General features: G+C 36.1%; 1 protein-coding gene across 1 annotated transcript; it reads left to right on the top strand.

Moving 5' to 3' along the window:
* Positions 1–41,621: 41,621 nt before the first annotated feature.
* SYT4 (synaptotagmin 4) lies at positions 41,622–49,006 on the top strand. Its single transcript, XM_063077553.1, has 4 exons — positions 41,622–41,655; positions 44,789–45,603; positions 47,351–47,471; positions 48,699–49,006. The coding sequence occupies exons 1-4, from the start codon at positions 41,622–41,624 to the stop codon at positions 49,004–49,006; spliced, it is 1,278 nt and encodes a 425-aa protein (XP_062933623.1).
* The last annotated feature ends 23,083 nt before the right edge of the window (positions 49,007–72,089 follow it).

Here is a 72,089-nt window from a genome sequence, read left to right as displayed (position 1 = left end):
ATCACTGGTATATAGAGACTTTTACCTGAAACTGATATTCATTTCTTGATTATGGGTTGAGACCTCTTTTCCTGTAACAGGCCCTTGGGACTATCATGGAGTCGATGACTTTTAGTTTGCTTTTACAGCAAGATTCCTCATGCTCACCAAGAAGGAATTATACTCTGTGCCCTTTAGTAATTTTGTTCTTTGTGTTTGGGATTGAGGATGGGGAGATATAGTGGAATGCACTTACATTTAATCAATATTTATTGCTTATACAGTATGGTAGGGTAAGTGCTGATTGCAATTAAGCTGTAGGATGCTAGAATTTTCCCAAATTCTGGCATATGAGCAACTGGAGGAAAAATGTATGAAGGCGCAATTAGCTCCAAACCTTAAGGTTTCTTTATGGAGATCAAATGGGAGCTCTTAAAAAACATCTGTGGTACCACTGCCTTTTCTTCCTCCAACTCCTCCATCCTCTATACTCACATACATGCAGCCACAGCTTTCTGGGGAATACGTAGCATATACATCATTCCAGATAGCACACAACTTCAGCAAAAAATTATGGCTGCAGAGAGTAAATTTTGAACACTCTTGCAGCTGAAAAGCTATTTACTGTAGCATTAGTTGGTTTGAGCACTGGAGATTCAAGTCAGATACACTCTTCGTATTTGCATGCCAGAAGGCAGAGCTCATTCAGAGCCTCCCAGCCCACAGATGTTTCAGAGGACTACTTTCCTGCTTCTGAGTGCAGAGGTGGGGCCATCTGCACTGCTTGAGGTTTTCTTGTGTGCACACTCAGTACTCTGCTACAAGCTTTTGAATTAACCAAAATTAGCTAAAGGAATGTTCAGATCTTGAAGCTAGAGAGTAAGAAAAACAAAATCAAACAAAATGAAGAAAATGCGTTTTTTTATTATTGTAAGTAGACTCGTATTCTGCAAGGATACCCTGGATACAGGCTTAATAATTTGAACCAGCCACCATGGAATAAGATCAATTTCATAAAGACAAAAACATTTGTGCTGTATTTAGAAGGGGAGCAAATCATCACAAATATGCAAAGTAGACCAAGAATTGTGCTATAGGGCCTTATCCATAAAACATAAGTGCTTGATAATTACCATAAAGATAAAATGCACTCACTAAAATACAGTGCCCTGGAAAGTGTAATGCATCACACTGTTTACTTTTGGTTTTGCTGTAGGTGTTTTCTAAGTAGCTCAATTAAAATAATTTTCTTCACTTACAATTTAAATTCATGTAAGTATAAATCTGTGCATATAATGGCATAATGCAAACCTATATCTAATCCAAGCACCATAGAAGGTATTTTATAATTTTCTTTCTCAAGAAATTTGCCATCTTCCCACTCTGCTCTGTGATCCTCGGTGATGATATTCTCTTCCTCTTTCCCCTCCTGCAGTTCTTAGTCTCCCTTCTTGTCTGTGATTATTGCTGTGGCCTTATAGAAAAAAAGGTCTATTGTTTAAGTTTTGTCTAAGCAGTAACATAAGCTATTCAGAAGTAAATTTTGATGATATTCTAATAAATAAATAAATAAAGGCGCATTCTCATTTATTATTAATGATCATAATGTTTAAATGCCATAAGTATAATTCATTACCATCACTATGTTTTGTTTCAGATATCCACCATGAGCGAAATTGAAAAAAGTCTCCATGCTTTTTTTGATATTTCCTCAGAGACAACCACATTGCATTTTCCTTTTGATTCTAAAAGACAAAGGAAGGAAGGAAGGAAGAGAGAGAGAGAGAGATGGCATTCTGTGTTCAGTTTTACTGTGTATAGATAATCCTCAGTGTTGATAAGAAAAGATTCCACACAAAGACAGGATTTGCCAGTCCAACAATTTCAATCAGCAGCCTTGGCTCATGTATCTTCCTGGAATTGACCAGAGTTTACTGAATAAAGTCAGTAAATCATTACTTCTTCATGGATTTTTGACTTGAACTCCAACTTCAGACCTGGTTACAACTTTACATTTCGAAAAGCTTGTTGAGTATTTCTGTTTGCATCACCATTACCATTAAAACTACTCACTCTTGTGATGACCTTTGATCCCATTTGTATGTTGGTGAGCCTACCAGCAACTGACATTGAAAATCCTGGCAACTTTCCCATCTCCCACTGCCATCCACATTCCATTGCCACAATCCTTAATTTCTAGTATTCTTTGAATATATATATTCTTCCCTGTTTCCACTGCCCCCAACCTCCACCGCAAGGCATGATCCTATCCCTCACAAATGGGAACTGTAATAGTTTTCCAAAGTGTGCTTATGCCTCCAATTTCTCCTGGGTGTTTAACAGGCAATATACTTTTATTCTTAGAGCTTTTTTTTTTTTTTTTTTTGGCGTTTTTTCGTGACCAGCACTCAGCCAGTGAGTGCACTGGTCATTCCTATATAGGATCCGAACCCGCTGCAGGAGCGTCACCACGCTCCCAGCGCAGCACTCTACCGAGTGCGCCATGGGCTCGGCCCTTTTTGTTTGTTTTTAAATGCTGTAGCCTTCCCTACACCACAGGCCTAGGTTACCAGATGATTTTTTTTCTCCTGCCTCTATGAATGGGTGTCACAGCCAGACCAGAGGGGAATGAAGGTGATTGCTGTTTTTATTATTTTTCAAAACAGACTTTTAAAATTAATGGCAGAGACAAAAAAATTTGAAGTTTTTATTTATTTATTTATTTATTATTTTTTATTATTTTAAATTTAATTTAATTTTATTTTACTTCTCAAAATAGGTTGTACTTGATTTTAGAAATGTTACCTTGTTCCTCAGAATATTTAAGATTCTATGCCCTGAGAGAGAAAAATGTGAAGAAGAGAGGATGAATGACAGAGGTTAGTGGGGCTTGTAATGAAAGGTCCAGACATTGACAAGGGTGTATACACTGAGGTTGGCATCAAATTTTAATTTATTTATTTTTGAAGTGGGTAAATAATTATTTAATCATCATTTATTAAGAAATTCATAATTTTACTTAAAATTATGTTTTCTAACTATTGTTCTAGTGAATGTGCAATTGCTTTATATATTTCCTATCACACGACTTTGTTGAACATTATTACTGGTGTCAACTTGACCCGCAGATTCTGTTGTCTGCCATTACTGCTGTTCACAAATATCTCTTTCCTCAGTCTGGAAACATGCATTGCATTGCACTTTCCTATCCATTTGAAATGAGGCATATTCCTGACTTTCTTTGGCCAATGAAATAAATAACATATAAGTGAACATATGGCGCTTGCCACTTTGGGGTGGAAAAATTTAATTGCTGGTGATCAACTTCAACTTTCATTTCTATTCTAATATGTCCCAGTTGGGCCATGATCATCCAGGGTCCCCTAGAGTATGCAATGAGTACTTCTCTGCTTACTTTTGCTGGACACATAGTGTTTACAAGAAAAAAGTTTTTGCTAGTTTAAGCTTCTGAAATTTTGTGGTTCTTTGTTGTCACAAAATAATTTTGCCCATTCTCACTAGTACTAGTCAACTGGAATTTTACATACACAATTATATGATTCAAGAATAATAGCAATTGAATATCTTTTTTCACAATAATTTTATTTCTATAAGATTTTCTTGCCACAGAACCTAGCCAAGACCTTTAGTATATTATTGAATAAGGGAGGATATAGTGAACACCCTTCTCTTTTTTCTAATTATAAAAAAAAAAAAATACTTTACCATTCAGTATGAGGTTTAACTTGCCCATTTTTGTAGACACTTTTTATCAGATTAAAGTTTTTTTCTCTTCCATTGCAAGTTTGATAAAAATGAGTTTAGGCTTTTTTAATTGTCACTGGATTGTTGAATTTCATCAAATGCCTTCTACACATCTATTAATTTGAAAGTATAGTTTTTTTCTCTGTTACTCTTTTAATGTTGTGATTTACATAACTTGATTTTTTCTAATATTAAACCAAATTTACATTTCTCAGCTTTACTCAACTTTATAATTTTTTAAATGTATTGCTAGGTTCAATTTATTAACATTTCATTTCGAATTTTATTTACGTTTTTGATCAAGATTGGTTCATAATTTTTCTTTCTCATATTTTCCTTGAGAAGTTCAGGTAACAAGATCATAAAATGAGTTGGAAAGTATTCCCTGGTTGTCTAGACTCTGTAGAATTATACGTAAATCGAATATGTTTTTTCCAGGCTTAAATAATTTACAAGTGAATAAATACTTACACATTGAGGAGTATACTCAAACTTTTAATGATGAAAGGGTGTTAAAACAGTTTTTGTCCAGTGGTATATGTATACAAAAGGTGTAAATTCTCCAGTTTGGTATTTGAGGCTCTTTAAATTAAACTCTAGTCACTTTTTTCAAATTTTAAGCCTATTGGAATATATTACACTTGATTTTTATTAGCTATATTCCTTATTTCCATAAGTTTATAAAATTTATATTGTAAATCAATGACAGCACTTGTACGGTTACTGGTTAAATTTTATTCTTTATCAGATGGATTTATCTGAGCTCAAGAAAGCTGAGTTAGTTCTCCAAGGTCATATGATATGAACAAGAATTCACCCTTTAAGATCTAATGTCCTTTGAGAGGTTACTTCTGGTTCTCTTTCCCACTCTTCTACAGCAGGGAAGTGTTTTATCCCTGCACTATTACAACTCACTATAACAAACTCACGCCTACTCACAAAACATGACTTCTCCAGAAAACTTGTAGTATTTATTACTGTTTGTTGTTTATGTGGGGAAAATATGCAAGGTGTATTGTATGTTCTTCATTTTTTCGATGGCTGGCCAGTAGGGGAATCTGAACCCATGATCTTGGGGTTATAAGGCTGTGTTTAAGCCTACTAAGCTAAGTGGCCAGTCCCTTGCAAGGTATATTGTAGACACAATAACTACTTGTGGGTTGGATGCACTATTGAATGAGTGCATGTATTCCATTATATTGTAAACTTCCTGAAGACAGATTTAACACATGGAAAAAGGTCAATATATGTATATTAAATTAAGAAATGCATGAAATAAGTCAATGTAAAACCAACCCAGTCATTTTATTTTTTTCTGATCTATTTTGCTACCCTGTAAACAAAGGACATCAATTTGGAAATAATACTTATATGAAACACCTCAGAATGTTTTCCTAAAATAGAACTGATTGTGCAGAAGATATTAATAGAAGAAAAAATTGCCTACCGATATTTTCTCTAAAAGCAGCCTATTTTGAAAGGCTGTCTTAGGCCTTATGACTTTCAATGTTCACAGCAAAACGCAGGACAATGTAGCATCCGGACTTCATGTAATCAAAAGGACCAAAGCATTTATAAATTAACAGTACAGCCAAACATGCTCTATTTAAAAGTTAAAGTTTTAAATAATTAGGGATGATAACATGCTCTCTGATTTTTATTTATTCATGCATTTTCAGAATGCCTATTAAGGGCCGAGCCCGTGGCGCACTTGGTAGAGTGCGGCGCTGGGAGCGCTGCGACGCTCCCGCCGCGGGTTCGGATCCTATATAGAACTGGCCGGTGCACTCACTGGCTGAGTGCTGGTCACGAAAAAAGGACAAAAAAAAAAAAAAAAAAAGAATGCCTATTAAGTATTGAGAATGAAAATGTATTTGACAAAGCACCTTGAAATTTAGTGATTCATATTTTATAGAAGACACAAATGCTGACAAATTTCACGTCACTGGTTGTGATCCTAGTTATCACCAGGCTGTGAGTCAAACCAGGTAGAGATTCTCCAAGGCAGCAGAATCAACATGTGCCAAGACTCAGTCAGGAGAACCCTTATGAGGTTGGAGACAAAATATGATGCAGAAATATTTGAAACTTTTTGTATTGCAAATTGAAGAGTCTAAATTTCATTCAAGAAGTGATAAGAATGGCAAAATTAATATTAGTTTATATTGTCAATCGTATGAATTTCAGTACAGCACATGGTTAGCAGAAGCAGTATTAGGTAACAGATAAGATCATGCACTGTGAAATCAGATGGCATGGCACATACCCAGTAAAACAACTTACATACAGTGTGACCCTGGTCCAGTTGTATTCTCAGTTCCTCATCTCTAAGTAAGAACAATAATAGCAACTACCTAGTTGATTGGATTAGGAGATTGGGTGAGTTAATGTATGTACAACACTTATAACAATGTCAGGCATATTAAAATAGCATATCCTTATAATCTTTATCATATTAATAATAATAATAATAATAATTATTATTATTAAAGGCATAATATTCAAATAGAATTAACAATAAGCTACACAGTTGGGGAGGGGTAATTGGAGAAGCAATATTTTACCTTAAGAAAAAATGGCTCTGAAGAATGATCAGATATGTTCATTATACTTACTGCTTGTTTCTTCTTATCCCAGCTGGTCAAATTAGGGCCACACATAACCCTTGTTAAATAAATTCTGGAAGGAAATATGACTAGAATATAAAATCTGAAATTATTGGAAAAAAAAATTGGAATTAGCAAGACAAATGTGATTTTCTAGTAACAACTTCTCCTGAGAAGTTCTTTTTATTTTCTCCTATCAAAGAGATGTGGAAATAAGGGCCAAGGGCAGCACCCTAGACCCAGAAGCAGGAAAGAAAGTAATGCCCGAGGGGAGTGGAGGACAGCCCCCTCCCTCCGGAAGCATGTAAGAGAGCATGCCAAACACACCAATCCCATGTGGTTGCCCACCATAGCCACCTCCTCAGCCATGGCTGCTACTAATGTGGGTCAATATCACAGCAGTAACCACAGCCACCATGCAGGCAGCCCACCTGACGCTCAACTGCAATGACACAAGGAGAGTCACCAGTGGAGACCAGAAAAAGAAGACGATGTCTCTTTCCTCAAAGCTCACTCCAAAGTAATAGAAGAAGCAACTGCTCTACCAGATGACCAGACATCAAAGTAGAGATACTAGAAATACAAACTCTCAAGAAAATATGACACCACCAAAAGAGTACAGTAATTCTCAAATATCAGACTGTGTAGAGCAGAAAACCCTTGAAATGACTGAAAAGGAATCCCAATCAACAAAATCTTAAGGAAACTCACTGAGATATGAGAAGACTCAGACAACATAATGAAATGAGAACAAAAAATACAGAATATGAAGGAGGAAATTTACAAAGAGGTTAAAACTTTAAAAAAGAATGTAGCAGAACTAATGGAGCTGAAAGATTCACTCAACAAAATAAAAAAACAAACAAACACACAACTGAGAGCTTAAGCAGCAGGCTAAAACAAGCAGAAGAAAGAATTTCTGATCTTGAAGATAGTCTTTTTGAAATAACCCCAGCAGACAAAAGAAAACAGAAAAAAGAATTTTAAAAATGAAGAAAATCTAAGAGAGCTAACAGACAACCTTAAGTGCACAAATATTCTAATCATGGGTGTTTCAGAAGGAGAAGTGAAAGGAAAAGGTGTGGAAAACCCACTCAATGAAATAATAACAGAAAACTTCCCAAGTATAGGGAGAAACATGGACCTTCAGATACAGGAGTCTCAAAGATCCCCAGACAGATTCAACCCGAGATGATCCTCTCCAAGACACATTATAGTCAAACCGGCAAACCTCAAAGACAAACAGAGAATCTTTGAAGACGCAAGAGAAAAGCTTTAAGTCACCTGGAGGTGAGCCCTTATCAGACTAACAGTTGACTTCTCAACAGAAACTCTACATGCCGGAAAAATGGGGCAATATATTCAAAATACTGAAAGAAAAAAACCTGCCAACCAAGAATACTATACTCAGCAAAGCTATCCATCAGAAATGAGGGGAAAATAGTGTATTTTCCAGTCAGACAAAAACTGTGGGAGTTCACCACCACACAACCAGCCCTACTAGAAATCCTCAAGGAAGTTCTGCATCTGGAATCTGAAAAATGATAATCACTACCATGAATACACAAGAGAAAACAAAACACAGTGATTGATAGAACAAAAATGTAAATGAATAAGAGAAAGAAACTAAATCTTACCACCCAAAAAACCATAATGACAATGAAATAATGACCTTGTGTTATTTTTCTGTTTAGTCATTTCAGTCTTCTCTCTTTTTTTCTTGATCAGGTGGCAACACATACTAGACAAAGATTTGCAAATTTTGTTGGTCTTTTTAAAAAATCAACTTCTGGTTTGGTTGATTTTCTCTATTGATTTTTAATTCCCTATTTTATATATTTCTGTTGTAATCTTTGTTATTTCCTGTTTTTATTTGCTTTGGTTTAATTTGGGTTTTTTTAATTCTATTTTCTTAATGTAGAATTTTACATTACTGATTTGAGATTTTTCTTATTTTTAATGTAGGTGTTCACAAGTATAAATTATCCTCTAAGTACTGCAGGAACCCTGCGCTCTATAAATATTGATATTTTGCATTTTGATTTTTATCTCAAAATCCTGTCTAATTTATCTGTGATTTTTATTTTCCCCATTGTTTATTTAGGAGAGTGTTGTTTAATTTCCACACATTTGTAAATTCTCCAAATTTCCTTAGAGATGCTTTGTGGCCAAAAATTAAAAAAAAAAAAAAGTCCAGAATTTTGTTATGTGTCTCTTTCCACAATTTTTTAAAAAACTGCCTCAGGATAAGAAAAAAAAAATCCTCAACAATAGGAGAACAACATAACAAAAAGAATAAAATATGTTCAAAGGATTTGAACAAGCATTTTACCAAAGAAGATCTATGGATGACAAATAATTATATGAAAACATACTCAATATTATTAGTTATTAGGAAAATTCAAATTAAAACCGCAATTAGATATGACTAGAAGGAAAAAAAAAACAAATAGCTGTAGGAATTATAATATATGCTAAAAGGATGATGACATTGAAGGAGGAGATTTGGAAAATTAATATGGTACAATCTTTGTGAAAGGCTGTCTCTCTGTCTTGGTCAGCTCTGGTCTTATTATTCAGCTCTCTTCCAATGCCAGACAACATGGTCCTTCCAACAGGTCAAAAAAAGTTGCTGTAAAATCTTATATCACACATGACTGTTGGGGGGTGTGTTATCCAAGGCTAAATAATTCCACGTGTTAAAAACAACTAAATTTATTTTCAGTATGATTACTGAAGCAGTGTGGAACATGGAATGGAGTTGGTAGACACTGGGACTGAATACTTCAGGTCTGATATTCAATCATCCAAGAGAGGAGGTGGTGAAATTTAGGACAATGTCAGGAGAGAGGGAAACACATCTGAGGGGAGGCAATGTGCTGGGTTTGTTGAGTACATGTGAAAAATGAGGAAAGAAGTACAGTGGGTAGATGTTGACAAGGTTAATTTTTCTTGAGAGTTTAGAGGTCCAGGGTATTGGTTGGGTAAGATAACTAGATGAGGGTTAGACATTTTAAATCTATGCTGTCTGGAGCTGGTCCTACTTATATTCTACTGGAAATATAAATTCGAATTTCAGAAAAGAAATAGTATCTGGAAGTTTCATAAACTTGGAAGCAAAGGTTTAAATGGATAAGACCATCCAGATTAAAACATTTGAAGTGATAAAAAAAAATGGGGAGTAATGACGGGACCCTGGAAAAACTAACATTCAAAAAGAAGATTAAAAAGGTAATGAGAAATAACAGTAATGCAAATCTTCCTTTAGTTTCCATCTTCATTCATCCTTCTCTTATATATTGGTGTTCCCAGAGTACCGCGTTCCGTTCACTGTTCTTTACTGTATACACTTACCTCTTGAGCACAGAAGCCAAGCAACAAACAGCCTAGTAGACATTCCTATTTCAACATCCCACAGGCAATTCAAACTCAAAATCCGATACACCTTTTATGTCCTCTCTTTTAGAAAAGGGCAGAAGCATTTACCCAGGGTTTCAAGTCTAAATAAAGCTTTGGATCATTCTAGGATACTTTCCCTTGCTTATTGTCTACCTCTAAATTCACTGCATCCTGAGAATTTTACATGCTTTAGGGCATCCTAATTTGCTCATTTCCCTTAATCACCACAGTCACTTACTTTTGAGTTAGGCTTTTATATTTTAATAACCTAGCTGTGGCATAATTTCGTAGCTATTCATTCTCCAGTCTCACCTCCTTTTCACTACTCATGTGATTGATCCATATATATGGATTTGTTTATGTCATTCTCCTGCATAAAACTTAGCAATGACTTCCCATCGTTAAAATTCAAATTCTTTGAAGTTGACCATAATGACATTTCAGAATTTGGGACTTGCCTACCTATTGAGCTTTACCTTTCATAATTCCTTAAACATGAAACCTCTAATATACCATGCCGTCTTGAATTTCAGAATGATTTGATATAACTGACCATGTATATGTATTTGATTACTTGCAATATCTAAATCAGTGTTTAGCAAACTACAAACTATAGCCTGTGAGCCAAATCCAGGGTGCCACCTGCTTTGGTAAATAAAGTGTTTTAGAGTACAGCTGTGCCTCTTCATTTACATATTATCTATGGCTGTTTTCACATGATAAGGCAGAGCTGAAGAATTGTTATAGAAACTATTTGGCCTCCAAAACTGATGTCAGTTACTCTTTGGCTCTGTACAGAAAAAGTTTCCCCACCTCTGGTCTAAATTGGCTTTATCAATACTAGGAAAAATTGACCCACAGCATGATTTAAGAAGGCAAGAAGTGTTGTTTTTATAGGGAGATATGTATGAATTTCATATAAGTGCATAAGCTTTATAAAAAGTCTTTTGGTTGCCATTTATTATAGGCAAAAGCTTATGTCGCTTGTCTAAATACGTGGATAAAGATATACACAAGATCTGAGATGTTTATGTTATTTTACACAATCCCATTCTGATCACATTATTGTCCACTTTGAAAATTTTCATCATTGATGGCCCAGAAGTCTGAAATTATAATACGTCCATGACTACATTTGCACTGGGGCATGCCTCCCAGGGGCTACTCCCAGCCAGTGACAGAGTTTAGCTAAGATTCTAAGGCAGGTCTGTTCATAGAGATTCCCCTCTGATGCTGGCTTTGGTCTGAGGACTCCTCAAAGATCTTGTATGACACTCTAGATTTCATAGTGGTCTAGGATCCTTATACCTAATCTTCCACCCCTCCCTCCTTCACTCAGAGTCAGACTTGCATCATGATCTGACACCAGCATTCTGCCAGTCTTCTATGGTTCCCTCCACATTTTTCTCTCAGAGGTGTTTTTCTAATAAAATCTTTGCATATTAATTTTGTCTTGGTATCTGCTGCTCATGGACCCAGATTCTTTCCTCTTTTCTACATAACAGGTCTTGTTATATTTTAACTTCTCCTTCTTTTTCCCTAGTTTCAGTTTTTTATCCCACTACTTCAAAAAGTAAAATCAACATTTTGGGGCAGGGTGGTTAAAGGTCCATAGAGGAGGATTTTCAGTGAAATGATGTTATAGGAACATTCTGTACCTCGTTACCTTCTTAAAAGCATCAGAATCTGTAGAATTCCAAAGTGAGGGGAGCATTATTCTCTGACCCACTCACAAAGCTTTATAAATAGCAGACAAATCAGAAACCTGAGTTTCTATTTTCATCTGGGAATCTTCTACTTTAATAAGAAGTGAAGATCACTAGCTTGTGTTATGCCACATGGTACCTATTCATTGATTCATTAAGCAAATATTTATTTAATGACTACTGTGTGTGAGTCAGGTACTGTCCTAGGCTGACTTTGAATGAATCAGTAGCCTTTACGAAGTTGGTACCAAACATCTCATACCATGCTGTATCTCTTGGGGAGAGTTTAGATAGCTCAGAGATTAGTCAAGAAATTAGAAAGCACCCTTTGCTAAAATCTACTAACCCACATAGTCTTTAAATTAGAAGTCAATTTGTGTTCTTACTTTCAAATTGCAAAAGAGTTCATTGCAAAATTGGATTACAAACTAGAGCAATTATGGCACTAGTCAGCTAGTGACTTGGGGATGCTAGTGACTTCACAATGCCCATGTGAAGATTAGCAACATAAATTCAAGAAAGCGTAAAACAAACAAACAAACAAAAAATGTATGAAACATATAATAGCTAAAATACATTTTGAAAAAGAAAATACGAAGTAAATCTGAGCAATAAATTAGCGAACTAGAAGATAAGATTAAAACAATCGATTCCCCTTCAATAAAGAAAGAATAAAGAAATAGAAAACATGGCTAAGATATACAGAAGACAGAAGTAAATTTCTGGTATAATGCCAGCCCTAGAAAGAGATAAAAATGAAAACGAAGAGGAATAACGACTTGAGTAAATAATGGAGATAAATTTTCTATAATCAAAAATAAGAAAAAATAAGAATGACAATGACATACTTCACTTTGAAAGTGCTTATAAAGTGACAACTTGGAGAAGCACTTAGACATAACAATAAAATGCAAGAATACTATAGACATAAAAAAAGAAATTTCAAACCTTAGATAAATAACAGATCATATTCAAAGACAGACACATTTTTGTGATTACACTAGATGCATCATGAACATAGTTTTCAAGGAATTGAAGGAAAAAATGTTAGAGCCTAGGTTTTTATCTAGCAATGCTGTCACATTAAAATACTCTCAGTCATGTAAGTCCTCAAAAATTTTAGTGTATATCACTGACAAAAAAAAAGAGTATCAAAAATGTGTAAAAACACTAATAAAAATAAAGACATCAATAACCTAATTTTAAAATAGGCAAATTAAACAAACATTTCTAGAAGAAAGCACATTTGACCAGATTGCAAGCTAATATACTATTGACATCACCTATAATCAGGGAATTTCAAATCAAGATTGCAATAAGAGCATTTTAAGCCTATCTAATTAGAAAAAAAATAAAGTTTAACAATGCAAAGACGATATAGAACTACATAATTTATTAAACACTGTTGGTAAGAATGTGAAGTTTTAGATAATGATTTGAATTTATCTTAGCTTTGACCATTTTTAAATTCATAGCTACAACAATGTCATGTCGAAATGAATGGTTAAGAGAAAAATTGCACATGTACAAAAAGAAATGTGTACAAGAATATTCTCAGAATCACTGCTCACAACAGAAGCAACGTGGAAACTGCACATGACTCTTGCAGTGGGAGAGAGGAGCAAACCGTTATTGAGTGTTACAGTCAATCAATAAAATAGTATGTGGATTAATTTCCTGTTGCTGCTGTTATAAATTAGTGCAGACTTCATGATTTAAAATAATACAAATTTATTATCTTACTGCTCTGGAGATCTGAAGTCTGAAACAGTATCATTGGGCTAAAATCAAGGTATAAGCAGGGCTTTGTTTCTTTCTAGGGAGCGTAGGTTTTCTTGTCCCCTTTATAGCTTCTAGAGGTTTCCCACAGTCCTTGGTTCATTGCCCTCTTCCATCTTCAAAGCCAGCAATGCCCAGCGGAGTCTTTCTCACATAGAATGACTCTGAAGTGCTTTCTCTGGCCTCCCTCTTCCACTTAGGAGAATGCTTGTGATTACATTGGACCCATCCTGATAATTGAGGATAATCTCCACATCTAATCCCCTTAATTCCATCTACAATCTTAAGTCTCTTTTGCCATATTATTTAACATATTCCCAGGTTTGGGGAATTAGGACAGGGATTTCTTTGGTTGTCATTATTATGCCTACCACCATCCAAACAAACTGTAGTGATGTAGCATATTGTGGATGAACCCTAGCAGTATAATATTAAGTGGAAACAGTCATTCTCAAAAAATTAAATAAAACATCAATTCCTTTTTATTAGGTAAACATGTTTTAAAATGTATATACTCATGCAATATTACTAGAAATGGGAGTTTAGGGCACTGTGTGTTGTTGAAGGAAAGTGGATGGGAGGTGAGAACTAGGATAGCATATTTTTCTATAATTTTCAAGATTTTAAACCACATCTCATTATAACCTATATGTTTCATAATATTTCATTACCTTTTACTGTAATGTAATATGTCTTGCTTCATCAGGTAATTTTTAACTCTTTTAATTTTAAATCTGCTAATTATTTGTGGTACAAGATTTTTTCTACATCCCACAGAAAATTTAAATCTGCACTGCTATACTTTAGGTTAAAAAAATGCATATTTAACTTTATATATGAAATTCTATGTCTGCAAACAACTAATAGAAGAAATGGAAAAGTGGATTAGTGAATTCAAAAGCATGTCTCTGGGTTTTGAGAGTTTGGCCCTTCAGCATCATTTGAGTGCTTACATCATAGTTTGGTGTATTTTTCATTTAAATACCTGTTCAGGCAGTGAGATTAATGTGATTTAGGTCTGAATGAATTTATAGACTAGATTATGATCGACCTTTATTTTTAATTTAGTGTTTTTACTTTGAACAATCATGCACAGGGGAATTTCTCCATACTGTGGTGTGAGAGGCAGAACTGTATGGAACCATGTGCTAACTCTGTCTTTGAAACATCATGATGTTCCATCTATACTCATTAAAATTTCAGAAGCTGAGCAGGAAATCACTGACATGCAAAGGAAGCAAAATCTGTTTTTCGCAGAGTGGATGTATTAATTCAATTTAGCAGTTTCTTGGGAGACCAGGGCACCCCAAATTATTTTATAGAGCCTTGCACTCATATCATGTCTCATGCCTTTCTGTGTTGTCTCAGATCATTATCATGTTAGGACTCTCTTGCAATATTGTATGATTGGTTGAAAAAGCATCATTAGTGCCATTTTACAGATGAGGATGCTAATATATGGAAAAAGTAAATACCTCATCTAAATTTAAACCTCATCATCATCTGATTGTAGAGTCCATACCAAAATTAAAGTCTTCTGAATCCTAGATATATTAATTTAAGTCATGTTGTTTGTTGCAACAAATGCATCATGATTCCCTGGGTGTGTTCAGGAACGAATGGCCCTCTACAGGGGATGCCATTGTGGATATTTAAACACTGAGCCAGAAGGTTCAATAACATTTAAAATCTCTTCAGAGCTTGCAATTCAATTATTTTAAGAATATTTCTCTTATTTGAGCAATTTTAATGCATTTTGTGGCTAATACTTTAACAGTTTCTCTAATATGATAGCATATTTTTCTATAAGCTCTCAAGATTTTAAACTACATTTCATTAGAACCTATCTGTTTTGTAATATTTCTTTGCCTTTTGCTATAATGCAAAGGTGCTAAATTTGGACTGTTTTACTAAGCCTTCTTATAAGCATCTATACTAGGGATTTCTTTGGATTTTGCTGTTATCATTCATTGAGAGCCACATACCTAATTTCACGCAGACAATGGTTTGCTTTTCATTCATAACACATATCTCTAGTGACCCTCTGAAAGCCATTCACAATAACATACATGGTCAGAAATTACAAATACTAAGGTGATCTTTTCTAAAAACTCAATTTAACCTCATCCCTCAAATGCAGGTTCTGAAATTCTTCATCAGATATGACTTTTCAAAATATATTTTGTCTCTAATTGCTCATGAATTACTATACTTCTAATTGGATTAACTACCCTCTCATTTTCTATCCACCTATCTAAAAACCTCCTTCCTGAGGCAATCATAACGTCAAAGAGAACTTCTTGAGTCAGGGATGAGACAGACAGGAAGTGAATGAAAAACGAGACACAATCTCAAAAAGATATTTACTGTACATTAAAACACAGACTCCTTAAATTACCACTCTTACATAGTTATAGCAGTAGAAATTTGTGCAAATTATTTTAATAGAGGAAACTCTGCCATGAAATGTAGGTGTTACCAAGAAGAACTTGCTGTACAATATAAAAATGCATCCTCCTCTTTGGCATCTTTTTGGACTAAAATAAATAGAATTTCTTCCTAGCAGCAAAGACATGGCTCATTTTTTTTTCTATGATAAAGATCACCATCTTTTCAAAACTTCTGCCAGAATATTTTTTGAGGAAAATATATGGGTGACCTTTTGAACTAGTGTGCCCCACTACAATTGTGTCATTGTTCTTGACTTTTCTTAAGCCATGACTAAATGAATGAATATTTCATGAACAGTTATAGCTACAACTATCTATAGTTCAGGGATGATGTATAAAGAAAATAGTACAGCAATCTTTGATGCTTTTAACCTCTTCATGGAAGTTGGATTAAATCAATAGATTGGATGAAGAAACCTTGTATTTTTCTTTGTAAAATCAGAGTTCTGATCAAATCCCCTGCAACTGGCAGAGGTCATGTACAAAAATCTGTTCTCCAACCTTTGTTCTGAGAGCAAAGCAGACAGCAGCTCATTTACCCAACCCACGCATCACTCTGCACTACTGTATATCTCAGCTTCCCCTGCCGATCTCTTTGCCATCTCTTTCCTAGACAGTCACCTCTGCAAAGGTTACCACAGTTCCTGAACTTGTCACAACAGCAGCAGAAGCCTAAGTACCATCATCCATCCTTGCAGGTAAGCCATACTAAGACTAAGGTCTGACTTCTTAGATGCTGTGTTCTCATCACCTTTGTGCATTAGTCAAGTAAATTTTTAGAGGCTTTTTTAATGATTAAACACTTTCTTCAAGTGAAATATTTTGTGGCAGTCTACTATGCAAAACAGACAGTAGGTACTTACACTTGCTATGCAAAATAGATAGAGCCGATCAAAACTGGTTTGGAGTGCCTGGATTTTCCTTGTTCAGCTACCACATTGCACGTGGTGCACGACATATTTCTGCAGGCCCACATAGCTATATGGCATGTGATTTGGATGCAATAGTCTACCCCAAAGACCTGGGATTGAGCATTTTTTTCCTCCCATTTTCTGGAAATTCCCGGACACTCTTGCTGTCCCAGATCTCCCTTCAGACTATGGTGTTATGCTGATCACCAATAACTTGGATGGGGCTTCTGGGATGCTCACATGTCCCTTTTCTCATGAGACTTGGACCTCATTGTGATTGGAAAAATCACTCAGAGATACAATGCAATCTGAAACTTCTTACTACCCCTCCCTTTTCTACCACGTTAGACCTTGAAGTTGACTCCTATTGTTTGGCTTTGCTGATTTGATTCTTCCAGCTTAGACTCCACCAAAGGACAGATCAGTCAATATGTGAAGACATATCCAAATTATACATAGTCAGAGACCACTCCCAATCCCTCAACCTCCACCCCAGTCTCACTTTGGCTTGGGTGCAGTACTCTTTGTATCTGTTCAGTGAAATGGAACAGCAAGCACTAATCTTACCCACTTTGATTGTTGAAGTGGGGGACCTTGTGACAAATCATAAAAACCTAGTGTGAGGAGTCCTGAATGAGGCCACTTTATGCTGGAGGTGATTGCCTGGGAGACTGAGTTGGCTCAGGCCCAGACCCACAGCTCAGAGGACTGAGGAGATTTATTTCTTGGTAGACATATGACTCAGCTCTGCCCAATCTGTGTCATATTGTACATGAGCTAGGTTAAGCAATAAGAAGAACAAGAAACAAATAGGAGTCAGTTCTGGGGCCCTGGTGACACATTCCCATCCTGTGGCTTAAGCAACTGTGCTGAAGAAAGAGCAGGTGTACAAAGGTACTTTAAGGCCTGGTGAGATTACAATGGTGCCTTCCTTTAGGAATAGTCATAATAGTCACCTCTAGAATCATTTCACAAACTCTTAAACTTCATTTGATAGAAGGCTATCTACCTCAGCCATACATCAAAATAAACCCTCTCTCACACACCCACGTACACACATGTTCTTCTCTGAATAAAATATTTACCTAATTAGTTAATGTTAGACATTTGCTATGGTTTTATTTGAGCACTGCTTTTTGCTCTGAATGGCTGACCTTGAGATTCAATCACTTTAATGTCATTATTATTATTATTCATGAGTCATATTCAGGGTGAGAAGTTCTTACTGAAAATTTCTTTGGGGTCTGATTATGATGCTGAAACCCATTTGACTATGCCATCATTCTGGTGGCTTTGTCTTAGCTCAGAAAACAGTGGCTATTGACAATGTCGCATTAAAGGGACAGAAATTCTAGCAGTTGGGGTATAGAAAGGGAACCAGTTTTTCCATCAAGGGCAAATCCAATCAGTGATGCATTACCTTAGAACTAAGAGGGAAGGGCAGACCGCTATAGGACCATTTCTACCACCAGATGGTGTTTGTCTGCTTCTGGGTACTAATCACCATCAATAATTAAACACAGGTCTCTGATTCATATGCGCAGAGGCAGTGATTCTTAAATTAAACATTTTAGAATCATAATAGTACATTTTATAGGTTCAGCTAAACAGAGCACTCTGGCTGATTATGATTAAACATACTGATACTAAATTACATATTGATCCCACAAATATCAATGCATGCAGAGAATCAATGAGAAGAATGCTTATAACTAGAAGGAGCATTTTAATTTTAGATGATAATGGGGACAGTTTTTAATAGAACTTCATGCAGAGGTTTGGGTTCTCCCATTTGACTTCCATCACATAGGAAATGAGTTTTATTTTTTCTTTCATAATACAAACATTAATTATAGACTGTGTCTAATTTTCTGAAGTACATAGCCAAGAACAGTAGATTTAAACATATTTTAAAATGAAAAAAATAATAATTTGGGTTGTCTCAGTATTTTCTTAGAACTTAAACATAATTTCATAACTTAAAGCTGCTTCTACTTCCTTGAATGTCTATCATTATAAGAGGCAAATGAACTGCATTGCATTCACCTAACACAAAGACCATAAAAATTATTTTAAAAAGGAAATAACATTGTATGTTAAAAAAAAGAAAGATATGGTTCAGACTGGCCACTACCATGCTATTTAACCTTAAGTCAGAATTCCTCACTAGACTGAGTATTTGTGTTCTCACCTAGATTTTAAAGAAGAGGGTTCAAAGATCTATGAGGTCTCTAACAGCTCTAAAATTGGATGATTCTATTATATTATTAAAATCAACAGCTATTGGAGAGGAAGCTGCATTAATGAAAGTGGGAACTGAGATTGCTCATAGTATCCAGAAATCACACTGGGTAATTCTCTCATTTCCAGTCATTTCAGCTGCAGATCTATTGACTGATGCAGATACATTACACATTCTGCATCATCATCGTCAATCAAAGCCATTGGATGATGCGACATGTATAAAGGACTATCTCTCCATTATGAGTCATGTTTTTAAGTGTGTATGAGGAGACAATAAACAATGAAAAAATTTATATGAGAAGAGGAAGGGCACTTTTAAAAATAAAAATAGGTAAATGATTAATATTTCTTATTGCTAAATTGTTAACTGCTTTGAAAAATATTGTGCTGATATGTTACCAAATTGAATAGAAATCTTTGGGAAATTACAGTGTATGAGAACACATAATTCTTTCTTAGAGCTTTTGTCTTCAAGGGGTTCCAAACATTTTGCAGTAGATTTTAAATGTCACATTTAATTCATTCTCCCTTCTTCCCTATCACTTTAGTTTGCTACCACAGTGCCTCTGCCAGGACGGAGATGAGTCCAGCAGCAGAGTAATACAGCACATGGTTTCAGCAAGGTCAAAGGATTAACAAAAATAAATGCAGTTATAACCACAACCCAATTTATTCAATTTTATCAGGTTTTTGCAGTGTGGCCACAGGGAACTTATTAATTACTTCAGCCTCTGTGAGACTCATTTTCTAGGGGTAATGTAAACAAACAATGAAAGGGAAAATCTCTACTATTTTTCATGCTGGTCTTTAATATTGTCATCTCTAAAATGAAATTATTCACATTTCATGCAAATATTAAATGTGATGAAGAGTAAATCTTGTCAATTAATGGAATTAAATCACTTTTATGTTGTCCACTCTGAGCATTGCATTTTATACCTTTCTGCCTCATTTAGAGATAAAACATTGTGTCCACTGTCCTCAGTGGACTCTTCAAACTCTTCCTCCCATCTACTTGTAATGACAATGCTTGGGTTTTGTGTTTCGGAAACTTTTGTTAATGTACATGAATTAATGATGTCATTTTAGACTGATAGAAACATCACACATAAGTATGTTAGGCTTCAACATCAATGTAGGGTCATTTTAGATTACTCAGGGTCTTGAAATCAGCAAGACGATGCCAATGTAAGATTTTTAATATATTGATCTGTGATGTATTTTATGTTCTATAAAATAAAAAAAATAAAATAATGTGTGTAAGTGAGAAACACAACAGATTCTATAGATATAGAAGAGGTCAAAGATGCAAATGCCATTCATACCAAGTTTTATGATGCAGAAAAATTGGAAGAGCATATTTGGAGCAGAGAGCATATTTTCATTTTTCTAAGACTTTGTTTCTTAGTGAAATTCTAATAAATACTAACACAAAGTAAACTAAAACAAACATTACAACATCACAACAGGCCAAAAAAATGGTACAAAGATTGGATGATTGTAGCTAACTCTACAGAGACCTGAGGAGAGAAAATACAGTCCATCCTACATGCACAAAGAACCACATTACACATGTAAGCTGCTGCCCAGGCAGGCAAAAAACATGATTTCTAAGCTCACAAAGGCTATTTGAAACATAGGAAAAGCCAGAATGTAAGATTTCATAGATCAAGCACGCTGTGATACAGATACACATGTGCAGATGTGTTTTGGAAAGACAGGATTTTCATCAACTGCCTGTCCCAGCTCAGAAGGTATTTTGGATGGATGAGAATGTTACTAAGTTTTGAGTCTTTACATATGGACGCCCTTATCTGTATGGGGAATTAGTGCCTAGTGTGAATGATAAGGATTCCACAACAAAACATTGGATATTGAACCTGAAACATACCCAAAAGTCACAACAAAGTGTGTGGTTCCAAGGATTTGGGCTTTGCCTCCCTGCACTATGCACTTTCTATAGTCCTGTTCTCAAAGGGTTCAATAACTTGGCATCCCTACAGTAAAGGGAGTTACTCCAACAGGTACTTCATTCATTGAACATCATACTTGGAAGCTGCCCACATTCATTCAGTCAGGCCCATGTATTTTCCACTGCACACAGAAAATTACAGAACTATATTGCACATTTCAAACATCACAAGATTTTTTTTTCTCTCTAATCTTGCATATAAGTGCCTAATTTTTGTCTGGGAATATATTATCAGGTATCTGTCTTCAGATTTTAGTTTTGACTCTAGAGTTATTAAAGGTAGTGCAAAAGCAACAAAGGACAATGAACTTTATCCTTGCTTTCTTGAATGAACCCTTGTTTTTAAGATTTACCTTATTTTTTTTCTAGCTGCTCCATGACTTCAAAATGTCTGGACATAAGGAAAAAATCATACCTTTGCTCATAGGGAAAAGTCAGTCAAAAGAAAGATTTAGGAAATTTTCAAGGCAGGGGCAATCCTTACAAAAATGGATTGCCAATGTGATGTTGCATGTTGTGTCCCCCACCATGACACTCAGAATTTTTTCCCTCTTTTCCTTACAGGGCTCAAGTTGCTTACTTCTTCAATAGTTTTGCAAATACAGTGACTATTTAGTTATAAATAGCACCTAAGGGGAGAAAGCCATTATGACCCAAGACTGAACTAAACCTAATTAATCAGATAAATCTTAGCAAGATCAGCCCAGAAAGGTTACAAAGGAGTTGAAAAGGTGAATGGGGAAGCAAAGTTTGGGCTGTGGGTAAATTCCTTACTTCATTTGGGTCACTGTGTAGTAAATTCTGAGTCCTGAATGCCTGAAAGATGAGAAGAAAAAAAAAAAAAGGATGAAATGTAGAAAATGATTAGTGAAATAGTGGAAAAAATTATCTTAATTTTTATACCAAGGACTACCCTTGAACATTGCTTTCTTATTCTAACTATTCGGCAGGGGGATGTTGCTGTAAAGACAAGGAAAAATCTGCTTTTTGCATCCTCTATCTCTTTCAACTCTCCATCATTCATTTTGGAAGACAAGAGCAAAGGGGAAACTTTAGGATGAGTTTGGAGGAAAATTATATAAAAGTTTTAAAAGACTAAAATGCAAAACCAGAAGGAGCTCAGAGAATTGGGTTCCTCCCTTACCTAACCCCTGTAGCAATTTTAGTGCAGAATGTGGTGATGAAACCTGTTTACCCGATAGAATATGAGTTCGACAAAGAAAAGAACCATCATTCGTACTTTTTATATATTACCCTACATTTTCTAAAACATACCTATGTCATTGTATATGCTCTGCCGATGCACGTTGATTGTTTTTGTTAATTCTGTAATCAAGGAAAGAGAGGAGTCTAATAAATGGGTTTAGGTTCTAGATTCAAATGGGATGAAAAGTTTGGTGATGACCTGACCTCAACTTAAGATAGTCCCGCTTGTTAATAAAAACCAAAGACTGGTTGATGTGGGTTAATTATTTCTGGGCAGATAAGGTGTAATTTATGAATGAATGGATTTGGAAAGGTATTGGGAATTGACTGAAATAAATTCATTTACCCTTCTAAACAAGCTATAGTAATTTAAAGCTACTTTAAACATGTAACTCTTTGTGGCTCCAAAACATAAAATATTTTCAAACCATCAATAGGTTAAAATTATTAAATGTGCACTACCATTAATAGCACTTATCAAGATATGTGCTTTGTGGTTGTTCATAATTTTATCTTTCCCACTCTAAATATAATGTTTTTAAGTGTAGATTCATTTTAATTCATCTTTTTAGCTTCAGTTCTTATAGTGATCCATAGGTAAAGAGATATTCAATGCATTCTTATTGAATGAACAACTAGACAAATACAAACCACTTACGTTGGTATTCAAGCTGTACCACAAACTCTTCCCAAGTTATTTCCAATATTTTAGCCACAAGTGTCCTGTACAAATATTACTGAGATCTAACTTATTTACTCACTGCACCTGTTCAAATCATTCTTTTTCAGGGAAACTTTTGTTGATATAGGTCTGTTATATGCGTACATACATACATGTAATGCAGAGACATTTGTACACTGTCCTTTCTTTGATCCTGGTTAAAACAAACCACTGGTGACAATTCTTTTTGTGACTAATATTCTAAAATGGTCTTTTGTACTACATTACTACAAAGGACATGGAAACTGGTACCTAATATTGGTATAGGTAACTCCAAAATTCCTTTCACAAACTTTTTATGTTGGAATAATTTTAGGTTGATATATGACTTGTAAAGACAATAGAGATGACACTGTTTTAGTGCAGAAAATCTCAGGAAATAATAAAAAATAAACCTCTCAGAATTAATAAATGAGTTTAGTAAGATCATAGGATACAGGTCAATACAGAAAAATCAATCATGTGTTTTTGTATACAAATGATGAGCATTTGGAAACCAAAATTCAAACACATAATATTATTGACAATATCCCCCAAATATGAAATACTTAGGCATTAATTTAACAAAATATGTACAGGATTTGTATGCTGAACCCTACAAAATGTGGATAAAACAAAACAAAGATGACCTAAATATATGGAGAGCCTTACTCAGTCCACAATTTGGAAGACTCAACATAGTAAGGATATCTATACTTGTCCAAGTTGCCTATGCATTCAATATAATACCAATAAAAATCCCATACAAGTTTATTCTAAAATTTGTATGGAAGGGGAAAATAACTACAACAGCTGAAACAACTGAAAAAAAAATGTTGGAGGAATCACACTACCAGGAATTAAAACTTAATAAAAATATAAAGCTACAGTGATAAAGACAGTATTGGCAAAGGAATAGATATATAGATCAATGCAGCAGAATAGAGAGTACAGAAATACACCCACGCAAAAGAATTATAAATCTGAATGTTAATGCAAATATTTTTAAACTTTTAAAAGAAATTCTTTCTGACTGATGTTATGCTCAGAGGGCCAATAATTCTTAGAAATGGCAGAATCAGCGTGATACATAAAAAAAACTTTATAATTGTATTTTTTCAAAATTGAAAGTTTTTCTTTGCCAGAGGCACTGTTAAGATAATGCAAAAACAAGCTATGGATTGGTGGAAAATATCTGTATATAGATACAACATAAGTTATCTATATTACAGCCATGTGCTCAATAAGAATTCTTCTGTCAATAACAGACCACTCATACAAAGGTGGTCCCATAAGATTATAATGGCTACACCGTATAGACTATGTGTATAATTGGCTATACCATCTAGGTTTGTGTAAGCAGCTCTATGATGTTCTCATAGCAATGAAATCACATAATGATGCATTTCTCAGAATATATCCCTGTAGTCGAGTGATGCAGAACTGTATTTATATCTCTATAGTCCACCAGAATATATAAACAAATTTCAAAATTGTGCAATAATAAAACGAACAACACAATTTTAAAAAGCAGATAAAGTACTTGAGCAGACTCTTCATCAAATGGATAGATGGATGGCATGTAAGCACATGAAAAGATGTATGATATCATTAGCCATTAAGGAACTGCAAATTAAAATCACAATGAGATATCACTATTCACCTTGCACTCCTAGTAGAAAGACTAAAATAAAAATACTGACAATACCAACTGTTGGTGAGGATGTAGAGTAAGTGGAACACTCACAGATTATTGAGAAGAGCACAAAATAGTAGAGTTGCATTGAAAAATGGTTTGACAATTTCTTACCTAATGAAACACACACTTACCACAAGACCCATCGATTTCACTCCTGGGTATTTACTTTAGGGGGATAAAAACTGATATTTACGTAAAACCCTGGATCTGGCTGTTTCTAGCAGGGTTCTTTGTAATAGATAAAAACAGAAAACAACCCAAATATCTTTCATTGTGTGAATGATAAAATGTAATTGATTCATATAATGTAATACTACTCAGCAATAAAAAGGAACAAACTATAAACACATGCGACAACTTTGATGATTTTCCAAAGATGCTATGCTTGATAAAATAAGGCCTTCCTAAAAAGATTCATAAGGTATAATTCCATTTATATGACATTTTCAAAAACCATAAAACTATAGTGATGAAGAACATATCAATGGTTGCCAGCGTTTATACATAGTGGGGCAGAAAAGATAGTTTTCTGGGGTGATGGAACTGTATTCTGATTGTGGTAGTGGTTACATGAATCTATACATGTATTAATATTTATAGAATTCTGAACAAAGAAAAATAAGCCAATTTTACTATAAGATGATTAAAACATTAATTTTAAAAATAATCATAAAAATGAAGAATAACAACAAAAAGAGTCAGAAGTAAGCACATTTCTGTGACTACTAACCAGACATTTGTTGGTAGACTACTGAATTATGTATATATTTACTTTTTCTATTCAAAAGATTTTTTTTCTTTTCTTCCCTGCCCCCTTCCTTTATTCCTCCCTTCCTCCCTCTCTCCTTCCCTCTCTCCCCTTTTCTTTCCTTCCTTCTTTCTCCATTGATCTCTCTGCCTAACTTTCTTCTTCTATGGTCTTGCTATTCTCTCTCTCATTTTTCCATCCCTTTAATATTTCCTCGGTGTTTTCTGCTCTTTCCTTCTTTCTTATTTCTTGTCCCATGTGATCTCCTGGATATTGACAACAATTTAGCCTTAAATGCATAATTTTTAATGACTTCAGGAGAACTAATCAGCAATTTGGGGAGCCATGGCTGCACACCAAATGAGCTAAATGTGGTTGAACGCCAAAAGATAATTTAAAAAAAAGAAAACAAAAAACTAATTCGAATAAAAATGTAGGAGGAGTCAGGAAGAATGTGCACAGCAGACTAAATTAATTTCAGAAATTTCTAACTAATAACATGACACATAAAAATATGTTTTAATTGTTGTCATTTGACTCACTAAGCTATCATTGACTTTTTCCTTCTCCAGATTATTGATACCATTTCATTAAATGATTTCCTAAGGTAAACTTTTAAATTTCTTTAACTTTTTTCTCCTTAATACTATTAAATTAATACCTTAATCCTTGGGCTTAATTTCTCCAGTACTGCTCATGAGTATGTGTCCTCCTTTCAAAGGAAAGTACTGTGAAGAGGGACAAAACATAGTCATTTTATGATTTTAGAGGCTTAGGTAAGGAGACAGGTGATTTTCACTTCTTTCTTAACTTCCTGGGGTATAAAAGGGTATTTAATTGTATTCACAGATGTAAGTCTTTAAAATACATATCTCCTCAAGAGAAGTCACAAAAGGAATTTTTTATTTCAAGCTGTGCTATGGGAAACTGTTACTAGTTTTGCACCTGAGTGTAAATATGATTTTGTGAACAGAAAAAAGATAAATAGGTGAATATTAAATTTGTGAAGGAGTGAGTGCTGTAACGTAAGGAAAGTTTACAGAAATAAAGGGTGAGGAAGTCAGAGACATATTTAATTTTTTTTAGGAGGGCTCATTCGTTGCTTTGTGGACACCTGGCATTTGAAGTGACACCCGACATAGTGTGGGTTCAGTAATGTAGAGATTAGAGCTACTTCCTCTGGGGTAGAAAACTATTTTTTTCATCATCTAACAATTGAAAAGAAGCTTAAAGGTCACGGAGTTATAGACCCTCTCATGTTTAACTCTCCAGTCTGATGCTACATAATGATTCCAGCTCCCTCAACTTTAATCCTAACTGCAATATGTACATAATAAAACTCCTCACATTCTGTAGCGCAGCTAGGATTTCCGGGTGAAATTCATGACTTTTATCTTCTTTATTTTATTTGATAATGCTGAGACCATGGAGAAGAAAGTATAGAAACACATATACATTTTATGTGGAAGTTCAAGGAGTTCAGATTTCATGTATATTTTCTTTATGTAATCTTTACATATAACTGATTCTTACTCTTATTAAAATAATTATTCATACTCTTTTCAATCATGATGCTAACCATCTAATTTTATAATATTTATACCTGGGTAAGAGAAATAGCTTAGAGGTAATATGTTACTGGAAATTTAAAGGTGAAGTGCAGAACTTTGACTCTGATATAGGATTCAAAGTGAGTAGATAGCTAAAAAGTTAAAGATTGTTCAGGAGAACACTCAGTTTTTTGAAGAAAATATTTAATCAAAGGGGTATCATAAATCCATGTGCAGTCTTTCTCTAACTTCATATATTTTTCTCCATTGTATCCAATTGTCAGTCCCATTCTCCTCCCTTACAGGCATCTACCCCAATTTGTTTGTACATAGCCTTGAAAATACCTTTACCCTCATAAAATATATAGCAATATTAAGTGTATACACACACACAATATTTGGTAAACTGTTTTGGCATATACATCCAAAAGAGTACACAAGTTATAACAGAACAACTCAATGAATTAAAAATAAGCAAACCAAACCAAACAAACAAACAAAAACCTTCATAATTACTGCACAGATCAAGAAGAAATAGAACATTCCAGAAACTTCCTATGTGCACCATCTCGGTTACTGTCCCCTATAAACATAATCAATATATGATTTCTAGCACCATTGATTACTTTTTCCTCTTTTTAGAAATTTAAGTAAGTGGAATTATTATGTACTCTTTTCCATTTGGTTTCTTTAACACTATATTTATGAAATTAATCCTTGTTATATATAGCATCACTTTTTTTTTCATTTCTGTGTAACATTCTACTGTATACACTTATATATCCAGTCTAGCATTGATAGGAAAGATGATTTGTTTCCAATTTTTAGCAACTGCAAATAGTTCTCTTATGAAAATTCTTGTACACACATGCAGTCATTTCAATTTAGAATTGAGAAAATTGGGAGAATTGCGGGGCCATTACATTTGTTTATGTTCTGCTCAGTAGAAACCATCAAACATTTCTTTGAAATGTACCTACCAATATGAATGCCCAAAAGCTGTGAATAAGGCCTCTTGTTGCCCCACATTCTTATCAACAATTGGTAACCCTTTCCCTTTAAGTCCCTTAGGGGTGTGCAGTTCTACCCATTGTGGATAGTTTCAAGTTGCATTACTCTGATGACTGCTGCTGTCAAGCTCCTTTTATATGACCACTTACCTTTGAGATATTGTATCATTTTTTTTTTGTCTCCACATGGCTTTTGTCCATTTTTAATTGGAACATCTGTCTTGTATTTATGTATGTATGTATGTATTTATTTATTTAATTTATTATTTGCATTTTGGCTTTTATTTTAAAGTCTGTTTAGTTTTTATTCTTATTTTCAAACTAGATACATTTCTCATTATTGAAATCTCCAGTGATTTGAGGGGTTCATAATATAAAAACGGAGTCTGATTTTTAAAATGGGACATATATCCTGTACAGATAATATTAGTGCGAGTTTTGTGGTACAAATGATATTTCCTATTAATTTATCATTAATTCTTATATGTCCCAACACATACTCCTGAGACATGAATAATGTATAAATGGTATGTTAAAAACTATATGACCTTCATATTTTTGTACACTAATGAGACATGAATAATGTATAAATGGTGTGTTAAAAACTATTACGACCTTCATATTTTTGTACACATATTTTTGTAGCTTTTAAAATCAATTTTACTTTATATATTTTTGTATACAATTCATACGTCAGAAGTATACATTGCAAATATATTCTCTAACTTCTCTTGGGCTTGCCTTTTTTGCCCTCTTGTGTCATTTGTAATTTATATATTTTTCTCTCTATTTTTCCTCTGGCAATGTTGCCAGGGCTTATCAATGAGGTCAACCATCTCAAATAAACTATTTTATATTTGTTGGTTCTCTTTACTGCAGTGGTTTTAAAAATTGAATTAATTTATATATATTTTTTTTTTTTTCTTCTCACCATTCTTTGAGTTGAATTTCCTGTTTGTCTCTTTTTGGAGTAAATAGATGGATCTTTTTGTGATGAATAGTGAGCTTATTATTTCTGCTCTAGTTTGTGCATTTAAGACCACATGCTTGGGGGCCGGCCCGTGGCGCACTCGGGAGAGTGCGGCGCTTGGGAGAGCAGGGGTGCTTCTGCCGCAGGTTTGGGTTCTATATAGGGATGGCCGGTGCGCTCACTGGCTGAGTGCGGTGCGGTCAACACCAAGCCAAGGGTTGCGATCCCCTTACCGGTCACAAAAAAGACAAAAAAAAAAAAAAAAAAAAGACCATATGCTTGAAAGAAAGTGAGCTGAGATGCTGGGTACCATTCAAGCTTTATTAAAGAAAGAAATCTGCTGGGCTGTGCTCAAAGTGGCAGGCAGCCCAGTGCTGTCCTGAAAATGGTGGACCGCACCAGGTGTGGGGGTGGTAGAACTTCTATAGTGCGCCAAGGGCTGGCTGATACTATCAAGGAGGGTCATTATGTTAATGTAGATCGGGCTGGTGAACTGCGTCCTTGCAGAAGCAAAAGGGGTTTCTGTTTAAGTCAGGAGGCTTCTCCTAAAGGGAAGGGGGGAGGGGAGGGGCGGAGGTGGGTGGTGCCATTTTGTACTTGGGCTTGTCTAAAGTGGTGCTGGTTATGTTGCAGATCTATTATTCCTGCCTTTTAAGTATAGGAAAAAGGGCAGAGGTCTCATTCTTCTGAAGCTACTTCCTGCTGAAGATGGGTGAAGATATGGAAAAAAATAAAAGATGTATGTTGGCAGGTAAAACAATTAGGTGGTGGGGTATTGGTTTTGTGCGGGGAAGCTGTATTCCTCCGGGGAAGGGTCGCTGATTCTGAGGGGCAGATATCCTCCTTGAAGGAACAATTTGGTGACTTTTTAGTTGGTGAAAGCCTGCATACATTCCTGCAGGAAATTAGAGAAACACCAAAAGAGACAGAGACCAAAAAGTAGGATGAGGCACAGTTAGGGGTCCTAGTAGGGGCATAAGCCAGGGTATCCATGGGTTCAGTGAAATGGTTTAAGTTGTTTTGGATCACCCAGATTCATTTGAATAATAACAGCATTCTTCCCCCAAGAAGAGGCAGGTGCCTTCCTTCTCGGCTGTAAGAAAGTAAAATAAAGGGCCTGACAGTTTTGTAAAGCAAGTGTCATGAGTGAGGTGACCTGTCACTGGAGGGAGGAGATGGTATCTATGCTTAGTTCTTCTGAGAGTTTTTGATAGAATTGAGAGGCAGTAGCAGGGCCCGCTATGCCAGTTCCAGTTGCAGGAAGGATCTTTGCCCCAATTAAAAGGTACAATTAGTGCCCTAAGGTAGTGGGGGCACTTCCTGAGGGGGGGCCTAAGTTAGTCCCAGTCCCATCTCCATCTCTCCATCTGTCTGGAGGGTGATGTCAGGGACAAGCCAAAAGAATATGCAAGAAATCGTGTTGGGGGACAGGCAATAGGATAACATAGTTTTACAAAGGAAATATATTCTGGTTTTAGGGCATGGATGAGGAGGGAGTAAGTGAGTGGTAGCGTTTGGTGTTAGTGAGGCAGAGTGTGGGTAGGCCCCACGAAACACTGACAGTCTCCACAGAGGTGAGATTAGAGGAAAGTGAAGAGACATTTGTGGAAACATTGTGGACTGCATCGACAGGGGGGGGGGGACTACAAAAAGTTTCTCACAAAGTAGGAGACAGATTAGTTGCTTGGGGACCAGTCTGATTCGCTGAGGGCTGCATCGTCCCTGCAGACCTGGAACATGGAGGTTCCAAAGGGGGAGCGTTGAGATAGGAGGAAAAACAAGGGAAGGATGCAAAGGGTTAGGGAGCCAAAAGAATTTTTAGGGCACATTGCCACAATGAAATTGCTAAGAAGCATCCTACTGATAGGAGGTAAAGGAGTGCAAGGAGAAACCTTCTTATAATGTTACAATCTTTTGGGGCAGCTGCTGCCAATCCTGTAGCAAGCACTAGAACAGATAGTATAATTGTAGCTCTTGTGTGAAGGACGTGGAGCAGACCTGCTAGAGTGAGAGGATAATCGCCAGGGGAAAGATCATCCTTCTTCTGGGATTGGGGGAAGAGTGCAGGTCCTGGAGACTTTCAGTTTTGTGGGTCCTAAAATGGACAAAGTGTGAGGAAATGTCGGGTTGGGGGTTGAGCAGAGGGACCCCTCTGGCTTGGTGTTAACAGATTTTTGGGTAAAGTCTCAGGTGCTAGTTTTATCAAGGATAAGTGATACCAAGGGGCCTTTCCTAGTACTTTTACTGCCGTGGGGGTGGCAAGAAGTACTGTATAAGGCCCTTCCCAACATGGTGAGAGAGGCTTTGGGAGTTGGTTTTTAATATACACTTGCTGTCGTGGGCTCAGTTTAAAGTCTGAGGAGGTAGTGGGGAAAGGATGAGGTAATAGACCATTAGCCTGTTCCTGAAGAAGATTCCGAATGAGCGAAATAGTAGGGCGATACTGGCCTAAAGGCGATGAGCTGGAAGGGAGAGGTGTGAGAGTGAAGGGCCTACTGTACATAAGTTCGAGGGGCTGAGGCCTGTGGGCTTGCAGGGGGCAGACCGTAGGAGAGTGAGTGACTGGTGGGTAGGACAAAACGAGGGATGATTTCTGAGGTGAGAGCATGCCTTACTGCTGTAGCATCCTCTGAAGTGCAGGGAAAAGCCTCAATCCAACCTGAAAAGGTATCTACTGATGTTAGAAAATAGCGTGTCCTTTTGTGGGGAGAGTAATATAAGGGCTGAGGAAAACATAGTAGGGGTTCATAGCCTATATGAACTGAGTTATGGAAATCTAAAAGGATTTGCTCAGCTTGTGTGGTAGGGAGGACATAGCAACCGGAGACAGTAAACCAGTTGTCCTTTTTCTGTGCCCCCAACTATTGAAGGTGTTGTATTTCTTGGAATGTGTATTGGGATAAGGGCATAGGGGCCATGAGAAGGACCTGAGCAGAAGAGGAAGAGTGGGAGCCTGGTGATTGAGCAGCCTGTTTTGCAGTCAGATCCGCCAGTTTGTTTCCGTGGGTTATGGGGTCCTTAGAGGTTTGGTGTCCTGTGCAGTATACAACCCCAACCTCCTTTGGGAGTTGTGCAGCTTCAATAGCTTGTGTTAGATTCACTATGGCATAACCTGCCCATGGGGCGGGCATGGAGGTAGCACTCTCATCTATGAACTGTGTAATGGGATGCGGGGCCATGTGTGGAAAGAGATTGAGAAAGAGGTCTAAAGCCTCCATGTAATTGTATTTTAAACATTATAAGTGTTTTGGGATGAAAGTGGCTGGATATAAGGGAGAGCGAGGTTTAAGGAGAACTGTGAGTTTTCAATGAAGGTAAGGTGAATAAGTTGTAGGCGGGAAGGGGAGAGAATTGACATGGCCTTGTGGCTGATAAGGTTTTGGAGATGATGAGGGGAACAAATGACCATTTGTTATCCAAAAGATAGTTTAGAGCTTTCCTGTGCTAAAAGGGAAGCTGCCACCAAGGCCCATAAACAGGGTCCCATCGCTGGGCTATGGTGTCCAATTGTTTGGAAAGGTATGCAACAGGGAGAAGATATCTCCCACTTCTTGTCCCAAAACCCCAACCACCAGTCCTTGGGTTTCAGTGACATATAGGATAAAAGGATGAGGTAGGTTTGGGAGGGATAGAGCTGGGGCTGTGAGGAGAGCAGCTTTTAATTGCTGCAAGGGAGAATCAATGGGCTTTGTGGGATCTAAGGGAATGGCAGGATCCCTTTTGGCTGCCTCATAAAGCGGTTTTGCTAGCAGCCAAAGTTAGGAATCCACACATGGAGATATACCCTGCAAGCCCCAGGAAAGAGAGAATTTCACTCTTTGTAGTAGGAGTAGGGAATACAGAAATTAAACTCTTGTTATCCACCATTATTTCTCTAGTGTTGGGGGTGGGGTGGACTCTCAAACAGGTGGCTGAAGGGGAAGAAATTTGGGTCTTACTGGGGGAAACTCAATATCCCCTGGAGGCCAGGAAATTAAGGAGAGCAACAGTGTGGGCCTGTGAATCTTCATAATCTTCATAGGAGGGGGTACAAAGGAGGAGGTCATCCACATATTGCATTAACATGCTAGAGGTTGGAGGAAGTTCAGATAAGTCTTTAGCTAAGGCCTGGCCAAAGAAGTGGGAGCTATCCTGAAACCCCTGAGGTAGTACTGTCCAGGTGAGTTGTTGGGAATGATATGTATCAGGGTCAGTCCAGGTGAAGGCAAATAGGTGTTGACAGGAAGGGTGTAAGGGGATAGAAAAATAGGCATCTTTGAGGTCAAATACAAAGAAGAAATAGGTTGTTGTTGGGATTGTGGATAGAAGAGTATAGGGGTTAGAAATGATTGAGGTTACATGTAAAATGGCCACATTAATGGCCCTAAGGTCTTGAACTAAACAGTATGAGCCATTAGGCTTTATAACGGGAAGGATGGGCATATTACAAGGTGAATGGGTGGGTCTTAGAAGATGAGAAGAAAGGAGTTTATTTATAAGGGGCTTTAACTGTATTAAGTGTTTAATAGTGATGGGGTATTGTGGGACATTAGGGAAAGAAGAATCCCTCAGCCTCATGAGGATGGGAGTGTGATGAGTAGTAATGGAGGGTGAGGAGGTGTCCCATACCATAGGATTAACTTTGTCTGGGGAAAAGGGAGGGTAGAGGTTTCAGGGCTCAGTTCTGGGGTGACCTGCAACAGAAGTATTGTAGCTGGAGTTAAAGTGTTCAAGGTAAGGGTAGCTTTGAATTTGGAAAGTATGTCCCACTCCAATAAGGTGGTTAGATATTGAGGCATTATTAAAAATTTGTGTGTGAATTGAGTGCGATGTAGGGTGCAGGAAAGAGGTTGAGTGATCCATGGGCAGTATTCTGATCCCGTGACCCGTACAATTGTAATAGAGGATGGGTTTATTGGTCCTGCATATTCAGGAAGTGTAGAGTAAGTGGCCCCTGTATCGATGACAAAAGAGATCGGCTTACCTGCCACAAGGAGAGTTACCCTGGGCTCATGTGTGGTGATCTCTGTGGGGGCCTTGGGCCCTGGGCGTTGTCAGTCCTCCTCCTGGGCAAAGCCTAGAAGCTCTGGTAGAGATGGCTGTGGAGCTGAAGGTTGTGGGTTAGAAACCGGGCCACTCCCTCTCTGGCGCGTGGCACAGTCAACTCCCCAGTGACCTGACTGTCTGCAGTGAGGACAAAGTCCCAGAAGAAGCCTTGGATTGGGACATGCTTATGCCCAGTGGCCCAGTCAACCACATTTGAAGCACTTTCTGGGTGGCTTTGGAGTATGTGAGCCTCGGATGGCATTAGCCAGGAGCTGGTATTTGGCCTGATCTCTTTTGTAACGATCTTTTTTCTCTTTCTCATCTCTATTGTTAAAAACCTTGAAAGCAGCATTGAGGAGGTCTCGCTGGGTAGTATTTGGACTGTCCTCAAGTTTTTAAAATTTTTTCATATGTCAGGGGCTGATTGAGTAATGAAATGAGAGTGTAATAGAGCCATGCCTGCTGGGGTGTTTGTATCTGTACGTGTGTATTTATGTAAAGCCTCAGAGAGGCAGGTTAGGAATTCACTGGGATTTTCAGTGGATCTCTGTGTGATCTCTCTAAGCTTGTCATAATTGACTGACTTGTGAGTAGCCTTTTGGAGGCCATGAAGTAGGTGTGTGATCATGTTATCCTGGAGTTTCCAATCCCCGTGGCCAGCCTGGTAGTCCCATTTTGGGTCTGTGTCAGGGACAGCTGCGGCCCCCACAGGCCTCTTGTTATTCTAGGCATGTACCTCATCTGCCTGTTGCTTGGCCGCCGTCCAGACTTGTTTCCTATCTTTGGGAAAGAGAGTGGTAGTGAGAATCATAAAAATATCATAAGATTGGGTGAGATATTTGAATTCTTTGGTCTATGTATCTGGGTCAATTTGAAAAGATCCTAAATGTTTTTTGATCTGGGAGAGATTAGAAAGAGAAAAGGGAATGTGTACCCGAATAATTCCCTCCACCCCAGCCACTTCACGGAACCAGAGCTGAAGTGGGGTTGTTACCTGATGAAGGGGAAGAAGGGGAGGAGTTGGGCTGAGGACTAGCGTCTGGAGGCCATGTGTGGGGCTATGAACCCCTACTACGCCTTCTTCAGCCCTTATACTACTCTCCCCACATGGCCAAGTTACTAAAACAAATCACTCAGAACTGTCCTTTGTGTACTCGTTGCTCCAATCAAGGTGGCCTCCAAGTCCAGTCCTTTCCCACCCACCAGGCCAGAGGGTACACTCCTGGCCAGGATTGGCAAATTGACTTTACTCACATGCCTCCCCACAAGAAAACACGTTATCTTTTTACTTTAGTAGATACATTCTCCGGTTGGATTGAGACTTTCCCCTCCACCTCAGAGGATGCAGCATCGGTAACACACGTTCCATGTTCACTTGTAAAGGTGGCTATGTATGGTATTCAAGTTTATTAATTTGTTTAGATATTCTAGATTTGTACAGATGTTTGCTTACCTCTATCAGTTATGAAAAAATTGGGTAGGTTTCCTTACTAATGTGGATTTGTCTGTTTCTCATATAGTTCTACCAACTTTGGCTTTGTAGATTCTGACACTGTAATAAAGGGCACATACAAATTTAGAAGTTATATATTCCTGATATAGTGACAAATTTATTGCTATATCAAATATCACTACATTAAAATATTCTTTTTACCTTTTCTAATGCTTTTTTGTCTGCTTTAAAAATCTGCTTTTCTGACACATGCATATAGGGTACTTCAAAAAGTTCATGGAAAAATAGAATTAAAAGATAATACAAATCTTTGATCGGTCTACAGGAGGTATGATTTTTATTCTTTAACTTTTTTTGTTTTCTGTTTGCATATGTTGTCTCTTGTAGAACAAAGAATTGGTGAGTCAGGTTTTCATCCTTTTCCCCAGTCTGGCGAACATATTTTTCCTTTTAAGAGGAGTATTTAGCCCATTCAAAGTTAATAAAATAATGTTATTCTGTAATAATATATTTAGGTTAATATTTTCCAAACTCATTTGCATTCTATTGGATACCTGTTTCTTTCTTCTATCATTTTTTTTAAGGTATTATTAGCTTTATAGCAGTTACTTTTTAGATATACACTTTTTTTGGTTTGTTTGTTTGTTTAGAATTAAACTGGAGATTACAAGCTAGGTATAAATGATTACTTTTAACATTTCCCAGATTTTAAAACATGAGAACTCAACTTACTCTCTCTTATCCTTTGAATTATTGTTGACCATACATTTAAATTCTCTCTATATTTCAGTACTATTATACATTTTATTGTTAATATTCGTTTATTCTTAGATACATATCTACCCTTCTCCATGTTCTTTGTTTTGTTCTACACTTCTGTGTTTTGTCTGTGATCATTTTCCTTCTTTTAGTTAACATTTGCTGGCAATAAACTTACTCAGTATCTGCTATTCTAGAAATTTCTTTCTTTTAGTTTGATTTTTACTGGCTAAAGTTATATAGATTGGCAGTTATTCTCTTTTAGCATTTTAAAGTTAGTATTTTATTGTTATTGGATGTTTGTCATCTACATTGGGATGTCAGGTAGGTCTTATTGCTGATTTTTTAATGTAACATATCTTATTTTCTGATTGTTTTCAAGATTTTCTTTTTAGTCTTCTGTCTTTAGTCATTTAACAATGATACTCTACATGGTTTTCTATCAGTCCTGCTAGGAGTTCTCAGTGCTTTTTGAATACATGGGTCAATATTTTTCATTGGGTTGAGAAATACCATTACCATTTTCTCTTTTAATATTGCTTCTATCTCATTTTATCTTTTCCTCACTTCTGGGTTGCCAAATTACACTTCTGTTACCTTTTACCATATCCCATATGTCTCTTAAGCTCTTTTCTGAATTTTTCATACTTTAAGTGCTCTGGATATTATCTACTGACTTTTCATGTGATTCACTAATCGCTTTGACTATTTCACTCAATCTTCTGTTTATTATATCCATTCATTTCTTACTTTCAAAAAACTGTATTTTTCAGGTATAGAGCATTAGTCTGAGTCTTCTAAATTTTAGTTCTCTGGTAAATGAATCCATGTCATTGTCTTTTTAAAATCAAAGTATTAATGGCAGCTATCTAGGTTATTAACATGTAAAACTATTTTCATTGTGTATTTTCTCCTTGGTCTTATTGTCATTAGACCTGATATCTTTGACTGAATGCTGGATATTGTGCATGAAAAATTGTAGCAGCTCTGGATGACATTATCTTCTGCAAATTGGATTCATATATCCTCTGGCAGGCTGCCTTTGAGGAGAGAGAAGCATACATTACATTTATATATGCAGGATAGCTAAATGGAGCCTGAGTCACATTTCTATATGGTTCATTCTGCTGCTGATTTATGTTTTCTCCTTGATGTAGTTCTTCAATAGTCCCAACTAGAGCCTGTGGTGATTACTAAGAAGTCTTCTCACTGGTAGATAATAAGGAGTTCTTTTTGTCTCATCAGTTCCATGAGTTAGTGGATATGATCATTTTGGTTTTCAGTGGCTTTCTGCTTAGCTTCTAAACATCTTGACTGTAAAGTTGAAGAACTGAGCACATGTGTTGGGTATAAAATGGCTCAGTACAGGAACCATTTCTTTGAACCTCTTTTCTTTCTAGGATCACAATTTTACCTCTTTTAGCTGCCTAGGTATTCCCTAACTCCAATTATTGCTTCTCTAGTCCTGTGAGATGGCTAGAAAATCTGCTTGCATTTACACTTCTTAGTTTTGTTTCTTTGCCTGATTTCTCAGTTTCTTATATATTTTAGAGAAACTGCAAATTGCCTGAGAGGAAATGTGACTTGTAAAATGTCAGCCCACCTCTCTGCTATTTTGGAAATTAATCCTTGTTAATTTTACCAGTGTCTATCTTTACATTTTGAAAATAAATATTATCAACTAATAAAACTTTTGATTAATCTTTACTATGTAAGATAAAAATTTAGTATATTTCTACTGTTCCTGTGCTTCCCTACACACACATAAAATATCCCAATTTTTTTTATTGTTAATAGGAGGCTAGGAGAGATCTCACTAAGGAATAGATTGAAAGAGAGGGTAGGTGTGTCATGGGGAGCTAGCAAGAAATACTTTCAATGCAAATTGAAAGAGGAAAAGCTTCTAAATTGGTTCTAGGTCAAATTCTTGTTGAGATACCAAAATCTAAGAATTAGATAAGTTGATTTGAAGGCCACGCCTAGTAGACAGGCTTAAAATGTAAAAACAAAATGGAGCCAGAAATCATAACAACAACAACAAAAAAATGTTGCAAAGAAGATCAGAAACAAAAGGAAGCCTTGTGGAATATTGGTGTTTAGCATTAGCGAAGGCCTTGATATATATTTTTGGGAATTGTTGGTATATAGACCAAGGATGTGTCAAGCAGCCTTAAAAAATTTCACTGACAATAGCTCTACAAGAATTTATATCAGAAGAAATCCAAGAGTGCTGGTAATTCAAAAACTTCATTGTATAAATAAAACTTTAATTGATTTTTAAAGGAGGGAGAAGTTGCAGACAGATGTAGAGAATGGAAGAATGCAATCTGGGTTTATGAATCATAATAAATCCAGAGTCATGAGGAAAGAGTCAATAAGAACAGACTAAATGGGATAGTGTGATGACTGTGAATAGTGCTGACCACGCTTTATAGAAAGTACCAGGCAAAATAAATATGGATGTAATTATAATCTAATCATTTTTTTTGCTGGTTCTAGAGGAAGGGCTGTCCATTTCTCCTGTTGTCTGTTAACTCCATTTGGGCAAAGATTATTATTATCATCTTAGCAAAAATCTGGGAGAAGTACATGTTTAATAATTATGTGTTGAAAGAAAGGGAGGAAGAATATAAGCTTTTTTGTTTGTTTGTTTGGACTAACAATCTTTCACAAGCTATTAAAAGTACATAAGTGCTAAATACATTGAAGAAAAACAAATGAAGAAATGGTGCATAGTGAAGGGATTTCTGCAATACCGACTGAGAAAGCATTTGTCTTGCAGGATTTATACTTGGATGTGCTTGTAATATAAATCTATTCCATTAGCATTAGAACCAGAATTCTTAATAGAATGATATGGAACATTAAAACAATTATCCATTTTCCATTATCTGATACTTCAGTCTACTCCAGTCACATACCAGTAAAATGTTTTTGTATTACTAATCTGGGTAAATTACTAAAGATTACTGAAGATCATTGCAACATTTTCAAAACCTTTAGAAGTTTTCTTTTCCTTAATAGAAGGTTCTAAATACATCCACCAATAAGACTTTTTGAAGAAGGGAATGAAGAAAATATAGACTAAACTATAAAATTAATAAACCATATAAGTAAATTTTACAAATCAAACTACATACTATATTCAACGACATAAACTAAATGAATAAAGTAGAATAAAAACAGATCATGTAATTAGTTATCAATAGTCTTTAAATTCATCAGGATTTCTTATAACTAAATTGAATTCAAGTTTTCTGTTAATCGTTTCTCCAAATATATATAGATATTTGCAATGGGGGTGGGGGAGTGAGTTTGAAGTAAGGAGGGTAAAAGCTGAAACATTTTAACAATGAAAGAATCATTCTGAAGTAAACACTATAGCCAGTACAGAGTGGGCTGTGTTTCCCAGGGCAGGAACTTGTTTGAGGCTGTGTGTTTTGGGTGGTGAAAATGTGGTTACCTAGCAACAACCCCTCCTTCCAAGTCTCTGCTGCAAGAATGGTACTGCACACACGTCAGCAAATTGATTACTTGTTTGCTGGATTTAAACAGAGCAATGTAATAATGTGGTAGGTGTGAATCTCAATCAGAAAAAAAATAAATAAAAGGATTGGATAGTGACTGAAATGGTAGTACCAAATGATAATGAGGAAAACTTCAAATATTTTAAGTAATAACTTTTTGTTTTCAGTTTGCTTATAAAGCAAGCAATGAAACGGTTACTACATCCACAATAGTATTAGCTTTGGGCAAGAGGTAATCTTATCACAATGTGTCCATAGATATGAGACAGCACAGGATGGGGTGGGGTTCTGTAGAAATAGAGTTTAAACAATCTACACAGACTTTAGATGGTAGCATTTTACCATATGAAGGTAAAGTTAATGAGATACTAATTTATATAAAACATACACATAAGGTACTTACGTTTACAACAAATGAGCTTAAACATATGTTAGGAATAACTTAGCTAGAAAACATAAATTTTAGTAAACCCCACAATATATTTGGTTTACCTGTGTTATGCATCACAAATAACTGCCACTCCCACTTTCTTTTAATGCATGTTTATACTTAGAGATAATCTTGCTGGGTGCATGCATGACTGAGGAAGCAAATAGCCTGAATGAGGTGGAATGATAAGGACATAACCACAGATCCTGGCAATGGAAAAATTAAGTACAATACATTAGTTTGTGTGTTTTCATAGCATGAAGATATCAGGTTGAAAAAAAACGAAGAACATTAAAATGCCAAGTATGTGGGAGCAAGTGGAAAGGATAAGAAGAGATTTTGATTTACAAAATTTTCCATGATGCAAAGGACTGAAGCCAATTTCTCTCCAGACACAGCCCTGACGCTCAGGGTGGCTGCTAGCCAATGTGCAGGAACTGTGACTTGTACAGTAGCTTTCTGAGACTCACACAGCGTCCCTTCCTCCCCCATTCTAGCACATACTGAATGTCATTTGCTCATTGAGCTCCAGAGCAAAGGAATTCTTTGTGGTGCAATAATTGACAGTTGGAGTCACAGCCCGGAGTCTCTCCTTTGGAAAACTGCTCAACATTTGTTTTAAGAAGGCATACTCTTCAGATTCAAATTAATCAGAATCTGACATCATATTTTTTTCTAGTTCCTCACCACCAAAATTATCATCAGTTCAGAAAAATGTGTGTCCTTTGAAATTATCAATAGTAATCAATGCTATTTTAGATTTTGGTCTGATTCTTTTAACTATTTTGCACAAACCTATTAGAAGTAAGGGCTATTAAACACAAATGCCATACAGAAATAGTCTCATTATAAGCAAAAGTCATAACTGAGAGTGAGTCTGAATACAGACGGGATTATCCCCATCTGTTCCAAAGTACTTTAACTGGTCAAATGTCAGATATTAAAAGGAAGAAAACTGACAGACCAGGAAGAAGCAGTAGCACCAGCAAAATGTTTAGACTAATAATTCATTAGAACATAAGAAATTTTAGTCGCAAAACTGCTATTTTAAATCGATCAATTTGTAGTGGATCAAAATACATATAGTATCTCAAAGAAAAAATTAGAAAGCAAGAAATGTATTCTTTCATTTACAAAGGGTCCTTGGATGCAGAAATTTCTGTACTCTATCCTTAAGTCCCCTCTGTAAATCACATTATTTCGACAACTCAGAGACATAATTTTACTCATCTAGGTGATCAGAAGATTTTATATTAGGAACTGACAGGGATCAGTTTCGGGCATATCTCTGTGTGCTTCCGAGTCCCCCAGGGAATAGCAAAGCTAATCTCTAGTAGCCCAACAGTTAAAATAATTGATGAGTGTGTGTTGAATCCTCAAGAGATGAGGGAGGAATCAAGAAGGAGGGGGAGAAGAAGAGGCTTGAACGGAGGAGAGTAGGGGGGCAGGTGCTGATTTCAGCCTCGTAGCGTCAGGATTGCGTCAATTCGGGTTTCAGCCACGTCTGGAGTCTAGGAGACGAGCTTCTCAGAAGAGCCAAAACAGGAACAGGGGTGGCAAATCACTGTGCGAGGGCGAGTGAACCACCCCCTTTGCCTCCTCCCTGTTCCAGGCTCAGGTCTCCTGGGCTCTGCGCTGTTGTTTTCAGCACTCGAGAAAGCCGGCGCTTCAGATCCAGACAAGTGAATCAAGCCGGGGAGTTTTCCGTTCAGCACCTCGGACAGAGCAAAAAAATGGCTCCGATCACTACCAGTCGGGAAGAATTCAGTAAGCAAGTTACTTAACTTATGGCTGAGGTTGTTTTTTGACTTCTCCGGGATGGGCTGCCTGGTTTTTTATTTTTTTATTTTTTTATTTTTTTTCCTGTTGTTGTTGTTGTTGTTTTGTTTTTTGTTTTTCTCCTGGATGTTGAATATAGATTTCCTAGGTAGTTGATTTGAAAATGAGAATAGCAAACAGGCAATCGTCCCTTATCTCTGCAGTTTCTCTCTTTCTTGGTATTTTTTCTCATTTGAATTGTCTTCTGATAGGGTGGTTTTACGTTCAAGAAGTTCTTAAGTGTTCAGATAGCTCTGTAAATTGCAGCATACGCTGAGTAAAGAAAAATGGGTATGTTGTTTGCATGTTGGTTTCATTTATTTTGTGGTGACTCTTATTTGTAGGTAAATCTGTATTTTATCAGGAGAAGCCAAATGTATCTGTGGTTACATAAGCTTTTAATCTCCGTATAAAACAACTTATATATTGGGGTCTGGGACGCATATTTTATTACAGAGTATACCATAGGGATGTTTTCTTCTGCTATGTGTATCTTGTATTCTTGAAATACGTTGCTAGTGAAAGACAGACTCCTACGACAGTGGAATTAAAGGGAGTTTCGAAATAAACTGGTTCAGCTCATTTCATTTCACTGGTGTGATAACTGAAACCCAGAGAGATGAGAGAATTGTTGCAGATTGCATAGTTAGCTAAAAGCTGCCAGAAACTTCAATTAGGGCACCTACTTTCTAGCTCAGTTTCCCTTTTCTTATACCAAATTTTTGGCACCATAGTTCTCTTTCTCTGTTTTAGTAAAAAAAAAAAAAAAAAAAAAAAAAAGGTGTAATTTTTAGAATAAAAAAGTAGTATTTTTAGGTTCCATTATACTCAAAAGGCAAGAGATCACAAATCAGAATTTTACTTACTTTACAAGTATTTTTTAAAAATCAGGGAATTTTATAAAAGTTTACAAGTAGGACTAATATCTACAAATGTATGATAATTGTTATTAAACTGTGTAAAACAACTACCATCTTTGCTCTCAAAACCTTAAGACCTTATCAGTAGAGCATGCATAGGGAGTAGGTGAGTCTTCCTATGTTTATTGATTGTTTTGCCATTTGACATGAGTATTAAATAGAGACAATTTGCAACATAATATTCATAAATAAGGTTCTTTCACAGTCTTCCGTTTGAGTGATTGGGTTTATTTTGTTGTGATGTTTATTCCAAATTCTTGATTTGAAATCAGAAATTTTCTAATAATGAAGCATTTTTAGAGACTCTTCTAGAAATATGTTTTAGCATAGGCTATTAGTCTCTCTCTCTCTCTCTCTCTCTCTCTCTCTCTCTCTCTATATATATATATATATATATATATATATATATATAACTTTTTGCTGCTTTTATTGTTCTTCCTTCATTGACTGAAGAATTGCCTCAGTTCACCACTTTGCATTTTCTCAGTGGCCTTGAATTATTAGAGTCCAGGAATGGTGGTCTGTTTTTTTTCTTTTTCTGCACAAAGACTTGAATAGAAGGAAAAACTGAAAAGCTGCTACTAAATATAGCTGATTATTTTTAGCTCTTGCCTCATTCTTTTTCTTTCTTCTTCTTTTTCTTTTCTTTTTTTTTTTTTTTTTGGTAGCATTCACTATTATTTTCTATTTGGGAGAATTCAAAGGTTTATTTCATCGTTACATTATTCAGCTTCTTGGTATTATTAAACTACAGAATTTTTATTGTTGTTTTGTTTGCTTTTTATCTTATTAGATATTTATCTCACTTGTTTCTTAATTTTATATTCTTTGAGTTCAGTTTTGTGATTCTGAAGTAGGTAGACAGAGGATTTGGGGGGATGGGGAAGGGGAGTAACAAAAGATTGGCATGAGATTATTTAAACAAGTGTCAAACCTTTCCTGATTGGGACTTTTAACTTTTTTATTTACTATTTGAAATAAAAAATGGATTGAAATGGAACCTAATGTACATAATATTACATTAGTTATATTCATTTGGATTATATTAAACATTGACTCAATTGATGCACTATATCCAGATGTAGCAATATTGCTTTTACTTACACAGTGTTACTAACCATTTGTTCAAGAAATTTGCTTACATATGACATACAATAAGGTTCATGCATAATCAATATTACCTAATGTCAGTAATTTAATGTGCCCTCATTCAAGAAAATAATGCCAATTTAAATTTGATTACCATTTGCCATGTGAAAATGTGCTAGGAAAAAAATCAGTTATGCATAAAATTGCACTCTAAATTATCTATATTCACTGTTCTCATTACATGTTAAGGAATGATGATTCATTTGTAACCATTGTTCTGCTTTTATCCTATTTAAGTGTAATTGATTTGTACCTTGGGGTAATTCAGTGTTTGTTTGATTGAGGAATTTGGGGGTTGCATACAAGGAGATGGCAGTGTTATAACTTATATAATATTAGTATCCTGCTGCTCTTTTTATTGTCCCCCTGCCCCAATAATATATGTACTTTTTTTTTTTTACCACTGTTCTGTAATTGAAATGCAAGTTATTAGTGAGTTTGTGGTAATGGCAGATATGTTCCACCATTTCTTGAAATTGCCTGAACCATTGAGTCCCTAGATGTTTGCTGCTTGAATCGTGGGTAAATAAAAAACTACTAAGAACACAGAAATTCTCAATATTTGAAAAATTCACATTTAAGTGTTCCATAATCAGTAATAATTGATGCTTCTGAAAAGTCTCAAAATGTCAGTGAAAAAATAATAGAATTAGTATTGACTGACCCATCACATTGTAGTTGACTCATGTTATCTGAGAAAACAAAGATAAGTCATTAAGATCCCCCCAAAACTGACCCAGGCCCAGTTTCATTTTTTTTCATTTTCTTTATGAAAAACGATTAAAATGAAAAAAATTCTATCATATCATATTTTTTTCTGTGTGTCATGCAGGGGACATGTTTATACCTGAAGTTAGTGTGAAATGTATGCGTTAACTCATACACAGAACAGTTGGAAAGTAATTCAATCTGTCCAACCTATAGCAATTGCCAGCTCTACTATGCTTTTCAAATAAGCTCACATTTCCAGCTCTGCTCATTTAATATATGTTATTGCTGATTTAATTTTTCAGGTGAAATCCCCACAGTGGTTGGAATCTTCAGTGCATTTGGCCTGGTCTTCACAGTCTCTCTCTTTGCATGGATCTGCTGCCAGAGAAAATCATCCAAGTCTAACAAGACACCTCCATACAAGTTTGTGCATGTGCTTAAGGGAGTTGATATTTACCCTGAAAATTTAAATAGCAAAAAGAAATTTGGAGCAGATGACAAAAATGAAGTAAAGAATAAACCAACTGTGCCAAAGAATTCATTGCATCTCGATCTTGAGAAGAGAGACCTCAATGGCAATTTTCCCAAAACAAACCTCAAAGCTGGCAGCCCTTCTGATCTGGAGAATGTGAACCCAAAGCTCTTTTTAGAAGGAGAAAAAGAAGCAGTTTCTCCTGATAGCTTAAACTCCAGCACTTCCCTGACTTCAGAAGAGAAACAGGAGAAGCTGGGAACCCTCTTCTTTTCCTTAGAGTACAACTTCGAGAAGAAAGCATTTGTGGTAAATATCAAGGAAGCCCGGGGCTTGCCGGCCATGGATGAACAGTCAATGACCTCCGACCCATACATCAAAATGACGATCCTGCCAGAGAAGAAGCATAAAGTGAAAACCAGAGTGCTGAGAAAGACCTTGGACCCAGCTTTTGATGAGACCTTTACATTCTACGGGATCCTCTACACCCAGATCCAAGAGCTGTCCTTGCATTTCACAATCTTAAGTTTTGACAGGTTTTCAAGAGATGATATCATTGGGGAAGTCCTTATACCTCTCTCAGGAATTGAATTATCTGATGGAAAAATGTTGATGAACAGAGAGATCATCAAGAGAAATGTTAGGGTAATTCATTTTGAGTACATAAAGTATTTATAAGCCATCTTTTCTGTAGCTTTTTTGTATCTAGGGAATTTTCATTAAAATGATAAGTTTGTACATATCACCTTTACCATGTTTAATTATTATTAGTTATAACCAAATGGAGAATAAGGGAATATAGTGAATGAAAAAAAATTTTCCCAATTGAAATGTTCAAAGTATTTTAATGATTTAAAATTAATGAGCATTCTTTATTGATATTTAAATGTTATTTATTGATATTTTAAATGCCGTTTATATTTTTGTTAATTTCTATCATAAGTGTTTTGACAAAGATTGCTACTCTAAAATACAGGCAAATATTTCTTATACATAAGCAACTCAACAAAAATGTTTCATGGTCAGCATAACTGAATTTGAAATTGAAATTGAAATTAAAAATTAAGTCAACTCTTCCTAAGAATTTGAAAGTTATATTGACTTTTTGTGGAATTGCTTTCCAAGGAAAAGACATCACACTATATTGAATTATAAATGTCCCTCTCTGTGTTGTATATGGGGAAGTGAATTACTCTATTTTTGTTAAGCTACTTTGGTGGTTCTGAGATTATTAAAAATGATAAGACATCAATTAAACAAGTTTTATTCTATTTCCACTGTAAATATAGAATTCAATAATATTTCAGAATAACTTGTGTCTATAATGATATAATTTGTCATTAATTACAATAACCATACTAATTCATGTTTTCAAAAAATCATAGTGTTTTAGAACCAAAAACTTTAGAGCTTTTTTGGCCATCTGTCTTTTGAAATTATTGAAGGTCAAGGTCCAGAGTCATTGCAAAGCTTACTTGAGACAGTGGCACAATGAGAATCAAGATCTGTCTCCTACTCTTATTCTTCTTGAAGTGCTTATTCTTACAGTTTTAGGAGTTCTGCCCCAGCCATCGTAATTATAACCAACCCTCAAGTTAACATCTTGCTACTTTTAGTTAAAATTTGTACTTTCAGTTCTTGGTCACCTTACCTAATGTCTTTAGAATACAAGTCAAATCTAAATAGAGTGCAGAGAAGGACCTCATGGCACTGTCCATAAACACTGTATTAAAAATTCTCAGTGAATTCTCTCCAATAGTTCAATTCAATTCATTCCTTGTATTAAACAGAGACTTGGGTGTTAGGGGGAGGCAAATAATTTTATCTTCATAAGACTTCTGGGTTGGGAGAGTGGCAAGGGTCATTATTCTGATCCTCATTTTTTTCTGATCTCATTTTTTTAAAAAAATTCAAATTCCAGTAATTCCAGTGCTAAAGAATTTGAAATCAAATCAAACTTAGCATGAGTCATTTGACCCTACACACAGACCCATTCAAAAGACTAGATGATTTTTATTTCTATTAATAACATCAAAAAAGTAGAGATGTCATCCAAAGGTAAAGGACAAAAATATTTCTGTGTAGGGTATAGTTTAAATATCCTTTTAAACATTTCTAAGTGATGGGTGTGGCCAACTCACTGCAAATTTTGACATCTTGTAGTACCTAAAAAGACCACAAGATGGCAGGCAATTATTTTTAGGTGGTGATGGTGCTGAAAGAAAGCTTTTAGTTACTTTTCCATTTTTAGCATGTTAAAATAAAAATAAGTAGAAACATTGCATTTAAATAACAATGTTATTAAATTGCTTTAAAATTGTTGATGAAAGTACAAACTTCAAAATGAAAAAAATAAAAATAAATTACTTGTACGGCATTTCTCTTTGTTTAGAAATCTTCAGGACGGGGTGAATTACTGATCTCTCTCTGCTATCAATCCACCACAAATACTCTCACTGTGGTTGTTTTAAAAGCTCGACACCTGCCTAAATCTGATATGTCTGGACTTTCAGGTAAGAACGCTTCTGAATTATTCAGGCTCAGTGTATAAGTGGGTAGTATATTGAGCAAAATAGTTAACAACTAATATTGGCCTATGATTTTGTCTTGTCTTTTATTTACAATCACAAGTGGTGCAAGTGTTTCTCTGTTTCTCACTTTTTAGAATACTAATGTGAGTCACTTCCACCAGCAAAAAGAAGAAATCTACATAGTTCTAAGATTTAAGTCAAAGCTAGCGCATGGTAGATGTGTGATTGAATAGGGTTGAAGCAGAAAGCAGTGATAGAGACAGAGGTGAGAGGCCATTGCTGAAAGTACAGAGATGGTAATAAAATTAAGACTTGGGAGAAGAATTTTTAATTTTAATATTTTAAATGAGCCCACCTACACTTATTCCTCTATTTTTAAAATTATTTGTTCTCTTATTTTTTATGCATCTACTTTTAGAAACAGCTTTAAGTTCTGTGACTAATTTCACAAAAATAAAACAAAACATTACAGTCTCGTTGAATAGCACAATGAGAAAGGACAAATGGGTTAAAATGATCTGAGTTCAAATCCCAACCCTCCCAATTCCTAGCATAGTATCTTTGGGTATGTTTTTTTAATTCTGTACAAACTGACATAATAATATTTACCTTGAGAGGCATAGTGAGGACTAGAAATATATACTTTATTAAATATCATCTAATGTTGTTATTATATTATTAATAGATGATGGAGGTTGAAAACATGGTACTAAAGGTTTAGATTAAGAAGCTAAAATGAACTCATATGCTGCAACCAGAAAAAGGCAAAAATAATATAATTTAATGTGTGATAAAGTAGCATGTTCCTAAATTACGCAAAGTCATACAAGTCAGTAGGCTTAGATGTCATTTAATTTTTTCTTTCATTTTTCTTCTTTCCTGTTCTCTGGAATGAGTTATTAGTAATCAGAATGTGTCCATACAACATTCTGTTTTCTTCCCCTTTATGTTATCTCCTTTTCCTATGATTATTATTCCTTCCTTATCTTCTTTTACAACTGCTTTCTCTTATGTTGCATATTCTTTCTTATTTTCAATTTCGTTGACGAGAGAAAAAATGAGTTTTATCTATATTTTCCCTTTCTTCTCACTCATTTTCATTGAAAACATATTTTATTGGCATGCCATAATCTCTAAAGGTACCATTATCTTGAGATCAGTTTTCTAGAGGGGTTCTGTTATCATAATGCCTGTTATGTACCATTACAGATCCCTACGTCAAAGTGAACCTGTACCATGCCAAAAAACGAATCTCCAAAAAGAAGACTCATGTGAAGAAATGCACCCCTAATGCAGTGTTCAATGAACTGTTTGTCTTTGATATTCCTTGTGAGGGTCTCGAAGAAATAAGTGTTGAATTTCTGGTTTTGGATTCTGAAAGGGGGTCTCGAAATGAGGTGATTGGGCGGTTGGTCTTGGGCTCAGCAGCAGAAGGAACCGGTGGAGAGCACTGGAAGGAGATCTGTGACTTCCCTAGGAGACAGATTGCCAAGTGGCACATGCTCTGTGATGGGTAGCATCCTAGCCATGGGTTTGAACTTAAGGATTTTTACTAGGCAAGGAACAATTTTCTTTCTTTCTGATATGTGATTGCAAGCTTGTGGCAGCAAGCTGTCTTCTTTATTATTTTCTGTTGTTGTTGTTAAAAATGAATTGAATTAGTAGACCAGAAAGTAACTGTAAATGTGTATCATGATAATTCTCCTCTTTATTAGAGAAGTTGGATAAATTTTCATAAGATATTCAATTTACCCTGCAGGTTACCAGTGCTATAAGTAGGAATAGTCAAGCCTTTTATATATACTGTGCCACAATCCCAAGTTATTGATGTGGTTTAGAAGGTGGTGATCTTATTGTAACATGTCACTGGAAATCCATGTGATTGTTAGGATTTAAAAATGAAAAGCATTCCTTCTCTTATGAAAATTTATCCTTTTTTCTACAGGTTGGGGAAATCAATTTTTCTTTAAATCCAAAGATACTAAAGAAATGCTGTTTTTCATTAATTATGTCATGTGCGAACAATTGCCCTGCATATAAAGATATCTGGTCATTTCTCTTTGGTTTGTAATTATTTGATACAATTTTATCACAGGAGAAATAAGTTAATTTTACAAAGACAGTGAGCAAGCTGAGAAATCATTTTATCAAAGGGCTGAGTTGAGAACACTGTGGCTGAAATATGATTTTTCTCCTGTGAGTCAAATGTTCTAAAATACAACCTCACATAAAAACCATGGCCTTGAATTATTTACTGCCTGTCTCAAGCCTCAGTGTGGCCTAAGAAACCCCTATTTACCCTTGTGAAGTTGTCAAATTAGCTAGTGGTTAAAGAAATAAATGTCAGCTAGAAATCCAGTTAGAAACAGTTTTCCTGTAGAAAATATGTACAGTGTGCAACTATACTTTCAAGGCCATTCTTTGTAGTGGGTATGGCCACCTAAGATTTTCATTTAACTATGTTCCCTCAGAAAGGACTAAGACAGTATTTGAAAAGAAATGAAAAAAAAAATGGCTATGAAGTTTTATACACTGTCAGAATGTTGTTCAAACCAACAAACTAATAAGACAAAATTTGTCAAAAAGCGAGTCTGATATAATTTATAAATATGCACACATAATATACTTAGGCTGTCAAATTAGCACAACAAAATATGTGTTTCACTATCTTTTCTACAATAATTTGTCTTGAGCTATTGTCTGTAGAACAGTTCACAGACTTGTGTCCTGTCATGTTTTCCAGTGCCAGGGTTCAAAAATTCAGTCAAAACCTCTTTGGAGTAAAGTAGCACCCTGTGATAATTTGAAAATAGTTAACTTGAGGGTAATGATACTATATTTGAATTTTTAGAGAAGTATGAGTGAAATTTGGGTACAATTAAATTATTAAATATGCAAGTTAGAAATAAAGTCTACTGAAAAATGCACATTTTGAGTCAGTACTCAATCAGTTTTGAGTCAGTACTCAATCAGTTTTGTGTCAGTACTTAATCAGTTTTTGAGAATGTGTTTGATATCACAGTGTTTGTAAATTCTATGAAAATGCATTTTCCAAACAACTTATAGATGCTTTTTATGACTATGCCTAATGTAAAAAAAGTATTACATTCTTTATGTACAAAGTTTGAAAATCAATGTTGTTTTTGTGCTTTAAAATGACTTTGGATTAAAGCAGAATATCCCCCAATCATTCTCTTCATTCCACTACAAAATCACCTCACAGCATTTTGGTCCACTCAGCATTTCGTGAAAGCAACATGAAATGAATTGTAGTCAGTGGGTAGCCTGGGGATGTCAAATGGCCTTTTTATGTATGTTTGTTATCAAGGGTCATAAATATAAAACATTTTGGAGCTCTGAAGAGCTGTAAGGAGTCAATTCTAAGTGTGCTTTGCAGCAGCCAGAAGTTAATGGTGGTACCAGCTAAAGAATGGTTGTCGGAAAAAGGTGATTTTTTTTTTTGAAGTAAAACAACAAAACCAGTAACAAATACTTTTAAAATTACAATGGATAATTTGTAAATAGTTTTTAGTTTTTAAAATTTAAAGTGTTTTTGAGTGTGAAAAGTTGAGTAGAACTATTTGCAACTGGTTTTAAGGGAAAAAAAGTGAAACAAGAAAGGCATTGAAACCGGAAGGGAGATATGTGATCTGATCATTCCTGAAAATTGTACCATTTTATAATGTATTACAATATCAATGTGAATATCTTGAAGTCTGTTACAAATCCTGCACTGTATTAAACCTGTAAATTAATTGTTTGTCTGATTAGCCAATCTAACCACCCTAATGGGGAGGTTTCCATGTTTGAAGAAATGTGTAACTCAGTAACTGACTTGTTCTGATGTTGTAACTCAATAGAAGTGATTTGGAAGGAAGCATGGTGTACGAGATGGTGTCTGTTCTTTTGTGCCAGCTCTGTATGATGTTTGTAAGACCATGTTTGTAAGACATAAATAAATTGCTGCTTTTGCCCACCTCATTTGAACTCAGACTCTCTGCCAATGGACTCTCTAATAATGTTTCTCTTATTTCTATCTGATCTTTCGACTTTCCCTAATGTATCTCTTGGCATAGAGCAGGAAACATTAATGACTGAAAACAAAGATATTCAATATACTTTATTTTGTTTAATCCTCATAACAGTCATCTAGAGAAAATATCACTATCCTTATTGTATAGAAGCAAAACTTGGGGCTCAAGAAGCTTAGGCAACTGATTCAAGTACACATGGGTGGCAAGCAAAGGGGTCTCATGGCCCGCCTCACTCCTCCCTTTATAACACACCAGTCTCCTCAAGGTTACTCCATCAGTTGGCTCTCCTTTATTTATAGAAGCTCACGCCCACATTCTTTAATTCTTTCTAAATTTTATTTACTTTTCCATATTTTGTTTACTATTTTCCCCCTATTTACAGTCACCATTCTTTATTTACTCTTCTTTTTTTTTCTCTTATGATCTTGTTTCTCATTTTAATTTCTTTGAATTCCTATTTTATATGACTACCTTTTATTTTCTTTTGAATATTACCTCCCATCCTTGTACTAGATAGATTTAGTTAGGAAAATGGTGTGGAAATGGAAGTTATATTTCTTTATAAAGAAGGGAGGAAAATATTAGGACAGCTGCAATGTTCGCATTAGACACCAGATTAAGTTAAATAGGAACAATGGAATCTACCACTTGGAGGATCAGACATTTTTTACAGCTCCAGTTTGCATGGAAGTAGTCTATGGTGATCGTAATTGGTTAAATGGTCTCATAAATGGAAAGCAACTAGAATTTTCCACCACTATGTATAGTTCAAATATATTTTAAGAATATTTACCTGCCAAGAGCAACCAGAGACGCTGAGGACATTTTCCAAGGGAATTAGTCTTTAGGAAAATACTAACTAAAGCCACAATAATATACCCCTGAAAATCTATTGGAGTGGCAGAAATTAAAAAGTTTTAACATGCCAAGTACTGAAAAGCATATGGAAGAAATGGCCGTGTCCTACACTGCTAGTGAGAATGTAAAAATGTCCAACTGCTTTGGAAAACAAGTTGCCATTTTCTTAAAAAGTTAAATATATCTACCACTTGACTTACTCATTTCACTCCTAGCTATTTATTTAAGAGAAATAAAAGCACATGTTTACACAAAGACTTGAACATGAATATGCTTAGCAGCTTTATTTGTAATAATAAAAAACTGGAATCAAACCAAATGTTCATCAACAGGTAAATAGATAAATGAAATGTGATGTATCCACACAATGGAGTACTACTCAGCAATAAAAATGAATAAAACCTTGATATATGCAGCAATATACATATATATATATATATATATCTCACAATAACTATGCTGACTAAACAGAGCGAGACATCCCCACCCAAATATGCAGTATATAACATATGATTCCATTTATATAAACATTTAGAAAATGCAAACTAATCTGTAGTGATAAAAGCAGATCAGTATTTACTTGGTGATGCAGGAGGCAATATAGATAGAAGAATGAGAGATTAAAAAGGTCAGAGGGAAACTTTTGGGGTGATGGATATGATCAATTTTTTATTTTAGTGATAATTTCTTGGGTATATACACATACCAAAATGTTTCAAATTGTATGATTTAAATGTGTGCAGCTTACTATATGGAAATTATACCTCAACACATCTGTTACGAGAGAAAAAAAACATACAATAGAAGCCATTCACAACCAAACCAAAACAAACAAAAAAAGGAATAATAATACTAACATTACCACCAGAAGTATGACTTCTGAAAATTAATAACATGTAACATACTTTAGGGACAATTCTTTTTGTTCTTAAGGTACATCTTCCTATGAATGTACAGTTAATGACTACTTTTTAAAGTCATTTGAGGTAGTTCCTGTGTATTTATGCTACCAACTCATTGTTCTTTTAAGAACATTTCTCTCTTTTTTTGCTTTTTATTTCTATTTTTTAAGAAATTGCTTTTTAAATTCAGTTCTGCTAATAATTATATAAAATGTTTACATTGTTCTTAAGTTAAATTTACAAAGAAAATATTTTAGTGGAAACCCATCTCAACCTATTCCTTCCTGTTTCATACATAATGACTTTTTAAAGTTTTGCTTTAAATCTTCTGATTTTTAATATAAGTAAATATGGCTTATATATATTCATATTTCTTTTTATTAGATGAACAAAATCATGTAGTACACATTTTTCTCTACTTTCTATGCTCATTTAATAGTGTATCCTATGATCATACCCTGTATGTATATAGAGATCATCCTCCTTCCCTTTTAAAGCTGTATAGTACTCCCTACAGCATCAGCTTTAAATGTGTCATGATTTAAATTTAATTTTTGTTTATTTTTATTTTACACTGGAAACATAATTGATTATATATGTTTATAAGGTACAGAGTTGACTATCAGTATTTGTGTAAAATATGTGATGATCAAGTCAGTATCATTAGCATGTTCATCATTACAAATCGTGATTATTTTTTGGGTCCATTACCCACTTTCTCACTAATCTCTTTTCCACTCCCCCTTTCTTACCTCTTTTGACCATAAATCCGTTCTCTCCTTCACTGTATTATTGTGGCTGTTTGTTTGTTTCTTTCTTTCTTAGCTCCCACTTATGAGTGAATACATGCAGTATTTCTCTTCCTGTGCCTGGCTTACTTCACTTAACATAATTTTCTCCAATCTCATCCATTTTGCTATGAATGGCAGAATTTCATTCTTTTTCATGGCTGAGTAATGTTTCATTGTGTATATATACCACATTTTCTTTACCCAGTTGTCCATCCATGGACATTTAAGTTGGTTCTAGATCTTGGCTATTGTAAATAGAGCTGTGATGAACAAGGGAGTACACATATCCCTTTAACATGATGATTTCCATTCCTTTGGATATAAATCCAGTAGTAGGATTTCTGAATCATATGGCAGTTCTGTCTGTAGTTGTTTAAGAACTCTACATACTTGGTTCCATAGTGGCTGAACTAACTTACGGTCCCACCAACAATATACAAGAGTTCCCCATTCTCCACATACTCACCAGCATTTGTCATTTTCTGTCTTTATAATAATAGCCACTCTAACCAAGGTGAGATTATATCTCAGTGAGGTTTTGATTTGCATTTCCCTGATGCTGACTTATGTTGAGTACTTTTTAATGTACCTGTTGGCCGTTTGTAGATCTTCCTTTAAAAAATGCATATTCAGCTCCTTTGCATATTTTTTAATTGGGTTCTTTGTTTTCTTACTGTTAACTTGTTTGAGTACTTTGTATATTCTGGATATGAATTCCTTGCCACATGTGTAGTTTGCAAATATTTTCTCCCATCCTGCAGGTTATCTTTTCACTCTGTTGTTTCCTTTGCTGTGCAGAAGCTTTTTAGTCTGATATAATCCCATTTGTTTATTTTTTCCTTTGTTGTTTGTGCTTTTGAGGTCAAATTCATAAAGTCTTTGCCAAGTCCTACTTCCTGAAGTGTTTCCCCTATGCTTTCTCCTAGGAGTTGTATGGTTTTAGGTCTTATGCTTATGTCAGTAATCCTTTTTGAGGTGATTTTGGTATATGGTGAGGTGTATATGGATTGGGTATATGGATCTAATTTCATTCTTCTACTCATGAATATTGAGTTTTCCCAGCATCATTTACTGAAGAGACTGTCCTTTCCCCAGTGTATATTCTTGATTCTGTTGTCAAAGATTAGTTCTCTGTAAGTACATGGGTTGATTTCCTGTTCTCTATTCTGTTCCATTGATCTATGTGTCAATATTTTATGCCACTTCCATGCTGGTTTGGTTATTATAGCTTTGTAGTATAGTTTAATGTCAGATAGTGTAATGCTTCTAGTTTTTTTTTTGCTCAGGATTGCTTTGGATATTCGAGGTCATTGTTAATCCATACAAATGTTAGTGTTGGTTTTATTTCTATTTCTGTGAAGAATGTCTTTTGCAATTTTGTAGGCATTGCATTGAATCTGTAGATTACTTTGAGTAATATGGATATTTTCACAATGTTAGTTCTTCTATTCCATGAACGTGGAATGTCTTTCCATCTCTTTGTGTCCTCTTTAATTTATTTCAGTAGTGTTCTGCAGTTCTCAGTAGTAGTTCAGCAATAGAAATCTTTTGCATAGTTGGTTAATTTTATTCCTAGGTATTTTATGTTTTTGCTAGCTACTGTAAGTAGGCTCTCTTTCTTGATTTCTTTTTCTGCTTGTTCATTGTTGGTGTATAAGAATGCTACTGATTTTTGTGCATTGATTTTGTATCCTTCAGCTTTACTGAATTAGTTTATGAGCTCAGGGAGATTTTTGGTAGAGGTTATGGATTTTTCTATATATAGGATCATGTCACCTGTGAACAGTGACAATTTGACTTTGTCTTCTCCTGTTTGGATGCTCTTTATTTCTTTATCTTTCTTGATTGCTCTGGCCAATACCTCCAATACTATGTTGAGTAGCAGTAGTGAGAGTGGGCACGCTCATTTTGTTCCTGTTCATTCAGGATGGGTTTGTCACATATGGCCTTTATTGTGTTAAGATACTTTCCTACTATAGCTAATTTGTTGAGAGTCTTTATATGAAGGAATGCTGAATTTTGTCAAATGCTTTTTCTGTGTTTATTAATATAATCTTATGGTTTTTGTTATTGAATTTTTTGGTGTGTTGCATTATGTTTATTGATTTGCACATGTTGAACCATCCTTGTATCCCTGGGATGAATGCTGCTTGATCATAGTTTATAACATTTTTGGCATGCAGTTGTATTCTGTTTGCTAATATCTTGTTTTTATTTTTTCATCAATGTCCATGAATGATATTGATCTGTAGTTTGCTTTTGTTGCTTTTGAATTCTTTGTCAGATTTTGGTATCAGGGTGATATTGACCTCATAGAATGAGTTTGGGAGAATGGCCTCTGTTTCAATTTTTTGGAATAAACTGATAAGGATCAGTATTAATTCTTCTTTAAAGCTTTGATAGAATTGAGCAGTGAAGCTCTTTGGTCCTGGGATTTTCTTTGTTGGGAAACTGCTGGTTATTGCTTCAATCTCATTGCTCACTATTGATCTGCTTAGATTTTCTTTTTCTTCTTGGTTCAGTCTTGGTAGTTTGTATATGTCCAGAAATGTATCCATTTTCTCCAGATTTTCAAATTTGTTGGTGTAAAGTTGTTTCTAATGATTCTTGTATTTCTGTGGTATCAGTTGTAATGTCTCCTTTCTTATTTCTGATTTTTATTTGGACCTTCTCTCTTCTTTTTTTAGTTAGTCTTGCCAGGGACTTGTTTATTTTGCTTATCTTCTCAAAAAATCATTTTTTTGTTTAATTGATTTTTTTGTATTGTTTTGGTCTCTATTTCATTTAGTTCCACTGTGATCTTAATTATCTTTTTCTATCTATTAGTTTTGGGATTAGATTGTTCTTGATTTTTCTAGTTCATTGACATTTAATGTTAGGTTGTTTATTTGAAGTCTTTCTCTTCTTTTGATGTATGCACTTACTCCTGTAAACTTCCCTCTTAGTACTGCTTTTGCAGTATCCCATAGGTTTTGGTAAGCTGTGCTTATATTTTTATTTGTTTCAAGAAATTTTATGATTTTCTGCTTTATTTCTTTTGAACCATTGGTCATTCAGGAGCATGTGGCTTAATTTCCATGAATTTGTTTATTTTCCAACATTTTGTTTGTTGTTATTTTCTAATTTTATTCCATTGTAGTCTAAAAGTATTCTTGATATTATCTCAATTTTTAAAAAATTGGTTGGGACTTAATTTGTGGCCTAATATGTGGTTCTTCCTGGAAAATGATCCATGTGCTAACGAGAAGAATGTATATTCTGTCACTGTTGTATGAAATGTGCTGTAAATGTCTGTCAAGTCCATTTAGCCTAACATGCTGTTTAAGTCCAAAATTTCTCTGCTAAATTTTTGTCTAGATGATCTTTCCAATGCTGAGAGAAGCATGTTAAAGTCCCTCACTACTACTGTGTTGGGTTCTATCTCTCCCCTTAGATCCAATAATAGCCGCTTTATATATCTGGGTGCTCTGATGTTGGATGCATATATATTTATGACTGTTATATCTTCTTGCTGCATTAATCCTTTTATCACTGTATACTGTCTTTGTCTCTTTTTATAGTTCTTTGTTTAAAATTTATTTTATCATATATAAGTATACCGATTCCTGCTCATTTTTGGTTTCCATTTGCCTGGAATGTCTTCTTCCATCCCTTTACTATTAGTCTATGTGTGTCTTTATTAGTGAAGTGAGTTTCCTGCAGGCATACAGTTGGGTCTAGTCTTTTAACCCATTCATCCAGTCTATATCTTTTAAGTGTGGAATTTAGCCTATTTACATTCAGGGTTGTTACTGAAAGGTATTGCCTTATTCCTGCCATTTTATTCATTTCTCTATCATTGTTTTATATTTCTTTCGTTCATTCCTTTCCCCTTTATTGTGTATCTTTGCTGTTGGGTGTTTTTTGTTTGTTTGTTTGGTTGGTTTTTTTGGTAGTGATACAATACATTTTCTTTCTCTCTCTCATTTGCATATCTGTTCTACTAGCAGTGTTTATTTTTTCTTGTGTATATATGGTGACATATCTTTTTTCATTCCAGATGTAGGCCTACCTTGAGGATTTGTTGAAGGGCTGGTCTTGTGGTGGTGAATTCCTGCAGTTTTTGTTTTTCTGGGAAAGGTACTATTTCTTCTTCACTTCTGAAGGAAAGCTTTGCTGGATATAGTATTTTCTGTGGCATTTTTTTTTTTCTTTTATCACTTTGAATATGTCATCCCACTCTTTCCTGGCATGTAGAGTTTCTGTTGAGAAGTCTGCTGTTAGACTGATGGGGATTCCTATATAGGTGATTTTACTCTTTTTTCTTGCTGTTTTGAGAATACTTTCTTTGTCTCTGAGTTTTGATAATTTCACTATAATGTGTCTCAGGGAGGTCCTTTATGGGATAAATCTGTATGGGGATATTTGCACTTCTTAGATCTGTAGGATTGTTTCTTTCTCAATATTGGGAATTTTCCAGCTATTATTTCATTAAATAGGCTTTCAATGTCTTTTTCTTTCTCTTTCCCTTCTGGTACACCCATAATATGGATGTTTTTACACTTAATGTTATCAGAAAGATTACATAGGTTTTCTTCATTATTTTGAATTTTTTTTCTTTTTCTTTCTTGTTTTTTTTTTTTTTTTTTTTTGTCCAACATTTTTTAATTCAAAAAACCTATCTTCTAGTTCAGAGATTTTTTTCTTTCAACTGTTTTAGTCTGTTGCTTATGCTCTCAGTTGTATTTTTTATTTCTTTGAATGAATTCTTCAGTTCCAAGATTTCTGCTTGATTTTTTTTTATTGTTTGTATCTCTTTGTTGAATTTCTCATACATGTCCTTGAATTTCTTTTTGTCTTCATTGTGATTTCTATCTATTTTTTCATCCATCATTTTGAGTTTCCTTAGTATTGCCACTTGGGATTCCTCTTCAGGCAATTCATCAATTTCCTGTTGTTTGGGGTCTGGTATTGGAGAATTGTAGTTTTCCTTTGGGAGAGTCATGTTTCCCTATTTTTCTTCTTGCTTCTCATAGCTCTTTGTTGACGTCTAGGCATCTGGTAGTGTAGTCACTTCTTTTAATTCTAGGAGTGGAACTTGAAGGGAAGACTCTTTTCTGTAGAGGTATTCTATATTGACAGTTGGGCTGAGTGTTTTAAGTTTGGATCTGGGCAAGTGCAATAGTGCAGGCTTCATAAGACTTTTTTCAACGGTATTTAATCTAGAGTTTTCTGAAAGGTGTCTTTGTGGCTAGATGGTAGAGGCCTCAGCAGTTTCTTGTTGGTGTGGGTGATCAGCTGTTGTCAGTGAGCAGACAGTATATACTGTTGCAGCATGTCTTGGAAGCTCTGTAGATAGCCACTGGTTCAACTGTTCAGCCTAGAACAAGCCTGTGTGGATGCTGAGTACCCAGTGGCTTTCTAGATGTGTTTTTATTTTCCACCTGGTTCCAGGCTGGTCCCTGCAGTAAGGCAGAGGCTGGATGTCCTGCTCTGCTCTCTATGGTGAAGTTTCCTTCTTCCATGCTTTGCAAGGATCTTGTTACTCTCCTGGTACTCTGAAGCATGTTTCTTCAGTCTTTCCAGTCAAACTATATTGGTCTGTTGTTTTGGTCTCTTTTTACAGGGAGAGGACTAGTACCAGACCTCTCTAGTTGGCCATCCTGGGAATCTCCATGATTTAAATTTAAATGTATTAATGATTATTTAGAAACATGTGTTTACTCTCCCATTGTAAGATAAGGCCATATTAAGGAATAAATGTGTGTTTTATTGATCTTCACATTTCCACTGTAGCTAGGTCAGGGTTTTGCATATATTTTAAGCTCAATGAATATTTATTTAATTAATAAAACTTTGAGCCACTATAAATGTCAAATTTGAATCAAATTTAGAAATATTATCGGAAAAAATAGTTACTCCATATGCTTCAGGAAGAGAAGGCAGGGGCTCACTGAAAGTATTGCCTTGGTCTTTGATACATTCATAAGCCATTATCCAGTCCATAGTGAATCCATAAAGACACATGATCCTTAGATGTGAAATAGGCCTAGTTGTCATCTCAAACAATTCCCCTGACCCAGGCTGCAGATAACACTGATAATGCTGTATTACCTCTAGTACTAATGTCACCACCTTATACTTAAGATTACTTGTTTAAAGTTTATACTCTTGCTTAATGGGGAATTTTTCTGTACTACCTTTTGCTATATCCTCAATATCTGCTCATGGTAGTAGGTAACTATAACATTTACTGGATTGAAATTTTAAAGTTCATAATAAAATACATTTTCTAATTTATATCATCTCACTTAATTCAAAGTACATCACAAGATGTAGGTAATAGCCTTCTAATATGACTGATAATAAAGATAAATCTTAGAATGTTGTCTAATTTAAACCACATAGTGGCAAATAAGGGTTGGAATCTAGGGCTACTTGAATCCAAAATCCATGCTTTTTGTATAGCATCCCACTGACCTGCTTCTAAGATAGCAGAGTATCATGTGTTTTGCTAATTTCACCCCTAATTACTATGATAATGTCAGATATACTCACATAGAAAATTTCGAAAATACTGGTTGAGTTATATCACACTTTTGTTGTTGTTGTTTGTTTGTTGTAACGTAGATCTATAACAAATAACTGGTAGAACAAGGAACTGAATATGTGTAGGCTTTCCACTAAAAGTTTTTAAGAACTATTATCTTCTCTGAACATTCATGTTTGAGAGCTTGATGCAGAGATAACAACTTGATGTCATCTTGAATCCTGATGACAATCCAGTGGTCATAACTACATGGAACATCATGTTGAGATGGATTTTGAGACCAAATCACAGCATAATAGAAAATTGATGGGTTTATTATCTAGCTGTATCTTTGTACCCATGGGTGAACGTCTCCCTATCTCCCATTCCCTTACCCTCCCAGCCTCTGGTAACCACCATTCTACTCTTTACTTCTATGAGAACAACTTTTTAGATTCCACAAATGAGTGAGATCATGTGGAATTTGTTCTAGTGTGACTATAGCTAATAATATTATATTTCAAGATAGCTAGAAAAGGCTATCTTGAATAATATCACCACAAATAAATAATAGGTGATATATATGTATCTACCCTGATTTGATCATTATATAATGTGTACATGCATGTATCGAAACAGCACACTGTATCCCATAAACCTGTACAATTAAAAAATAAATATAGTTACTAAAAACCCTGATAGGCTTGATTATCTATGAATTGCAAAGTGTTTGCCCAGTTTAAAGTAAACATTTCTATTTATTCTCTAGTAAGTAAAATTCCATATTTCTTGATTTTATGTTGGTGAAATGTGATTAAGTTGCTTTATTAAGTCATCTTCTCTCTTACATAAAATATTTTAATTCTTCCAGTATCTTAATGGATAAAAACATGAGTTTCGTATTTAAACTTGCTCGGTTTGAGTTTTGGCTTTATTTCTTACTAGTTTTGGGAGGAATAACTTGTTACTAAACATTTCTATGCCTCAGTTTCTTTCTCATGAAAAAAAGGCTGATAATAATTCCACCATACCAAAATGCCCAGATTGCATGAAAGGATAGTAGGGTGAGTGATTGGTTCTCTGTGGAGATGGGTTTTCAGAAAATGTGTATTGAATTTCTTTGGGTAAAGAGGCAAAAAAGAAAATCAAGTAAATGAAACCGTGGGGCTTTAAAAATAAGTATTGATATCTGTTAGTACTTCAACTGCTTCTAGAATCCCACAGCTATATTTTACATCATATTGTATATCCATTTTAATATTTAATCTGCACAAAAAATCCATGAATAAAGTAGGAAAGATATTGGTTTTATCATTTGGGAGTTTGGCGATTTATGTGAGGTTAACATTTGCATTTTATCAGTAAGGCAATTGTCAGATGGAAAAAAGGGTAGGGCTAGAGGAAGCAAGCATCAGAGAAAGTCTAGGTGTAAGGTAGGACAGAGCCAAAACATATAGTATGGAGAGAAAAACTGTATTGAATTAGGAAAACTGCAAACCATTCATGATGACATGGCCTAAATGATAGGGAGATTAGATGGAATACATGGGGCAAGTAGATAATACCACTTGTATGAGAAGTGCTTTATTTTGAAATAATTGAATTCTAAAATATTTTTGTGGTTGACCTACTTTATTGATATGTAGATGCAGCTTTGCCTTTATTCATGTATATTGATACATACATATAGAATTCTGGGTGGTTTGTATACAGCTAAATGTCAAACACATTATTAGCTGTAAAAGCAAAATTTTAGACTTAAGCTTCCAAAAGTTGTAAATGAAATCACACTAAGGCAAATGTTGCTGGAGTATTTTTAAATATGTATATTACTGAGTATCATTATTATATCATAATTATTTTATTCAAACAATTCTAATGGAAGCACACAGAAAACAATATAAAGAATTAGAAGGTAAAAATGTGAGAAAAAAAAAAGGCTTGCACTCTGAGAAATGTAAAATGAAATTTAAGAAAGATGGTGTACTTTGAAAGGTCTGCCATAACAAATCCACAGACTGGGTGGCTTAAATAACAGGAATTTATTTTTTCTCAGTTCTGGAGGCTGGAAGTCTGAGGTGAAAGTGTCATCAGGGTTGATTTCTTCTGTGGACTCTCTTCTTGGTTTGTAAATAGTCATCTTTTTTTTTTCCCCCTTTGGTGTCTTCACATAGTCTTCTTTGTGTGTGCCTGTGTACTGATCTCCTCTTTTTATTGGATTGGGTCCACTTGTATGACTTCATTTTAACTTAATAATCTCTTTAAGGTTCCTATCTCCAAATACAGCAACATTATGGGTGTTAGATTTCAATTAGTAAATGGAGGGTGGGGTGGGATGGTCACAATTCAGCCCATAATAGATTTGGAGAGAGAGAAAAAAATCCATTCCCTCAAATGCATACTAAAATGCAGTTTTTGTACTCAATACAGACTGTTGAAGACTTCACTGATATCAAGGCTTTTCTTATTTTGTTTGCTCCTCTCCTTGATATACGTGGACAAGAGTCTGCTTATTCTCAGAAAACAGCCATAGACACACTCATGCTTGTTCACAGAGAGTGTAAACACTGTAACCTCATTCTGAAAACATATTTTGTGGGAAGGAACTAGTTGGAAGCATTTCACTAATGCATGTAATATTTTAGTAAAACAAAGCGATATAGATACCACACTAGTTGGCTATTTTACTATTATAGTAAACGAAAGCTAGTCTTTTTATGAATTATAGACCTGATTATTTACTTAAAACTGATAACAAATTTACTATAAAATAATTTTTAAAATTCATACTTTTATCATGGTAACGATCACAGAAATATGTGCATTGCAAAAAAGTATGAAAAGGCAGTGAAATACAGTGCTGTATTGAGATAGGATTTGCACTTAAGACATAAAGGTCCCAGTGTAAACTCTCCAATTAGCACAGGCAAGTCAATCTCATCTTAACATTTTAAGGTTCCATGATTCTGCATGACCCAAGGTAACTTACTTCTATTTTGACACCATTTAATCTTTCAGTGGATCTAGTCAATTTAGTTCTTCTACATTTTTATAAAGAATGGTCTAGAAAAAGAGACAGAGAAATTTCAAACAGCAAGGTTGAAACTAAGACCTATATTTGGCTAAAATGTACTATTTTTCCCCTTTCAGTACTTGTTCTTCCCCAGCTTCTTGATTTTTCACCATTGACCAATCATGTCACATGAAAAGTGAAAGAATGAGTTGGCTTCTTGAGTGACTTCTTGGGACCTCTGCTGCTGCCATGTTTCCTCAATAACTTCCATCAGACTGATTTACACCCAACTTCCCTGAAGGTGAAATAGACCACTTCCAAATAACATGGTACGGAACGTTAAGCAAACAAACAAATGAACAAACAAAAATTCCTTCCATTATTCCTTCCATTAAATGCCCATCTGGAAATGCTTCAGACTTCCCTGTTTATTCTTTTGTATTCAATATTTCCTCTTCCAGATGTCTACTTTAGAATTTGCTGATGTATTACTTAAGATTACTTAAGATATTTAAGAGGGGTAATGTGCCAAGTGGTTAAAATTTGAGGCAAATGCACATAATTCAGTCAGGTTATTTTGTATAAGCCCAAGAGTATCTGGGCTCTTACATGTGAATGTAAGATGGACAAATAGAAAGAGGAAGGGTGTGCAAAAGAATGGTGGACTCTCAAGATAAGCTTGGTGTTTTTCAAAATTGTCCTGAAGATGTGGTCTCAGAATTGTCACAGAATTTTGTATCTCATGGAGTATACCAATTGGTAAATGTTGAACAAAGCAGTTTCGTATATAAAATCTGATTTAATATTGGCTTGACTCCATAGAGCTGCTTGACAATTTTAAAAATATACTAAGGGTATTCGATAGATTTTGAGCAGACAGTTTCAAAACTAGAGAGAGATAAATAGTTGGGGGCTCAGATTTTTTAGAACAATAGATTAACAAGTCCCATTCTTGAAGTTTCTGTTTTAGTAGATTTCAGGTAATATAATAAAATGAGCTTTAAAAGCAAACATCCACATAAACAACAAACCAAAACCAAAACCAAACCTTAGCAGGCAATTCTGATTGTCATCAACTTTTAAGGAACATTGATTTAGAGTTTGTAAAGTACTTTAATACACTTTTAACTCATTGAATCTTGAAAAACATCCATGTGGACTATTTAGGACAGTCATTTTGAACCCATTTTACAGATGAGGACACTGAGGCTTAATGACATTATACAACTGTCCAAAGTGGAAGAAAGAAGAATTGAACCTAAATACGTTTTTAAATTTCTTTCTTTTTTTTTTTTTTTTTGGCATTTTTTGTGACCACGCTCAGCCAGTGAGCGAACCGGCCATCCCTATATAGGATCCGAACCTGCGGCGGGAGCGCTACTGCGCTCCCAGGGCCACACTCTCCCGAGTGAGCCACGGGTTCAGCCCTATGTTTTTAAATTTCATATTCATTCTTCAGTACCATGCTACAGAAATTTATAAAAGCATATTCTTTTGAAATGTGAATAATTTCCTTCTCATTCTCTAAAAAATATAGATTTTTTTTTTTTTTTTCAGTTGGCATTTCCTTCTGTCTGCCTATTTTGGATTTCCCCTTGGATGCTTAGTTGGTATCTCAAATTGGACACACCCAAAACAGAATTCACCATGAAGAAGCTCCATCAGTATGTGCTTTCAGCTGAAAACAACCCACCATCTCCACCACTATTCTTCTACTGCAAGCTACCAAACTCTTTATTGGGCTATTTCAATAGACTCTTAATGTTTTTTCCAATTCCATCCTAGAAGCACTCCCACAAAATCTTCTCCACATAGACAAAATTATCCTTTTGAAACATAAGCTATATCATGTCACTCTTGTGCTGAAAACCTTCCAAAGCCTTCCCATCTGAAATCAGCCAGCAAGGCCACCAGCACCAAGGCCTTCCCCAGGTGCTTCTCTGAGCACTTCTCCCTGATTCTTCACTTTGCTTCAGCCACAGTGGGCCCTGTTGCTTATCAGACATGTCAAAAATGGTGCCCTCCCATAATCTTTGCAAGTATTGCCCCTCTGTCTCAGATGGTCTCCCTGCCAGAATCCCAGCAGGCTTTGCTCCTTCATTTACTCTATATGTCTACTCAGTATCCCGGAGTCAGGGATTTTTTTTTTTAATTCCACCTCCCATCCCACATCTATCCTTGCTCTATTTTTCTCTATACTTCTTATTTCCTCCTAAGAAAGCATATATTTAATTATTCATTGAGGTCCACTGCAATGTAGACCTCATTAGAGCAATGACCTAGGATTTTTATTTTCAGGTCCTAGAATAGTATTTTATACAACCTGAGTACTTAGTCAACATTTATTAAATTGATGTATGAATGAAACAAAGCAGGCCCACAACTGTTAAAGGCAAACTTTCTGAAATTGTGCTAGATATTAGTTTTGCCTCTTTAGTCAAGGACAGTTCATTTTTATTACATGGAATGAAAGGAAGTAGATCTAGAGTGTAGGGTTCCCTAGAATTTTCTAGGAAATGATTTGGATTTCCTGCTGTTTAATAGAGAAGGGGAAGAGCCAGTCACCTTCATGTTTCCTCATTATACCATCCTGTTCCCAACCATCTTTTGGCATCTCTTTCACTATTTTATTTTACAGTCTAATAGTTGGGCATGTTCAAGGCCTGTGTCTCTAATCAGTCACCATCGGGAAGATTAGCGAAGAGATGTGAGCAAATAGCTGAAAAACAAATTTTAGTCTCTTGAATTTTAGCTTTTATCCAGTTTTTTAATTTAGATAGGTCCAACTGGAGAGAAAAATTGCTTAAAGAATGCTGCATGGAGGGCATTTTCTCCTGAATCTTAAGCAAAAAATACTCTCAGAAATTGTGCCTGACCTTTGGAACATGACTGTCATCTTTTTAAAATTGACAACTCCCCCCTCAGAATGAAAGTGAAAAGGCTAAATCTGTCATGGGTGTGCTAGAAGCAAAGTGGGATGTAATGAAATTCCACCCTAGGAACATAAGACTGTGCCTTTTGTTGTGCTGTGATTTGAAATAACTTCCAAGAGATGAAAATGTTAACCAATAACATGATTTATTCCATGTAGGCTTACAAGTCAACAGATGGGGTTCAGGGCTGTGAGCTTAAAGGTGGTGGCTAAATGCAGACAGCTCCCCTCTGCTGTGAAGGATGACCACTTCCCACTCTGGCATCTTGTGGTCCTGAAATTCCCAAAAGTGGCAGTAAACATGCAGGGCCATCTTACAAAAATCTCAAACTTTAATCAGAATATGAATACTAAAAGTTGAGGACTTTCAGAGAACATAGAGATCACAGAGATCTAGTTAACCTAACACCTTCATTCATATGTCAGTTCAACAAATACTAGCTAAGTACTCAGAATGTGTAAGACACTGTTCTAGGACCTGAAAACAAACAAACAAAAAAACCTAGGTCATTGCTATAATGGTGTCTACATTCCAGTGGCTGGAGACAGAAAATAAATATAGATAGCCAGATTTTGGCTAGGTGCCCGGTAAATAACAGTGTCACAGTAGAACCAGCTAGCATATAGATCAGAGCATTATACTGCAAACTATTTTGCAGAGCTGGATTGGCACAGAAAATATACAAGTGGTTTTCTTCATGTTGCAGACTCTTTAATAACTTATCTGTTTCTCTTTACATTATCACAAATAATGAGCTTAGCTTGGTGGATGGTTTAGGTTTACACAGAGTCAGAGTTTCAGAAATGTATGGTTTATTAAGAATGTGGAGTCAGGTCCCTAGCCATATGAAAAACACTGTAAGGGTGTTTGACACCTTGTGAGAATGAAGGTGAAAAATAAGAGGTCTACAAAATACTGCAGAAATCTAGCATCAGCTTTCACTTACTAGATGTTATTTCTCTTGACCTGTGTTCTCTCATCTCTGAGAGGCTAGTGTTTCTGTCCATACCAGTTAGTGATGACAACGAATTTCATACTTACAGTCATAATCAGTAGTCACTGGAATTCTCCCTCAAATAATTCTACTTTCAGTATTCTCCAATAATCCATGCCCAACCTCACACAATCTTATATTTCCACAGCTCTCAGAAAGCATCATCCACATTCACACAAGATTACACTGATTTCAAGGTACTGACTATTTTCTTCCACTCGGCACTCAATGATGCTTCCTGTGGAGATGCTCTGGAAGCTTCAAGGCCTCAAGTGATGTTTGCATAAAGCCACAGTGAGCTTCCTCCTGCTGTAGCATCAGCATTGCATGAAGTACCCCCATTTCAACCAATGAGTGCCTCCCTGTCTGAAGCTGCTCCATAGTCCTGAACCACCAGCATTGTCAGTGGTCAAACTGGGTAGTGCTTTCAGAGCCCAGCATGTAATTTAACATCTCAAAGAGTCCTCAAAAAAGTAACTTGTTATGTTTCACACAGTTGTTTTTTTTTTAACAGGATAAAATGAGATAACAAATATAAATGTATAGCATTTTCACATATAGGATTACAGTTATCATAAACATTACTAATACTGTCAATAAAATGTTAAGAGTCAGCCTTAAAAAAGAAGAGAATCCTGCCATTTGCAGCATTGATGAACCTGGTGACCATTATGCTAAGTGAAATGAATTAGTCACGGAAAGACACGTACTGCATCATTCCACTTATGTGAAGTATCTATAGACACAAAGAATACAGTGATGATTTCCAGGGGCTGGTGACTCAAGAAAATGGGAAATTGTTATTTGAAGAGTATAAATTGCAGTTATGCTAGATGGATAACCTCAGAGATCTGCCATAAAACATAGTCTCTATAGTGCAATATGATATTGTACACTTCAAATTAGTTAGGGCAAGGGTGCCCATAGTGGCAGGTCAGGCCAGGACAGATGTGGCCCATAGTGCCAGGTCAGGACAGGCCAGCAGGACCCTGGGGACAGGTGAGGGGGGTCCTTGGCTCTGAGCCAAGCTAGGCCGGCAGGGTCCTAGGGATAGGCCAAGCAGGCCTAGATGGGACCCAGCTGGGAAGGGGCAGCTATGCTCCTGTGATCAGTGAAGGGACCCTTGAGAAAGGGGGTGAGTGGAGAAGCATCTAGAGGACTGGATGGGGGTCTCTGGAGGTGGTTTCTGGGATGAGAAAGTCTGGGCAGAGCTACGAGGAGTCTGGAAAGAGACTATGAAGTGATACACTCACCCCTGCTGTCCATTCCTCACTTACCTCCTGAGCCCTGGGGTCCTATGCCCGAGTCAGGGGTTGCACTGACAAAGGAGGGTCCAAGGTGGAGCTGGAGAGCAGCCTCTCTGCTCTGCCAGGTGTCTCAAATTCTGTGACAACCACCATGAAGGGTCACACAGCAGCTGTATGGGCACCAAGTGAGAGTCCCACCCATTTCCCCAAGGGGGCCCCTCCCCGGGGTAGGTAGAGCCAGCAATCACAGCTTTCATTGTGACTCCACCCTTCTCTGTGTTCTGGCCATGCCCTCATTAGTTTCATCTTTCTCATCCACCAATCGGCTGTAAGCATTGAGGCCACGCCCACTTCATTGTTGCCTGGTACCACCCACTCCTCCTGGCTCTGGTTCAGTTGCACATTGTCACCCTTAGTGGAAGGAAGCAACTCCACAGTGCTTGGATCATGGTGATGTGACCCCCTTTCCTTTTCCCTGCCTCGAAATGTCAGAGGAAACCCAGAAGAGGAAATTGGCTGTGGCCAAGAAAAGGTACAGCATATTGGGTCACAGGCTCTGGACCCAGCCCGAGGCCCCTCTGATGGTGGGACAGGGGCAGGACTCTGCCACTTGTGAGGCACATGGGACTTGCTCCTCTCTGCCTCTTGACTCCACTCATGAAAATCTTCTCATCCATCCCTGAACCCTCAGCAGCCCAGCCCCTGCCCTCACCAAGCGTCCCCTGTCATTACTGCCTATAGCCTGGCCTTTGACCTGATGATGCAGTCCCCTAAGTGTTTTCACCCTCTTTTTGGCTTCTCTGGTCATGACACAAATTTCTATTTGGAAGGGTACTCAGGAGTAGGGTACCCAGGACTGAGAGGTTTCTGGCTACCTTACTCCCTTCACTTATACATTGACAACTTGAAAAGACTACACTTCACCAGTGGGCTCCAACTGTTGACTATATCTCTGGGTGACAATTGGGAGAATGGGCTTAGTTTGGTTTTCTCCCAGGTTTCTACTCTCTAGAGACACTTTACAATTTATTTCTGAGTCTGTATCTCACATTAGAATTCCTTAGGATTCTGGGACCAGAGCACCTTTCAGTCACTGCTATCTGGAGGGAGATGTGCTTATCTTCTGTGAAACAAGTCCTGGGCAACTGAACTTCACAGCTTGAATTTTGCCCAGATAATTTCAATCTGCAGTGCCACAGGACTCAGAGGGGACATCCTTCTGAAGCATCAAACTTGCTTGATTCTTTTGAAAGAGAAAAAAAATCTATTACTATACCTAGGGATGACATTCATCTAGATTTGTAAGATCATAATAGTCTTCTCTCTGAAATGATGCTTGGGCTGTCCTCTTTTAGTTATTTCCCCAGATCTCTAAGGGTGTGCCCTCACTGACTTCTGCCATTAGGATACATTGATGTAAACATTTGAGAATTACTGCTGTGCAGCTGTCACAGCTCTGTTAGAGAGGACCCCAATGTCTGATTTGTATTTTGCCACCTGGAAGCTGCTGATTCATGACAATGCCCCAGAAGACTGAAGTTAAATTCCAGTATTGCCTTGTTTTAGTCATGTTATCAATCAATTTCTTCAGCCATTTAGTGATCACTACAACACCTTATAGGGTTGCTGGTGGCATTAAATCAGATGGTATAAGTAATAAGTTTGTAAAAACTGTAAAGTAGGATGCAAGTACAGGGGCTTATAGTTCTCCTGAATATTACTGCTTTTCCTTTACACAGTTAAGAGATTACCAATTGAGAAACAGCCTTGGTGGTCCTCCAGGAGCAAAGAACAAAATGAAAACTGGCAGTAGCCCTGATTCAACAACTTCTGGGGATTGCCAGTTGCCTAAGGAGGTGAGTCTCAGCTGGTCAGGCCCCTGGGAATGGGGGCTCGAGGGGCATTAGTGGGTAATGGTAAGGATTACGGAAGAAGTATCAGGGATTAGTTAAGAAGTCTAGGTTTGAATCCTACCACTCCCTCTGCTAGGGATATGATTTAGGACTCTTCTCTGAATCTTCTCCCTTGAAGCTGTACACAGAAAGATGGACCACCAGCTTGGCTCTCATTGGATCTTGCTGCAGGAAGCACAAGATGATGCTGATAACAGCAAGGGTTCAGGGCTCAATCTACTTGGGATGAGAGGGACAATGGGGGAGAAAGACCTTGAGAAGTGGGCTACAGAAGGAGAGTCTGATCCAGGTCAGGCAGGAAAGACACTTTTTACCAGTTGATGAGGAAGAAACGACATAAGAGGGCTTAGCCATTGATGGAAACAGAGCATCTCCATGTGTGCTCTCATCTCTCCTAGTCCACATCATACATCAGTAGGAAAGCCTTTGTGGCTTCAGTTTACATGAAGGAGCTGGAGGTAAGTGCCCCTGCAGGCCAGCCTCATGACTACCTCCCTTGGTGGGGGCTAGATGCCCCACTGCAAGCTGAGACAGCCCCCACCCCCACTCCTAATGATTGATCTCTCTACCTTTCCTACCCGACCCTCCTCTAACTCCTCTCTGCATGCACCTGAGAGCCAGCACCTAGATCTGGCAGTAGCCTGGTACTCCAGCTACCTAGAAAACAAACATCGAAGGAGCATGATCCAGGAATTGGTAAGAGTCCAGTGGGATTCCCTGATTCCACACTACCAATCCTGTGCTCCAATTTCCACCTGGTAACCTGAAGAAAGGGGCTGGGGGTCCCTGGTTCCAAGGAAAAATGCAGTACTAGGGGGCATAGGTCTCAGCAGAAGGTAGCCACGACCATGCAGCATGGCTCTTTCTGTTGCTGCCCTGTCTGCCCACTCTTTCTTCTCCAGACACCCCTGCTTGAGTCATCATCACATGTGCCTTAGGCTGTCCCCCTGCTGGAAACACTAGGCTGACTATTGTCAGAAGCCCTGTATTCCTGCCCTGACTTAGTTCCTGCTTTGCTTTGTCTTTGGTTTTAGACAAGCCACCTCTTCTTTCTGAGGTTGAGTGTCCTGAATAGAAGTAGAGGGTATCAATTGTCCCTTTCAGCTCTAAGAATGAAAGATTTCTAGGCACACTTGAAATATCAGGGAGACAGGGAACTTGCCTATCCTTTTCATTCCTGGATCCCCACTATTAAGAACAGTCCCTGTTCCATAGTGTGTGGTTTGTGGTGAATACACGCACACTTGTGAGTCACAAGCTGGGAGAAGGGTAGTCTTTCACTTCTCAGCCTCCGTTTCTAGAGGTTTCTGTCGCTGTCCTTTAAAGAGAAGCCAGATCAAACCTTCAGCTCTGTAGCTGTGAGCAAAAACCAATCAAGACCCAAATTCTCTTTCCTTGGGAGTTTAA

The sequence above is a fragment of the Cynocephalus volans genome, chromosome 13 (assembly GCF_027409185.1).
Source record: "Cynocephalus volans isolate mCynVol1 chromosome 13, mCynVol1.pri, whole genome shotgun sequence".
Classification (NCBI taxonomy): Eukaryota; Metazoa; Chordata; class Mammalia; order Dermoptera; family Cynocephalidae; genus Cynocephalus; species Cynocephalus volans.
This window is presented reverse-complemented; position numbering and strand designations above follow the sequence as displayed.

What these genes read in the sequence shown, in the direction of transcription:
- SYT4 (XM_063077553.1), top strand. Translation starts at nt 41,622, where the DNA reads ATGGCTCCGATCACTACCAGTCGGGAAGAATTCA. An exon ending in TCATCAAGAGAAATGTTAGG is followed by an intron (nt 45,604 to 47,350) that starts GTAATTCATTTT and finishes CTCTTTGTTTAG; the next exon opens with AAATCTTCAGGACGGGGTGA. An exon ending in TGATATGTCTGGACTTTCAG is followed by an intron (nt 47,472 to 48,698) that starts GTAAGAACGCTT and finishes GTACCATTACAG; the next exon opens with ATCCCTACGTCAAAGTGAAC.